Source organism: Petromyzon marinus, chromosome 5 (genome assembly GCF_048934315.1).
Source record: "Petromyzon marinus isolate PM22_M1 ecotype Great Lakes invasive population chromosome 5, UKy_Petmar_22M1.pri1.0, whole genome shotgun sequence".
NCBI classification, from domain to species: Eukaryota; Metazoa; Chordata; class Hyperoartia; order Petromyzontiformes; family Petromyzontidae; genus Petromyzon; species Petromyzon marinus.
In genome coordinates, this window is record NC_133671.1 from 18,499,203 (window position 1) to 18,562,817 (window position 63,615).

Here is a 63,615-nt window from a genome sequence, read left to right on the forward strand (position 1 = left end):
GTTTAATTGCCAGCCCCGGCTTACTTGAACGTCATTGGCGAGCAATGCAGCATCTGAAACTCATCCTGTTTACGCCCCCGCTGACTAGCGTGGGGATCGTTGAAGGGGGTCAGGTTATCAAACAACCCCCAGAATTGACCCTGGTACGATGGGGAAGCCTTCATTCAGCAGCGGATTGAGAAAGTGTTGCAGTATATGGACTCGTTTGGTTCCAGAGGTGTGTTCGTAAATCGATTTGTTCGTAAGTCCAACTTTACTCCTGTCGATTCCAAACGTGTTGTACGGCATGTACACTAAACACGAGGAATGTCTTTAAACGTTGTATAATCTCCTGTAGATGTAGATGCAACTGGTTATTTTTTTTACTACCACCCTCACCACTTTCACCACTCTTACGCTTCTGAGACATGCTGGGTTTTTTATTTTTTTGTGGGTTTTTTTGCTTTTATTATTTTCATCTGTTATTTTTATTTTATTTTCTATCTACGTGACTTTACCGAAATAACAAAAGAATATGAATTCCTGCAGTCACGAAAGTTTTAAGTCTAAATAGTGTCACCGAGCACGTCGCAGTGATCCCGCACAGCGACAACGCAACAACGGACAACCGTGGCGGGCCAGGCAGACATTCTGGGAATGCTGGGGGATGACACCGAACCACCACCACCACCACCACCGCCACCGCCACCACCGCCGCCGCCACCACCGCCACCACCGCCACCGCCACCACCGCCGCCGCCACCACCGCCACCACCACCACCGCCGCCGCCGCCGCCGCCACCGCCGCCACCGCCACCGCCACCACCGCCACCGCCACCACCGCCGCCGCCACCACCGCCGCCGCCACCGCCGCCACCGCCACCACCGCCACCGCCACCGCCACCGCCACCTATCTACGCGGCGGTTAAACTTAACGACTCTCGGTCCGAACAGGCAACTGGACATACGGACAGGTTTGTTCGTATCTCGGAAAGTTTGAAAGTCGAGTATTCGTAAATAGAGGAGAGTCATTGTATGGCATTATTACTTTTTTTTGTTAAATGGTGATGCTGCTGCTGCTAAGTTTTCAGTGGTGCGCCATGACAAATAATAAAACAGCCTCGACACATTCGTCAATTACACCGTGGCCTTAAAAAGGAAAACAATATATAATAGGCAACGTTTCAGGCAATGGCCCTTCTCAATAAGCACATCATGTGCTATGAAGGACCATTGCACAAAAAGTCGGCCTCTTGTATATATTTTTCCTTTTATGGCGACACTTATTGACGAATGTATTAAAGTTGTTTTATTCTAATTATCAGTAACGATTGTAATACACAGGACCATGCGGAATAAATTAAAATAGAGGCTTCCGGTCGTTTTTACATCTTCCGGACATCTGTGGGGGGGGGGGGGGGGAAGAGCTTCATAGCTTATCGTATTTCTCCAGGATAAACATTCCGACAATGATAAAGATTCTTATTCGATTTTCTTTACATTTTTTATTTCATTTGTGCAGGAGGGTTCCGTACAAGGCAACGGGGGGGGGGGGGGGGAGTACAAACAGTAGTAGAAATAACCTGGGTTTTCTCTGTGCAAATCGTCTGGTTTTATTTCATTTTTGTATTCCTCTTAGCATACAACAAGGGGATAGCCCGGTGCGGCCTGACGGCACAAGTCCAGTCACGGTTGCTCACGTCAATGTAAGGCTTCGGCGGGTTACGTCCGTAGCGTTTCTCACGGTGTTTTATTTATTTCTTTTAGTGTTTGTGCGCAACTGCCCGTGTTCACTGACGAAATGGAAGAACCGTGTCCACACTGTGGCGATCACGATTTGGCCGCTGCCCTGCTCCCCCCGCACCTTCGCGTTCATTCATGACGAGCAAACACCGGGGTGGGGGTGTGGGGGTGTGGGGTGGAGGAGAGACCACGTTTTTTGTTTTTTTTGGCGAGTGTGTGGCGCGCTTTACAAACAGGGTCTTCCCAAATCTCCGGCCGTTGCAGCCGCGCGCCCACGCTCCACCGATCGGTCATCCTCCGCTCGCAAGCGGCAAGGCTGTTACGCGCGCCCTTGCCTGATGATTGCTGAAGCGCGCCACCACGCGTGTAGTCGAGGCGCAGCTTCTCGCTTCGAATCGGCGCCTCTAACCTCACACAGCCCTTGGGGCACGCGCTTCTTACACGCGCACCGTTCCATTCAATTCGAATCGAAGCCTCGCGCGACGTCAACACGGGGACACTCGCGTGCATACACAGAGGATGTGCAAATTTGAATCGGCGTTGCACGCACAAGATCCCCCGGCGCCGGCTGCATCGTGTCTTAGGACACAGATCCACACGCGCAACGAACAAGACGCGTGCAAATGCAGGACATCCCCATCTTCACGTGAATCGGCAGTATACGTCGCACGGAAGGTGTGTTTTTTTAGCAATCATCAGGCTCGTGCGGCATGTAACAACTTCATCTGTGTTTGAATGACCGATAGGGGCATTGAGATGCGGAGACGCTGTGTTACAGGATGGGAGAGGCCGCTTCGGGGAGGGGGGGGGGAATAACCCAGCAGCGGAGTCTTTGGAATGGAGTCTTGACACTCATTAATACAGTAATTACAGATCCGATCGACAAACTCCACGTCCGATCCATGCAGCAGCCTTCACCGCATCGTCTCTGTGCTCCCAGGTTCGCACAACACCGCACAGCCTTCAAACGCCCCTCGTAAATGTTTAAAAAGCGCGCATGCTTTAAAAAAAAAAGTCAATCACCGTTGTTGGGGGATTTGTCTTCTTTCAAGGTGGGGGGGGGGGGAAATGAAAAATGAGAAACATCACGAGATCGAGGAAGGTCACACAGAGCAGATACACTTCATACAGGAATCACAAGACATTAAAGATTTCTTAAATCTTTAAGACTTCAAAAGAAAACACATTACTTGTGTAGCAGAAGTGCATCTCAATCAATGAGCGCACATCGGAGAGGGCGGCACCATTTAATTAGGTAGTGCATCGTGAACAGATTCAACCAGGCGGCTGCCTCGCTCCGGAACGCCTCGCTACGAGATCGTCGCAAGACCCTACAGCAGGGGTAGGTGGGGAGGAAATCGCTTCCTTCGAGTGCTGACAGCCGGATAGGACTTCCGAATACCTCCGGCAGGAGGCCCATGCATGAACACAAGCGATGGAGCGCATTGAAAAGTTAGAAACACAGTGTTGTTGGCGGGCCAAAAACATGTCCCCTCTAGTACCCGATTAGTGCGACTGAAGATGTTTGCAGTGACGAATAAATATTGCTTGCAAGATGTTGTGGCTTAATGTCGAGGGATCTGAGCTCCGGTAAATATTCCATAAATTAAGCCTTGCGTAGGCCTCGTGTGGCCACGGGGTACATGAAACGAAATGTCCGGCCCACGGGGGCCGTAGTTTCCCCACCCCGGCTGTCCAGCAAAGGAACGCGTCTAGCGGGGCGCCAATGGTGGCGATCATCAAAGCTCGGCAGGCCGCAAGTCACGAAATCCACCAGGCGCTGTGGTGCCGTCACGGACAATTACAGGCGGCGGATTGGCCGATAGCTCCTTTCATACAGCTTGCGGTCACATCAGTGTCTACAGCCCAAAAACAATAACAATAATAAACAAACGTACAGTAATAACACAAATGGGGGGGGGGGGGGGGGGTGGGAGGACATAAACAAGAAGAGTTACTTTTAAAATGTGAAATTTTAGAAAAATTATAAAATGGGGGAAGAAATTTAGCAACGACGGAAAGAGAAAAAAAACAACAGAGTTGAATTTTTTTTTTGTTCTCCCATCCTGAATCCACAGTTTCGATTTCAATGTGGATCACAATGTGGATCACATTGAAACCTAAACAGTGAAACGGTTGGCGACGTACGGTGTGGAATCGGCGCGATGTGGATCGTTCCAAAAGAACGTACGTACTGCAATATCCAAAAGGGGCATCGTATGAACCCGAGTGAAAATGGCAGTAGTGTTGCTTGTAGTAGTAGCAGTAGTGTTGCTTTGTTGGCCTTCTCTCGCACCTCCGATTGGCTACGTACGGTACGAAAGAAGTTCAACATTCATACATTGTAGATTATTAGCATGATTTTCCAACACAAAGCATTCTCCGGATATAGATTTAGTTATTTTTTACCCGAACAAATTATAAGCTGTTGTTTTTTTATTTTATGTTAATTTTTTTTTACCTTTTATTATGCTTCCAGTCCAAAATCCTCTAGTCTATGCAGATACAGCATTTCAACCCACGATTGGCTTGGAAACATTTCTTTTTTTACGATCGAGGCTGTTTTCTTTTGTAATTCCCAAGCCTCTAGCCTCGCCACAGATGGTCACAAAAAATAACAAATCCGCTTCGTAGTCCAGAAAAAAAGTAAACGTGAGAGTTAAAAAATAAACATTGTATCTTTTGTCAGTCCATCCGGTCACAACCATAATAACCAGGCGGTGACGGCGGCGGCGATGGTGGTGGTGGTGTGGCCAGACAAGGTCCATCGGGCACCGCGGCCGTCGCTCGTCCTCTCAGGGAAGCAGCAGATAAACGAGGGGCGGGGGGGGAGGCCGCTACAGACGGATGAAACAAACTGAGCGAACGAGCGAGCCACGTGCGCTGCCACCCGCCCCTCGCAGTCCACCCCATTTCATGTCCACCTGCTCCGCGCTACCCCCTCCAAGGTGGCTCGGAGAGATAACGCGGGACGCAGGCCAGGCGTGGGGCACTCTGCGCTCCTTCTCCGTTGGTCGGGGCAAGAGCAGGGGGGGCGGGCAGCTTGCGATCAAAGCGATGCCTACGCACCGCAAGCCGACAGCTTTCTCCTCCGTCTTCAGCAACTTCAGCGCAGCCTATTGCACGGTAATTATTTTTTCTTATTTTTTTTTTATTTTTCTACATATATATAAACTATTAGTGCTAGGAACTTGATTTTTTTTTTTGGAGGGGGGGGGGGAGGGGGAAAGGCAGGGATGGAGGGAGGCACAAACAGATATTATCTGCTAACCATTGGTGTCAAAATGATCACAGTAGCGTGTGTGGGTTTCGAGGAGACGGAGAGGCACGCGCACGCACGCACGCACGCACTTAGAAATAAAAACTAGAGATGCCGCATGAGAACCTCCTTGTTGGGGTGGGGGTGGGGAAATTTCTTTTTTTTATGGAATTAGCACTTGATGAGTGTCTCTTGCCTAGGCAGGCCTCGCTGTCTTGAGTTCGTGGTGAGGCCGACCCTCGTCGCCGTTCGGTGGTACTTCTTCGGGTTGACTCGGCCTCTCGCGAGCACCTGGCCCTGCTGCAGCTAGGCCAGCTAGTTCTGGGCAAGCGCAGGTGATTGGCTCGCTCTCGAGTGAGTCGCCCGAACCGCTGGACAAGTCAAGTGCTCATTATGGAAAAAGAGGATCCGAGGGGTTTTTCTCTTTTTTTTACTTTTTTTTTACAGCTCCTTTTGTTTGCCGTATAAGAATGGAGCTGGATTGGTCCTTGGTGCACTTCAACCATCGTGGAAGATTCCAGCTCCTACAATGGGCGCATCCAGTACTCGACAGAGCGCGGGAAGATTCACATGTGAGAGAGGCAGAGCTTCGTGGGTCTTCCGCCCATATTGCGAAAGGTGAGGTGAAACGGAGCCGGCTCGAGAAGGATTAACAAGAGCACCCAACCCGCCCAAGCAACACGCGATGGGCACGCCGCCACCAAAACCCAGAGCCGCTCCACGAACTTGGAAACAGCAGGGATATTCCACGACTCGAACAAGCCCCCGGAGTGCACGTTAAGTTTTGCCACTGCTGTTGATTCTGTTCCTCCGCTTCTCCAAGGTCACATCATCATGGATCGAGAGTGAAGGAATAAACTGCGAACCTGGCAGGGGAGCTCCTCCGCTCGGTCTGCTTCGACGTCCTGGGGAGGCAGATGGAGGCAACTCTGTGCCCACCCATTCCACCAGTCCCGCAGCTCTTCAACCGAGACAAACGCGTTCCCCGCATTGTCCCCCTCACTGCGGCTTGACCAGCGGCGGAGGTGTGTGAGCGAGGCTGCCCGCGAGGTGATGGTGCTGATGGTGGTTGTGTTCGAGATGCTGCTGCTGGTGATGTTGCTGGAAATGATGATGGTGGTGGTGGTGATTATCGCTATGATTGTGATGGTTGTGCTGATGCGGAAAATGATTGATGTTGAGGTTGTGGTTTTTCAACGGGGCTGGATTCGTGGGCCCACGGATCACCGACGTCTGAATGACAGGAGTGACCCGAGCCACGATCGCCGGCGCCCGCGACACCACGCAGCCGCGGGGTGACACCACGGTCGCCACGGGCCGCGAGGCCGGCAGCGCCGCCCGCTCGCCCCGCGGCAGGGCAGCGGCCGGGGCCCGGCTCGGCACGCCGTTGCACGCCGGCTGAGGCTGCGCTGGGCGCGACGAGTCCGGCCGCGGTGCGGGGCCTCGGTACGAGGCGCTGGCAGGTGGCGGGGAAGTTGCGTGGCCCTGAGTTGAAGCCACCGCCATCTGCGGAGGCTGCTGCTGCTGCGGCTGCGGCTGCTGCTGCTGCGGCCGCTGCTGCTGCTGCGTGGAGTTCAGTGGAGTGCAGTGATTGCCCTGCTGCTGCTGCTGCTGCTGATTCTGCTGCACTACGTTGTTGCGGGGAGCCTGCCCCAAGCAGTGCGGAGAGCCAGAGAGAGGCGCGACCATCCACTCGGCGAGCGAGAGGTCGCGCGGCGCGTGCTCCGAATTGACCAACAGCGGGAGGTTGACGACAGCCGGCTCCGGGCCCTCCTCCCCCTCTGCAAGGAAAGCACAGCGCCAGTTACTGCCAACGTTCCGAGGCACCCTGGCACGAGCGCCGTGATGTTAAACGCCTCAAAGCGCAGACCCGGGGAGACGCGATAGGCGAGGTCGACCTGCAGCAGAGCTATGTCACTACGAGTCTACATTAGTCACGGTGGAGACGTGTGGATGAGGGCGGGCTAGGCCGAATGACGGCGCATGACGTCGAGTTTGTGGGCAGTGTCAACTGCGCCGGAGCCCACGTGGCGTGTGAGTGCGCCAGGCCCTTTGCCGACCGCGCGACGCCACTGGACGTGATGTTGGGGGGCAATTCAAAGGGTGGGGCCAGTGGGACAGAAGCGGCAGGAAGAGGAGGCCGTCTGCGAGTTCAACTGCTAGTTTTAGTTTTCTTGCAGCGGAACCTCTTTGTGTGCCGCAGTGTTTCGCTGTGACGTTCGACGCTACATTTGAATTCTGCACTGGAACCCGATCACCGTCACAGCGTATTTATTTTGACACGGCCCCACCTTGTATAATTGACATTGCCAGTCTCAAGCATGCCCTTGCTTTAAGACCACGCTCTGTTCGCCCAGGTGAAAAGGTCACCCGGGCGAAAAGCACGATCCAGCGACCGCCCTGACCTCCCCCCCAACAACCCGCCGTGGGCGGATGTCCGCGACGACGCCCACGACCCTGCGGCGCGCGCCGAACCTCACCGGACGCGGTGGACGTCTGGTCGTCGTCGTCGGCGACGTTGCGGTCCTCGTCCATGTTCTCCTCGTCGTCGTCGTCGTCGCCCTCGTCCTCGCCGTCGTCGTCGTCGTCGTACGGGTTGCCCCGTCCGCCGTCGCGGTGTTCCGACGGCCGGCGCTGCCCGTCACCGCCGCCGTGCCCGCCGTGCCCGCCGGAGGCGTCGCGCACCAGCGCCTCCACCTCGTGCGGCTCCAGCGCCGACGAGAGCTCGTTGCGCAGCGCGGCCAGGCGCTGCTGCAGGCCGATCTTCTCGCGCGCCAGCCACTCCACCTCGTGCTCGCACTCGCGCTCCTTCCGCTTCAGCACCTGGAGCGGGCGGGGAAGCCCACGAGCAAGGGCCTGGGCGTGAGCTCGATCGTTGGTAACGTCGTCGTCGTCGTCGACACGGTCAATCCCACTGCGGGGTGAAGGCCTCACGCAAGCCGCTCACCCTCCTACCATGTAATAATCCGGTTCCAGCTTGACACGCAACGTTTTCCACAGCCAACGTAATAGTGTAACGTGGAAATTGATCATTTGGCAATGTCGGCTGGTTAAAGGGACCTGACAGTAACGTGGCCTAACCCAAAACGTAAATTATAAATCGAAACATCCAGCAGCTGCCCATTAACTATTTTTATCGCTCCATCTCCTCGGCGGACGGCACTCTCGGACACGCTCCTCTCCTTGGCTCATTGACCATCGGCCGTCATGATCAACAGTTTGAATGATGTCATTAACCTGCGGATGTTCTCCAATCCACGCGTTCCTCTTTCTCTATCTCAGGCATCGAACAAGGACGGTCATCGTCTTCGGCCGTCTGGAACGCTCTTCCTTCCGATATTATAAAGCCACCGGAGCTTTGCAATCTAAATTAAAAACTAATTTCTTTAGAACTGCTTTTTGTGTTTAGTTTGTTGTCCTTCCCCTGCACCTCCCATTAGCACGGTTGGCTACGTATGGTGCGAAAGAAGCTCATCAAACGCACAGCGTAATTCCAATCGCGCAACTACCCACGCCTCCTCTCTGCCCACTTTTCAGTTTTTTTGTTCCGTTTGCTTAGTTGACGACCAGTGCTTCTGAACCGCACGTCACTGCGTTAACAATACGTCGCTGCAAACAATTGAATCATTTGGCGGGACCCCGGGGTCCCGCAAAAATTAGGTAAATAATTATTATTTTTCAGTCCGCCCACTCGTGATCCCGACAGCAACGCGCCGCCCGCCCAGACTCGCGCCAACAAGCGCCAGCAGCAGGCGGCGATCGACACGACGGGCGCCACCCCACCGGCCAAACGCGAGCCCCGGGGGGCGTCCGCCGCAGTCGCGCGCGGCGACGACGCCCTCCGGTCAGCCGTCGATCCTCAGCTTCTTTGCCAAGGCGAGCCCGCCGCCCCCCCCTAGGCAGTGAATTTAACGTGTTTATGTAATTTTTCAACTTTTTACGAAACTCAGTGCCCCGAGTAGCTCTCGACGAGGCCAATCGATTGACCACTAGTTTTGTTGTCGGTAAGGCAGCAAGACTCGTGTCGCTACGCGGTTTTTCCCACCCCGGGGCAGTGATGGGACCCCGGGGTCCCGCAAATTGCTTCAATTACCCCCGGCAAGAATCACAAACGCTACCCCCCCCCCCCCTCTCGTGCTGCAGTTCCATCGGTCGCCGTTGTCCAGAGCTTCAAACCGTTGCAGGTCTGACGGTAGAGGGCGCTGCGGTACAATAAGAAAAACTCTCCAACCCGCTTTGGGTTGGCAGTCAAGTCGACGGTCCTCGGGTGTTGTTGGCCTTCTCCTGTATCTTGATACGAGTTGTTAACGTCTTGTTCTATCGGCCCATCGGTCACCGTCACGTCTAAACGGGCAGCATTTGCTTCGGCGAGCAAACTCCGGACCGCCTCATAACCTTGTGGACCTCGGCAAGAGCCGGACTTTTGCGAACCAAATGCGTTCTGCGCGTGCGTCTACTTCGCGACGGAATGTTCAAGTCAAGCTTGTTTTGTTTAACCAGGTGAAAACTCGTGAAGGAGGCCAGGATCAAGTCTCGTTTGCAAGGCTGACCCTGATGGCGCACCCTTTTGTCTGAAACGTTGCGACCCTGTCGGCGCAAGGTGTCACGTAAAAACTAAAAATAAATGTACGAGGAAAAGCCCACCGAGTTATTTGCTCTTTATCAGAAGCACACCTGGCCACATATGATAGCTCAACGAAGTGGCTTATCAGGCGGAAATGTATAGGAGCCAAATACTCTTAAGCGCGCGTTTATAAATGTGGAGGGAAAAACCGGAGAAAATTCCACGCCACCACGGGGAGAACGCGCAAACTCCAAATATACAGCAGCAGGCGTCAGGATCGGGATCGAACCCATGTCCTCATGCATACCAGGCGAGGGAGATAACATCTCCTAGCCACCGTGATGATGATGAGAGAGAAACATGCAAACTCCAAATATACGGTTGGCATCAGGATCCGGATCGAACCCATGTCCTCATGCATACCAGGTGAGGAAGATAACATCTCCTAGCCACCGTGATGATGATGATGAGAGAGAGACATGCAAGCTCCAAATATACAGTTGGCGTCAGGATCGGGATCGAACCCATGTCCTCATGCATACCAAGCGAGGGAGATAACATCTCCTAGCCACCACGGCACCCCTGGCCCAGAGGTGGTCCATAGGTGGCCCGGCGGGTTACGTCCGCCCGCCCGCCCGCCGACACGAACGCATTGATGAACGTCGCTTCACCGTGGACGTTAAAAAAGCGCAAATCTGTACTGCGTGCTGGGGGGGGGGTCTGTCAGCTCGCATCTCCGCGAGTCGCACTCGATGATGAGCTGTCCCCTCGCCAGCATCATCCGCATCTTCGCTGTGCTGCGACTGCACAGTCCACGTGCAGAGGGCTCGTGTGAATCTCGTTCACGAGGGGCTGTGTGTCCTCTTAAGAGCTGTATGCTCTGCAGAATCCACGATAAACGATCGTGGATTGTGCTCTTTTTTTGCCTAGGGCGATTCATTCACCACTCCTAGATAACCCAAATCTTACAATAAATCTGGCCAGTGTGAGCACATTTTTTTAAATACCCCCCCCCCTCCCCATGACCATTGTCCACTAAGCAGTAAAAACTGAAACTTGATTTGAAGCTTTTGTGACTGCAGGAATTACTGTTTGGTTCTTTCGGTAAAGTCACGTGGAAAGAAAATAAATTAAATAATAGAGTACGACGTTTCGATTGCAACACGAGTAACCGTCATCAGGTAGAACTAAATTTGAGAGAGAGAGACAAAACACAGACACGGAGACACACAGACAGATACATTGTGTGTATGAACTGAGTACGCCTGTTAAGTTGATCGGGGCAGGTCGCTTGTGGCGGGGTAAACTGTGAGTATTCCCACCTCTTTCAAGAAATCTGACCAGCATCAGAAAAAAAGTAGGCCAAAGAGCCTCCATGCAGGGGGTCCTCTAGAACTTAGTCGAAAGTTCGAGTCTTACCCAGCAGTGGACTGATCAAACAATGTCACGGACGCACCGTTAACCTCTACCACCACCACCACCCCTCAAGGGTACACTTCTTAAATCTGTCCAAAAACCACTCTCCCGATAGATAACGCTTTGCCCACAACGGCCCCGTGTCATCCGCTCACGCGTTACTGAATCTAGATTTGAAGTTTTCGTGACTGCAGGGATCCCATAATCTTTGGTTCTTTCGGTAAAGTCACGTGGTAGGTATAAAATACAACAAATTAAATCACGACGTTTCGGGCGCAACACAAGCGTCCGTCATCAGGTGGGACAACCATAGGCAAGAAACAATTTGCTGAAGTGGGCAAAAGGGCTGCCGTGACAAGAGGCCATATAGGTAAGAGAGGGGGGGAGAAGCCAGGGAGGAGAGATAGAGAGGGGCTGGTGTGGGGTAGGGACAGTGGGGAGCTGCAAGACGACAAAATGCCGGGGCTGGGAAGTGAGCGGGGCTGGGGGTAGGAGGCTGAAGAAACTGGAGATGCGGATATGAAGGCAAACTATAAAGCAGTTAAGGTTTTACCTGGTTAATAACATCCTTCCGATGATTGCTCAATTTGTACCCATCATCACGCGTTACTGGTTGTGGTTATATTCTCTGACAACAGCCGTCCCAATGTGCGTCGCGAGCACGAGCCGAGACACGAGGACACTCTCGCGACGTTGCCGGCCCCCACCCCCCCCCCTCTCTCTTTGTGCCCTACTTTTTGCGTGTCAACTTTTAGACGCGGCAGTGATGCTGTCCGTGGCCAGCGACAAACTATTCCACCACCGTTGAGTCTGCGCCCCCTTCAACGGACGACGATGGGGAAGCCATGCGGCGAACGAAATTCCACCGACACGCACTCCTGAAGCCCCCCCCCCCCTCTCGGCTATTTTTTCTTCCCGCAGCAAGCAAAACCTCCAACATTGGGGCATTTCCCTCCTGAACAAATTGCCATCGCACGCAAGGAATATAATTCACGTTTTTTTGAGTCGGGGGGGGGGGGTTGTTTGTTTTGGTGATCGCGGTGCCGTGCGTCTATGCGCGTCGCGTTATTCCATAAGGGGCCGTCCATAAATGACGTCACGCGATTTTGGACGATTTTTGACCCCCCCTCCCCCCATCGTCACACGGCGTCACAGAAAGTCAGACCCCCCCTAAAATATGACGTCACAAAGCTCTGCCCCCCCCCCAAAAAAAACATGCTTCAAATTGCTTTAAACTATTGTCATTGTAGTGCGCATTTATTGTGGCGCTGCACTCTGATGCTGTAGGAGAAAACATTTATTAAAAAGTATATTTAATTAAGCAAAACGTGTTGTCTATCTTTATTTAAAGTTGCGCGTTTTGAAGTGACGTCATATTTCTCACCCCCCCCCCTGTCACACATCGTCACAAATATCTGACCCCCCCCCCCGGTGCGTGACGTCATTAATGGACGGCCTCTAAGTCCGCGTGCTGTGAGTCCGCGTGCTCCACGCCAGAGTGGGATCCAGCCACACCTGCGGGTGTTTAAAATGCCGGCGGTGTTGTGGTGGTGGTTGGTGGTGGTGGCGGAGGTCTGCATTTTTTCAGCCTCAGACGTCTGGTGGCTCCACAACTGGTCCAAACTGGTTTGGGCAGCGGCACGTTGCCTCCAACAACCGGTTAAACGCACAGTCGTGTGGTGATGGTGGTGGTGTGTGAGAGTGTGTGGGGGGGAGCGGTAGCGTAGCAGTTAGCGCTACGCTGCGCTACGAACCCGGCGAACCGAGTTCGATTCCCGCTCACGGCCAACACCGTCGGTGACGATTATCTGAACCGGTCCCGGGCCTCCCTTAGCTCGACTCAGCCTCAAACGAGTACCTGGTGCGGTGCGTAAACATCGCCACTGGGGAGACAAAGGCGACCGGGCGTGGTTGCTGGCCATCCACCCCCTCGTGTGCCGTGCCGGCCTTCATAGGGTGCTCGCTAACAGCACTTGCCCCAACAGTCTGTCCAGGCTATACCGGGGATCTTTGTCCTTGGAGGGGGCGGTAGTGTGGTGGCTAGCGCACTGCGCTACGAACCCGGCGACACGAGTTCCGATACCTGCTCACGACCAATAACAGTGCACAAGTCGACTGCCTTTGAATGGTGACGAGACAAAGGCGATCCAGCAATGTGCCGGCCACGCAAACCACTTCCTTGTGCGCAGTTCTGACCTTCATAGGTGCTCGCTCACTGGACTTGCCCCAACAACCTGTGTGGGCTATACGCGGGAACTTTGCCTTTTGTATGTGTGCGAACATGCGCTCTTCAACAAGTCCAAGTCAGCAGAGTTGTAGTATGTGCATGTGTTTCTTCAGTGTATTTTGTAGGGCACGGTAGTGCAGTGGGCAGCTTACCACGCATCTCCCCATCGAGTAACTGTTGTGGTATAGGAATATCATCACTGGGGAGACAAAGGCGGCCGGGTGTGGTTCTGGCCACACCAGCCGCTCGTGCGCTGTGGCAGCCTTAATAGGTGCTCGCTAACAGCTCTTGACCACACAGCCCGCAAAGAGGCAATACAGGTGGTCTTTTCCTGAAATATTCGTGACTCTGTTCGGCTTAAAGGGACGTGGAAAGTTTTTTTTTGCTCTGCCAAGGAAAACTCTTAAGGGCCCAAATCAAACGTCGAAGAAGGGTCCTTCTCCGCTGATTTCTTTGGCAAAAAAAATTGCCCATAACTCCACCACCATCATCGCGGGGCAAATATGAGTCTGAGGGCACTTGCGTTACATCCATTTCATCCAGTTGCGAATCGACGTCTTAAATAATATTTTAAAATCAACGATTGGACAACTCATTAACGGGCGGCCAAAAGGGGGAGCGCGTCCACCGCTGACGATGCCAGCTCGCGCTCCGGATAGATTCTTGCATCGCAGAGACTCCTTTAAGAGAGACGGCGACGCTTTTGGGGTGGCCTGCATCCAGCAACGCATATAGATCGTGGCTATTTTATGATGACGGCAAATGCACTCGTTTCGTGAAGCACGGCTTTTAGAGGAACGAGTATGGTGGACCCTTGAAACAACAATCTCACTACACACACACATTTGTAAATAAATCTGTCCGCCACCCCAACCCCACCCCACTCGCCCTTTGCACCACCCAACCCCGGCACCCCCACGCGTCAACGCGCGCAACCGATGCGCTCACCTGGCAAATAATAAAACCGACTGACGCTGGGGTTTTTTTTCTTTTGCGCAACACAATCGCCCATCTATAAACGCGTCGCCTGAAACTCTCAGGTCGGCCTGGTGGCTGGAAACAGTGAGACGGGCGCACAGTGAGGCACTACATTCGGGGCCCAGCGGTGGCTAGCAGATTGTTAAACTACCTCGCCTGGTATGCAGGAACTCGTGGGTTCGATCCAGACCCTGACGCCAGCTGTATATTTGAAGTTTGCATGTCTCTCTCTCTCCCCGTGCTGACGTGGATTTTTCTCCGGGTCCTGCGGTTTTTCCCTCCACATTTAGAAACGCGCGCTTAAAGAGTATTTGGCTGCTATACATTTCCGCCTGATAAGCCACTTCGTTGAGCTATCGTTTACGGACAGATCGCTTCTGAAACAAAGGGGGCTACATAGCTCAATGAGCCTTACCTGGTAAAACAAAAAAATAATAGTTCTAGTTTATACGCAGCGCTACGTGACACTCCACATCACGGCATGACATCACCGCCTGGTTGAGCAACAGCGCGGAGCCCTCGGATGGGACGGTTACAGCTTTGGGGCTGTGCGGTGCCACGTGCACACTGCGATAATGGTACGACGACAGGCCAAACTCTTGCAACCAGGCTCGCTAAATTGGCCCCGGGGTGCCCTGCAGCGTGAACACGCAGACACGACCACGCCATCGACGAGATGGGGGGGGAGGCACCGCGACAGGAACAACCCCGCGCGCAAGGTTTGGTGGTCGAATGGGTGAGAAGTCTGCGAGAGCGGGGTTTTAAGTCTCCTTGGGCTCATTGAACATTACCACCAGTCGGCAGTTTTTGAGGCAGAGTTCCTTCACGCGTTTGGAACAAATCGGGCGGCACGGAAAAATCCATTGTGCTGCCCACGCCGGCAAACACTGCCCACCTTGGTAATGCATTTGTCAAGCAGCATGACTGGCGAAGAATGAGGGAGCCCTCATCCAACAGTGCAATGAGCTGTACACATGTACATGGCCCACACAGATTAGAACATGGGACAAACAAAATGAGTTAAGGGTTTTATTTTATGCAAAATAAATATTTTAACAGAAACGCCTTCCTGAGTCTCAGCACAAAGTTTCAGGAGGGCCATGCTTAGGCAGTGGAGTACTTTTTAGTATGCAATGAAACGAGAGTGCCTGGAGAAATCCCACATATAGATGAGGAAATGTCACTCAAACTCCACTCCGCAGCGGCTGGACGACAAACAAATGTGTACCTCGCAAGGTGGACGTAACATTAATATTCGGGTCTATCCAATAGAGTTACTGTCTGAAAGGTATGTTAAATCTATCAAAATCCTGATTATCTAATTGGTTCATTGAGACCTACAAGAAATCAAATCGAGGAGGACATTTGAAAGGCTCATGTATTATTTACCCAAATGTCGAGACTCGTTTTCAGAAGGTTCCCTGCATTGGGATGTTAGTCGTGGAGACTGAAACCCGAGAACCCAGAGCAACCCCACCATGCGTACGAGGGGGCAATGTTGAACAATGCCACCTGGTGGGCCCACCTTTGAAAATAAAAAGCATCACGCCTACAACAACCCAGCAAAGCACTAGCGGCCCGCCCATCAAAGTGCTAACCATGCTCAACGCCGATTATTTTCTCCAATATTAGGCACACTTGAGGGTGATGTGAATCGTAGGCATTCCCTCCCACAGGCAAGCGCTGACCCCCACCTCCGTACCTGAAAGCCACGCAACAGGCCCGGCGCTGTCACAGCGCCCCCCCCCCCTCTCTCATCCATCGCGAGTGACGCACGCTGCCTTCATGAACGCGGCCCTCTCTGGGATGGCCAGAGACAGGGCCACACCGGAGGAGCGTCCCCCCAGTGGGCGCCGTCGTTGTAAATGATGCGCGCGCATTCGTAACGCGAGGTGGTTGTGGACATTCTCGAGCAGAGCGTGCCATCACGCGGTGCACAATTAACGGCCGCGGAGAGAAATTGCCCGTTGGTTAAACGTTGCCCCCTCTGGCCCGTGGACTCCGGGCGCAGTTGCGCCGCCTGCACACTCACTATCTAACACCACCACCGTGGCGAGATGTTAACTATCTCGCCTGGTATACAGGAGGTATAGGGTGCGATCCCGACCCTAACGCCTGCGGTATATTTGGAGTTTCCGTGTCTCTCTCCCCGTGGTGGCGTGGATTTTTCTCCGGGTCCTCCATTTTTTTTTTCCCATCCACATTTGGAATCAACATCACGCGTTTGGAGTAATTGACAGCTATAAATGTCCACGTGGTAAGCCACTTCGTTGAGCTATCATTTGTGGCGTTCAGGTCGCTTTTGAAAAATAGCCGTTTCGCTCAGCGGGCCTTACCTGGAAAAACAACTGAGTAAAAAATATAGTTTTAAATCCCAACCCAAAAGGGCGCGTTTTAACACAACAATTCGGGCCCAGGACACCGTTTAAGGAATGGGCGATCTGGGGTCAATGCGGGCTAAGCCCGGGGACTGCTCGGGAAACCAGTTCCACAAGCAGAACGTGAACGGGAGGAAAGGGAATATGCCGCGCAACGTTCACACACGCGGTGCACTCCCTGATGACCTCTGCATCTCCCCCCCCAAACCCCTTCGCCTCAACTCACACCTGCACCGCCATCGCCTCCCGCCGGGGACTACCCCTGGCGACCCCCTCAAGGCTGCTGGCGGTGGTGTTGCCAGGCAACAGGGGCATGGCAACCGGACGACCGTGGCAATGCCTGCAATCGGGACCCAACCGGACGACCGTGGCAATGCCTGCAATCTGGACGCAACCGGACGACCGTGGCAATGCCTGCAATCTGGACGCAACCGGACGACCGTGGCAATGCCTGCAATCTGGACCCAACCGGACGACCGTGGCAATGCCTGCAATCTGGACGCAACCGGACGACCGTGGCAATGCCTGCAATCTGGACGCAACCGGACGACCGTGGCAATGCCTGCAATCTGGACCCAACCGGACGACCGTGGCAATGCCTGCAATCTGGACGCAACCGGACGACCGTGGCAATGCCTGCAATCTGGACGCAACCGGACGACCGTGGCAATGCCTGCAATCTGGACGCAACCGGACGACCGTGGCAATGCCTGCAATCTGGACGCAACCGATCGGCCCCGCCGCAGCTGCGTCACGAATTCGGCGACCCGAGTTCGATTTCCAGCAAGTGGCGCATTATAATTATCTGAACCGGCCCTCTCTGCCTCCCCCCCCCCCGTATTAAGTGAGCGTATTGCAGTAAAACAATCCATTGTTGTACTATACTACTTTCTATACACTCTCGTCTCTATGGGCCCCACCTTCACCACCAACCCACAGTGACCAGCGTGGTCAAATAATCACGAACGGCATGGCGTGGTGTGAAGCCCTCATCCAGCAGTGGATTGACAAAGGGGTCTGCGCTGTACATACGCGTGTAGATTTCCTTTGAAAAGTTTCTTAAAAGGGACTTTTCTCGTAAGAGAATTTGAATATTTGAAGAATTTTGCAGACTCCCGTTTCCCCTGCACTCTGGAATATTCAATCGCCAGTCTGGGCACTCCAATGATTCACGATTTGGTGGTTAATCCTGGCTACAGCGACGAGAATGGCTAGACAGCCCCCACCCAATCCTCCCCAGCCCACCCCCCCCCCACGCAATCCTCCCCAGCCCCCCACCCAATCCTCCCCAGCCCCCCACAAACTCCCCCCAGCCCCCCACCAATTCTCAGCCCTCCACCCAATCCTCCCCAGCCCTCCACCCCCCCCACCCTCTCCTGGCATTAGAAGCGGAATCCCCCACAGTCCCCCCCCCCCCACCATGCAGCCCACACCACCCCCTCCACGCACGACACGGTTTCCCCCGTGATGCCGCACCCTCTGCTGATTGGATAGAAGCGGCATCTCAACCCCGGTGCGAAGACCCAATGGGGTCCGAGCAGAGCCAACGCGTCCGCCAATGGGGAGCGCGCGCTCGACCCATTCACAATTTTCTTGGCAGAAGCAGCAGTGGTGGGGGGTCGGGGGCTGAGTGGGGGGGGGGCTGAGTGGGGGGGGGGAGAGAGGGGGAGGGGTGGTTACAGCCGTGGCCAGAGGATGGAGAGCAGCGGGGGGGGGGAGGGGAAGAGGAGGGGGCGATGGAGAGACGAGGGAATGGATGGGGGGGGGGGTATTAGAGCCTTTGGCAAAAAAAGGAGAGATGGGGGGGGGTGAGTTAGGGGGAGGAGGGGGGGGCGATGAGCGGAGGGGGGGGGTTGGAATTATCGCCTTGGCAAGAGGATAGAGGGACAGGGGAGGGAGGGGGGGACTGGGAGGGGGGGGGGCGAGGTACGTGTGAACCATTGCGTGCACGGTGAAGGGCTACGGGGAGAAGAGGGGCTAGGGGGGGGGATGGGGGTGGGTCCCTGGCGCGTGTGCAGTCGAACGGAGGGGTAGGGTGAGAGGAGGAGGAGGGTGGTGGTGGTGGTTGTGGGCAGACGCCGTGCTGCTGCTGCTGCTGGTGGTGGTGGAGGGGGTGACGTCACTCGCTTCTGCATAGCGACAGACGGGGCTGGCAGCCACCACGTGCACGCGGCAGCCAATCCCTGCGCCTCGTGTCCCCACGCCGTCGGTGACGGGGGGGGGTCACGTCAGGTCAAGGGGGTATTGCGTGTGCTGGTGGGGGGCGGGGTTGATGGGACACCGCGGGATCATTATCACCATCAGACAACGGTCGATCCACTGCTGGATGAACTCATCCCCCTCCCCCACGCCGCCGCAAAAACTCTTAACGATCCTGCCATATATCGCAAATATTCCACCGCGCCACACGCTGCATTGTGAATTCATTAAGATCGCTCCATCTCCTCGGGTGGACGTGCTAACCAGAACGCCTTCCATTCCGACCGTGGGATGGTGAGATGAGACGTGGGCCGTATATACACCGTAGTGAAGCAGAAGAACAAACAAAAAACACACCCAGTGGTGGCGAAGGGGTTCCTAGTAATTCTAGCAGGGTATTTTGCATCGGCGGTGGCGATGATGGTGGTGGCGATGGTGAGAAAGAAGGAGCTGCGATGGGGAGAGAGATGGGGCGGGCTGGCGGGCCGGGGAATGGGTCGGGTTGGTGTTGAGGTCGGAGAGAAGTTGTGGTGGGATTTGAGGCTTGAGGAGGAGGGCGGTGGAGTGGGTTTCGGAATCCTGAAACCCACTCCACCACCCTGGAATGCAGCTGCGGAGCGGACGAGTTAAGGAAAACCCGCGGGGGGGGTGGGCTAAGGTGTGGAGGCAGGAGAGGGTGGGATGGGGGGACACCTGGGGTGGGAAATTGGGTGGTTGACGCTGAGGGTGGTTGACGCTGAGGGTGGTTGACGCTGAGGGTGGTTGATGGGCCCGTGATGATTCATCTGAACCGGCCCTGGGGGTTCTGCCCTAGGTCGACTCAGCCTCAAATGAGTACCTGGTGCGGTGTGTAAACATCGCCACTGGGGAGACCAAATGCGGCCGGGCGTGGTGCTGACCACCCACCCCTTCGTGTGCCGTGCCGGCATTCATAGGTGCTCGCTAACAGCACTTGCCCCTACAGTCTGTTAAGGCTATATGGGGGATCTTTGTCTTTGGAGCTGGGATGAGTGTACCCAGGTGGGAGGAGCTGGGATGAGTGTACGCAAGTGGGAGGAGCTGAGATGAGTGTACGCGGGTGGGAGGAGCTGAGATGTGTGTACCCAGGTGGGAGGAGCTGAGATGTGTGTACGCAAGTGGGAGGAGCTGGGATGAGTGTACGCAGGTGGGAAGAGCTGGGATGAGTGTACGCAGGTGGGAGGAGCTGGGATGAGTGTACGCAGGTGGGAGGAGCCTGTATGAGTGTACGCAGATGGGAGGAGCTGGGATGAGTGTACGCAGGTGGGAGGAGCTGGGATGCAATGGGCGCCTGACCGCTTGGCGAGGCTGGCGAGTCTTCGCCGAGCCAAGCACGTGTGTGTGTGTACAGTACCGCGTTGGTGGGACACCCTAGCCTCGGGAGGCTTATATTCTGGACGTGTGTCGCAAAGGGACCAAGCCCAGCTCTCACAAACATGGGATTGTTTACATAAGCGACCATTCAAACAGGGCAAAGCAAGCGGTACCGCACAAGCCGGATCGCATTTAAGACGCTCCGGAAAGTAGCGGCACAACCAAACCTCTTTCAACCCTCACACACACACACCTGTTGGATTGTCAACAGGTGTGTGTGTGTGTGTGGACAACACACACACACACCTGTTGGATTGTCAACAGGTGTGTGTGTGGACAACACACCTCATTCCAGTAAGATATGTATGTGTACTGGATTATAAGACGCAACCCACCCCCCCCCAACTTTCTATTTAGAATACACGTGAAAAGCGCACCGTATAATGCGATAAACGTGGTAGTATTTTGAGTTTCTGTTATTGCAAGGCACTGCCTTGCAAGCCGTTAATTTGCAATCTGCAGATTAAAAAAACATAATTAAAATGTCAACTAACCAAAGCTATGACGTTACTTTTTTTTTATTAAAATAAGTTTACACCAGACACGTGATCGAAATAAAATCATCCGATTCATCGCCTCGTCCCGATGCGTTTTCGAGTTCGCGCCGCGCGTTTGTTCACCCGCAACGTCCGACGTTCCGCTCCCACGTGCCGGCAGCTTTTACACTAATATAGGGGTTTTGGGTAGGGTTAGATCACGTGAATATACAAATGTGTCGTTAAAACCGGCCACCACCCGACACAGCCATCTAGTAAGGGTTGCCACGTAAACAGAACGTGGCCAATTCGTCACTAGTACAGCAATACCGGTTGTGTGTTGGAGAGCCAAGCCACAACATTTACAATCTTACAACCAGCTTCATCAGGCGACAGCCAGATTTGTGAAGAAGTCTTGCTGTTTCGTTCCTTATATAGAGGCGTCGATGTGTTTACCACGCTTCTGCGCTCTTGCACAATTACGGGGGGGGGGGGGGATTACTAATTCAACGTACATTATGCTTGTGCATTATGCGAGCCCTTTGAACTTGTCCTTCCTGTCTATTGTGTTTATTAACATTGGTCGCGAATGCCTACGTGTTAAAACTGAGCTGCTGCATCGTCCCGGCATCACGCCGCGCATCAACCGCACGCGCTGCGACCCAAAAGGGTCCACCGGATTCTCCCGAGTCGCGTCCCAAAGTCCCAAAGGAATTCTAGATTTAAAGCTTTCGTGACTGCTAGGATCCATACTCTTTGGTTCTATTGGGTAAAGTCACCTACGTGACCTTACCGAATAGAACCAAAGAGTATGGATCCCAAAGGAATTCCCGCGTGCGACGACGGGGGGTGGGGGAGGGAGGAGAGAGCTTCTCGGGTTGAGACGCCCCGAATCGCAGATCGTCCGTCGGTAGCGTCGCGAGGGTTGCGGTCCAAATGTCTTTTGAGAGCGGAATTACGACGCCATTCCCGCACGTAACCGTTCTCCGTCATTGTAACCCCACCACGTACCCCAAACACTCATCCATTAACGGGGGGGGGTGAAGATAGCATATCTTTCTTTAGAATGTTTGTGTCATGTTCGGTTTCAGATGAAGCCAAATATCACGAGACCGAGAGATCCGCCCTCTGCCCATCGTGGAGATGGAGCGATAGAATCAGCTCGGTGGAAATTGTTCGCGAGGCAAGACCTGGAGATAAGGGGCTTGGGGGGGGACCTTCATTCATCCAGCAGTGGAGAGATCACAGCTGCTAAATATTGACGGTGCCCACAGACCGGAGTGGCAAGTAGGTTGCATCCCCCAAGTACTCGGCCCTCCTCAACGCCACGTGTTTATTTTAATTACACCCTTTATGTATTTGCGGCCCGTGCGTTTCTAATCACTGATAAATAACCACAGTCCAGCGAACACGTGAGTGGATGGGGGCGAATTAAAACCCACGTGGGAAGGGCGAGAGGAAAAACAATCATCCAGCTGTGGATTGACAAAGAGGGCTTGCCCATTAAGTGTTAAGATAACGCATCGGGGTTTGGGGGGTATGGGTATCTGTATGAATGGCCTTGAACTGCCGACATCAGCGACTGCTGACACGTGCAGTCACGAGGAGGAGGATGACGAGGAGAAGGGAGGAGGAGGGGGGGAGTTACTTAACGACTTGGAACTTAAACCCACGGTGACTGAACTATCAACAACAACAACAAAACCATCAAACAACGATGAAGCCACCGCTAAGCCAGCGTGTCCCATCGTGTGAACGCCGGCAAAAGCGAGTCGAGTCGAGTGAATGATTGGGGGCGGGCACATTTTGGCTCGAATCGCGCTGATGCGAAATGAGCCTTGGCTAAGAAACTTAGCGAACCCGGTGGAGCGGCCACGGATAACATCATTGGCTCGTGACGTCTGAAACTGGTACAGTCCTGGGACTCCCCTCCCCCCCGCCACTTCCACCACGAGCAGCACAAACGTGTACCTTTCACAAAGCCGGCATTGGTGAAGTATGGCTAAATGACCCCCACGCCGTTGTGAGACCATCATCCAGCAGTGGATTGACACGCACGGGCTGCACGTGTATACGAGTGTAATGATGTGACCACGCGTAATGATGTGACCACGTGCAACACACACGTACAGTAGGCACCCTCTCCATACGAGAACAAAAAAAAGATCCCCCGTATAGCCTTAACAGACTGTAGGGGCAAGTGCTGTTAGCGAGCACCTATGAAGGCCGGAACGGTACACGAGGGGGTGGGTGGCGAGCACCACGCCCGACCGCCTTTGTCTCCCCAGTGGCGATGTTTACACACCGCACCAAGTACTCATTTGAGGCTGAGTCGACAATACGAGTACGCACACTGTAACAAAGACAAATATCCCCCGTATAGCCTTAACGGACTGTTGTGGTAAGTGCTGTTTGCGAGCACGAAGGGCGGAACAGCGCACGTGGAGGACGGATGGCCATCACCACGCTCAGCCGCCTTTGTCTCCCCTGTGGCGATGTTTACACACCACCGCACCAGGTACTCATTTGAGGCCGAGTCGACCTAGGCGAGGGGCCCCAGGACAAGGTTCAAATCAATCGAACCCAGGTTGCAGACTGGGTTTCGCGGCGCGGCGAACCCACGAAACACCCCTCTCCACGTGTACGCACGTGTACGCACGGACACACGCACGCTCGATAGTTGAAGTAGGTGTGGGGTGGAGTTGTTTACGAGTCTGTTGAACGACCAGGGTGCGTGTGAGTGATTAATAACACCACCACCACTGTGCATGCGGGCGCACCCAAGACACCCGAGTCAGCTGCTCTGCGCGCCACGTGGACGCGAGCACGTGGCCGCCTATCGAAGAAGGCTGACGCCACCAACACGCACACGAAAAAAAAGATAGATTATAACCCCGCCCCTGTAGCCTCAACAGAGTTGTTGGGGCAAGTGATGGTCGCCGAGCGCTTGTCAAGGCACGGGAAGAAGGGGTGGGGGTTGTGGCCTGAACCCACGGGGAGCGATGGTGTTGCGGTTAGAAGCTACGCGCTGCGCTACGAACCCGGCGACCCGAGTTCGATTCACGCTCTCAAATGGCCAACGCCGGTGACGAGTATCTGCATCGGTCCCGGGCCTCCCCTAGGTCGACTCAGCCTCCAATGAGTACCTAAGTGCGGTGTGTAAAAACATAGCCACTGGGAAGACAAAGGCGGCCGGGCGTGGTTGGTGGCCCACCCCCTCGTGTGCCGTGTCGGCCTTCATAGCTGCTCGCTAACAGCACTTGCCCCAACAGTCTGTTAAGGCTACACGGGGGATATTAGTGGTCAGAACCCTCGCCCGGCCGCCTTTGTCTCCCTCGTGGCGATGTTTACACACCGCTTGAGTCGACTTAGGGGAGGATGAGGAGCTCCCCCCCCGCCCCCCAGTACCAAATTGTCGTCACTCTCGTTGGCCGTGAGCGAGAATCGAAAACTCGGGCCACAACTGACCTCTCGGCCAATGCCTTCCACATCAGCGCCACCACCACCACGCCCATTCATAACGCCAAAGATTTGCCCCACGCATGCCGGCGGAGACTTGAACAGTTTGAACGCACGTGGCGTTAAAAGGGTCGCCACAGAGCACGAGTGGTTTGTTGGGCCAGAACCACTTCCGCGACCGCCTTTGTCTCCCCAGTTTATTTGTTAGTTACACAGTGATAACACTGTGTAACAAACACACAAAAAACATTCCTGGGTAGTGTTATTTTCTAATTGCTTATGCCTCAAAAGTCCAGAAAATGGCTATGATTCCCCACAAACTTTGCTTTTGTGACCAGGACAGTGATATTTTGAAATGTACTTGTTTTCAATGAGAAAACGTGGTGTGCATTTGTGGTCATACCTTCACGTAAAGTCCTGGTCACAAAAGCAAAGTTGATGGGGAATAATAGCACCATTTTCTATACTTTTGAGGCATACGCAATTAGAAAATAACACTTACTACCAAGGAACAGAAATCGTGTTACATAGTGTAAAACTACACGTGGGGGCGCCATGATCCGTTCAGATAATCGTCGCTGATTTTAGCTGCGGCCACGAATAGAATTTAGGTCGCCGAGTTGGTAACACTGTGCGCTTAAACCACTAAACCACCACGAACACACACACACACCCACAAAGATAAAGATCCCCCCTCACCCCAAGTAGCCTTTAAACAAGCCCAAGGCTGTTGGGGCAAGTGCTGTTAGCGAGCATCTGGAAAGGCCGGGACGGCACACGAGGGGGTGGGTGGGTGGCCAGCACCACGCCCGGCCGCCTTTGTCTCCACAGTGCTGATATTAAACATCCCAGCAGCAGTGCCGGATTATCCTAGCAGCACAAGTAGCTACATATGTAGTAGCTACGGGCCCCGCACTTTCAAGGGCCCCGCTCTAAATGTTTTCAAGCTATCAATTCTGGTTCAGTGATTCTGCACTTGCTCTATTACTATAGTACTATACCGCCTTCAACTTTTACGAACGACTAGGGTGTTTAGGGCTAGCGATTTGTCGTGTTATCCAGCTGTATAGCGAATGAAAAAAATACACTTACTTTACTATGCAAGTTACAAAATGTATGTGTTTTCATATTTGTTGGGGTGGTTTTTTTTATATATAGGGCCCCTTTAGAACATTTGCTACAGGCCCCGCACTGAGTTTAATCCGGCACCGTCCCCCACACACACGCGGACACACGATGTGCACCGCCTACCCACACTCACACACGCGGCCACGTGGGCGCGACTCACATGGCCGAGATGCCCCCATCACCCCACCCACCGCGACCTCCTCTCGTCTCCTGTTCACCAACCCCCCCACCACTATCACTCCCCCTCCTCACCCCCCTCCTCACCCCCCGACACCCCTCTTCGTCCACGTCATCATCACCACCACCACTTACCACCATCACAACTATTACCACCACCAATATTATACCATCATCATTAGCACTCATTTCACCAGCATCATTCCCGCAATCACCACCACCATCAACCTCAGCTGTTACCACTATCATCATTACCATCACTATCCACCACCACCTTCACCTCAGCTGTTACCACTATCATCATTACCATCACTATCCACCACCATCATCACCTCAGCTGTTACCACTATCATCATTACCATCACTATCCACCACCATCATCACCTCAGCTGTTACCACTATCATCATTACCATCACTATCATTACCACCATCACGACCTACACCTGATGCATTACAATCGTCGTCACGACTGCAACAACAACCGGCGTCCGCCACTAAGTGGCGGTGACGTGAACACGGCGCTTGTGCCAGGCTAGGTGCACTTTAGCACCATCGTCGCCACCACCCACCACACCCCAACCCCCTCCCCACGCTGTGCTGGTTGTCGTGGTTAGTTGACAATGCGTCATCGTCACTGACGAGTGGCGGCTTGATCGAGACGGGGAGCATAGATGTGGTGGTGGGGGGGGGGTATAGAAGTGCAGTACAACAATTACTTATTTCTGAACTGCACTATGCGACCGACCACGTGACCCCCCCCCTCCCCAGCCTATAACACCTGATATGCATCGTGGTCGTCAATCCACTTAATATTCCGAGTTATAACGAAGGTAGTAGGGGCATTGCGGATTTGGCCACAGCCTCCACTGTACAGTGGATCGTTTTAAGTTCATTAATGAACAGTTTTTAGCAGAGCAGACACCCAGAAGCAAATACACATTCTTAAAATGTCAATGATAGTTTGTGAAAAAGTGACTTAAGTGTGTGTGTTTTTTTTGTACCAAAACACCCATTACTTAATGGCATTGGCCAAACATTCCAAAAGCAGGAACCTCTTGAAACGGAGATTTTCGAGACTGAAAAGTGTGACTTTCCTGCATAAATGTCGAACACCGTTATCAATGCAGTCCGTCATGAGTTTTTCGTTCTAAAACCTCACGTCATTAACAAAAACAATTGCGAACCCCCGCCGTGTGTCTTGTATGGTAACACATTAGTAGGCGTGCGACTGGGTAAATGTGGTAAACGTTTCATCGTCATTATCATCATCGCGAGATGATGATGGGGGTGGCGGGGGTGGAAGCTGGGTGATCGTGAATGTAGCACCCCACGCACCGCTTGCAACACACACATGCCGTTAATTGGCCGGTGACGCCCAATATTATAACCACCACCATCACACCACCACCGTCATCATATTTGTCATCATCACCACCACCATCAATGTCGTCATTGCCACTTGGCCCACGGAGGAGGCGATTGCTTGCGTTGCAACAACGGTCCCAACGATCGCGAGCAGCAGCCCGAATCGGCGACATTCCCAATAACCGCAGAGGCTTGGGGCTTTAACCGCACAGCCGCGTGACTCAGAACGATCGCATTCCCCGACAGCGGACGCCGGACAACCACGCGCACACCGCTTGACACGGGCGAGAACCCTGACGACCGCAAACAAAACAAGGCTTCCGGCCACCGTGCAAGAACTGCAATTTTTTTTTTATCGTCCACGAGAAGCAATATCGTGTCATGGTTTCAACCGCGCTGTAGCCGCTCGTGCTCGAGGAGAGAGGTCGGCAGGAATCGCGGACCAGCGGCCAGGCGGTGGGCCAGCGCCAAAAGCTCCCCCCCCCCCCCACTCTCCCCCCAAAGCTCTGTGGTCCACGACCAGATTAGGGTGGTTATTATCGGCCAATTAATGAGTGTTTACACGTGCGAGGCGGCAACGCTGTATCCCCACACAGGTGGAACGGGTGGAGGTCTGCATTTTGCTGTACCGCCCCTTTCCTGGCGAGCCAGGGTACGCGGGCTCCATCCTCGACGCCCACGGGAATAGTTTCACAACATTTGTGCGCGATCCACCAATCCCACAGCTCCGCAGTGCTGCATTGCAGGTGTGAGTGGCCATCACCGCCCGGCTGAGCGAGGTCCCTGACAACCGCACGCAGCTATCACCCCTGCAGCCGCAGTAAACACGAAGCCCACCAACGACTGCACCACACAGGTGTCTTCTTTCAATTGCAATCAGCAGATACCACGGGACGGCTAGCACCCGCAAGCAACTGATGCCCAAAAAACTGCAACAGCAACTGCAACAGGGGCGAGATTCCCAAAAGCGCGCGCGCGCGTGTACGCACGCACAATGCCTCCACATCCGCACAGATGCTCAACTCCCAACAACAACACGCGCGCAGTCGCAGAGTCCCTTACAGCTCCGACACGGGCGAACAATCGCAACACCAGAGAGACTCCAGACAGCCGCAAACACAGGCGGCCTTTTAACCGCTCACGGCTGTAGAATCTCGACAACCACACCCAGCCAACAAGGACGCGACAACTCCGTCAAACTCCGTCGACACGTCTGCCCTCCGGACCTCCAAAACAGGGTTGTGTCGATGCGTGGGCGGCATCAGTTGAGTAGCAACCGAGCGCTTGCAGGCGGTGCAATTGCACCAGGAGTTAGTCGCGGTTCACCGGAGGGGCCAGGGCACCACGGGGGGGTGGGGGGGGGATGTGGGGATGCGAGGATGTCCAGATGCTGTGGGGATGTGGGAACGTGGAGATGCGGAGATGCGGGTACGTGTGGATCTGGGGATGCGGGGATGCAGGGCACTGTGTATGTGGGGTTGCGGGGGGCTGTGCGGACGCGAGGGGGCTGCTGCGAGCCAATGTCCACCTGTATGTACTTGAGCGAGCCGCGCAGGATGTCGAGGTTGGACGTCTTCTTGGTGCCCATGTTGGGCACGTTCCTTTTGAGCGCCTCGAAGCTCTCCTTTAGCTGAGCCCGCCTGCAGATACCCACGCACGCGCACGCACACGCACACACGAACGCACGTCCGTCGTTTGCACCAGGGATCTGAAACTCCATTTTCCGATCGGCTGCATAACAAAATCGGTGGTGTGCTTGCCTCCTCTCGTGATGTCATGTCGGCAGACGTTAATACGGCACTGGTCATGCAACAACCCAATTACATACACAATCTATGTTAAATTCGTGCGGCCGTCCGTCAGTCCACTTCTGGATGAACGCCTTACCAAGGCGTGTCAGTCACGGGGCTTGTTTGACCATACTTCGCTACTCTGGTGCGTGCAGGTTGGTGACGGTCAGTAAACCGATAATCGACTTGATTTTTTTGAGCATTTTTTTTTCCATTTTACACGTGATTATCGATGTTGAAAAAGTTACATTAACAAAGCCCGTATCTCGATCATTCCCACGCCCAGTATGGGGTCTCATGAATAAACCAGCCATGTGTACAGAGGCAGCGTTACTTTGACGGCCCGGCCGGTGGGAGCGGGCAGAGCAAACCGCTGTGGACAGGAGCCGTCCGGCTCGACCCAGCTCGCTTGTTAAACACTCAAGCCGCCGAGGGCAAACGACTTAACAGTGTCAATTTGAACCTGAAACAAATATGTAAACAATCTCGGACACTCGGGAAAGCCTCGACTGAGTCCCATGACTCCTTTTCAGGAGGGTCCTGCCAACGTTCATAATGGCCCGTCAATGTTTTTGAGGATTCCTCTTTGTTGTCGCTTTTGCGTCGGCAGCTAAGAAATAGCTGCGCAGACATTTCCAGGAAATTGTCACGCTCGCTGTTGTTGTTATTATTATATATCCAATCAGGAATGAGTCTCAAGATAATTTTGGAAGGGGGCCTACCACATTGGGATGTTTTTGCCAGTTCCACGAACGAGAGTTTGGATTCATGTTTGAGTAAGCCGGGGGTGGGGGGGGGACCTGGAGGAAACCCCACCAAACACTGCCATCCCCTGGCCACACCTCGCAGCCCACACCCTACAACACCTGGCAAGCCCTAGTCACCATCAACCCCAAGTATTAACCGGGCTCATACCTGCTTAGCTTCCAAGGTCCGATGAGATTGTGCGCAAATCAGGGTGATTTGGTCACGGGGCACGATTCTGAACGCAGGCTTTAACCGCTGCAGAATTATAAATGGCCTCGATTTTTTTTTTCATTCAGGTAGGACAGGCATGTGACGCTGCTGTCCACGTTTAAGCGATCACACGCGACTCGCGGGGTAATCGCGCGTTTCACTCGTGACGCCGAATAGTCTGGATGTCGCTCGGCTCGTAGAACTTGACATTATGGGCTTGCACACGTTTAAATAACTATTGCGTCCGGCAGCCCGCATTTACCCCCCATCAGCCCCGCACCCTCCCGCCGATGGCCCCCCACCCATACCAACAGATAAGGGCATCCTCACCAGCCGGTGAGGATTTTTTATGAAAAAAATGTAAAGCCCCTTTGTCAATCCAGTCCAATGCCGGACAAAGGCCCCCCCCCCCCCATGCCACGTGCGCCAACGGGGTTGTTTTGATCACACTTCGCCAAGCTGCTTCGGTGCGGGTTGACGAAGGAGGCTTCTTCCGCGTCCAGTTCAGATATAAGCGCTTGCCGCCGATGTTAGCTGTGGCCCGGAGTCAAGGCCAGGTCGCCAGGTCGGTCATGGCAGGTGATCGTTTTTTTTCAAAAAGCACAAACCTGGCAGCGCCGTCTTCCGATAGCGGGCTCGCACCTCCGCGAGCCATCGACAGAGCTCGGTAAGGCGGTCGTGGCTATCGGCCCCACTAAGGTTGCCACCTCTCAAGTACAAATGACTGGAATGTATCGGTCGGGAGATGAAGAAGACATCTCACAATGCCGTCCCGGTTGGCGACTTGTTACGCAGCTGACAAAAAAAAAACCAGGACTTTTATTGCGTGCAGGGAAGATTTTTGTGGAAACTGCCCTCATTTCGGGAAGTGGGCCTTTCTTGACAGCCACTGCTCGAAGCGAGGTAGAAATATAAAACGTATAAATAGGTGATGTTTCAGAGAATGGCCCTTCTGCAACAGCTGCCCCTCTCCGTACACGAACGAGAGCCACTTCCCAAAAACCGATTGCACTGCACACGTTATTCTCTTCGGGGGCCGTTGTTGTCGACGAATGTGAGGTTTTTCGCTTTGTACAAATTAAAAACTCTCACAGCCGGTGTGCGACTGCGGTCATCCGGAACAGAGCGCGGAAACGGTACAACGACGCAACGCCCCGACGGACCCACAAACACGCTACTCCGCTGCTCCTGATGACACGGTTATCCGTGCATGACCACCTGGGTGTAGCATCCACATCAGCAGCCGTACGACAAGAAGAAGAAGAAGAAGCTTTTAGCCATTCGTAGCTCGTGCGCCGCCGCGAAAGGCGGCAAACCCGCCGACGCAGGTGTGCACTACCCCCCATTCCCCCACCGCTCCGCTCACCTGTGCTTCTCCAGCTTGTTGTGCGCCTCCCGCGTGCCGGCGCTGTAACAACAACAACAAAAAAACACACACACGAGGGGGGACAAACGCACGGAGCAGCGTCAGAGGACGGCAGGGACAGGAACACGCGGCCACTGTCGCACCGCGGGGGGGGTGGTGGGGGACGCGACGCCTCGGGGACAGGATGCATCACGGTCAAACGCCACCCGCCACCCACGCGGGAACTCGCGGCACGTGTGCGCTTTGCCCCCCGCCCCCCCGCCCCCCGCCCCCCCCCCCCCGTCACGATTCGCTTGCATGACGAATATCCCACGCGAAACGGCGCGCGTTTAACCACGAGCGGAGTGACCTCAGCGCGCCGTCCGCGGGGCGAACGACGTTTGCTTATCGTGGTTGCCACGCGCTCTCTCCACCGCTGCTCCGCACTGCCTGCAAACGGCGCCAGGCTGCTGGCTCGAGGTCACAATGGACAGGGCCCTATCAGGCTCGTGGGAATTTCTCGTTTCGAGTTATTTTCACCGCTCGGCAGCATAAACCCCACGGCAAGAGCGCGGTGCCGCTGTTAAAACGCGCCCTCTAAAAGTGCACGGGTGGCTCAGAGGTCGGACCACCGAGACGCCAGCGTCGGCATCCTGGGTTCGAATCCAAGCTTTGGCCATCTGTGATTCAACCGGGTTCTCACATGCGTCGAGTTGATGATTGTCAGTGCAGGCGCACGCAATAACCATCGCAATAAATCTGGTTCTGCGATGAATTATGCGAAATTCCGGCCCTGAGAATTCTAAAGATGGGTTTGACCGTCGTGCGGTGAACATTCCTCTCAGGGGCAGGGCGAGTGGGAAAGTGCTGCCCTCAACTGTGTGGACCAGAGGTCACTTAAAGGGACTTCAGACGTAGCTCCGTGATATCCACTTCCACGTGCCACTCTTTAACACTAAAGGCAGACATGGCCTGCGAGAGATCCGAACGGATCCATTGAAATGTAATTAATTATTTAAAAAATACATCCCAAACTGATCCATACGGTAGGCAGCTGACACTAGGGCTGAACGATTAATCGATTTCAAATCGAATTTTGAAACAATGCAATTAGTAAATCGCAAAGGCGGCGATTTTTCACGATTTGAAAAGTCCTATTACTTTCTTATTGGAATTGCTTTATTTTTTATTATTATTATAGCTTTATTTATTTAACTTAACAATTGTTATATGTTTGATTGTTCTATTTCAATTAAAACATTTTAATAAATACGTGTTGGAAGCAATTCATAGCTTTTAAGTTCTCATCCTTGCATTAGAATATATAGAGCAGTTCATATTTTGATGGTATCACGTGGTAATGCTCCATCACGTGTTTTTTTCTATTACACAGTGAATATTGAACTGAAGCTTGACTTAAAAAAATGTAATCGCTAATCGAAACGCAATATCTGTCAGAAAAATCGCAATTAAATATTTTCCACCAAATGGTTCAGCCCTAGCTGACACCCGGTGGTTGAACTCTGAGCAAGAGAGAATCTGACTGACGTCAATCATTAGTGCGACAAAGAGGGCAGCGCTTCGAATGGCTCCTCGTTCTTCTCGGCTGCTCCTTTCATCCGTAAGGGGAATTTAAATATCCCCGTCAATCGAATAAGAAGTGGATCACGTTCTTAGCTCCAATCATCACCCCCACCCCCCCCCCCCCCCGTTAAGCTTAATTCACGGATATTTTCTCTCCCTTCTCCCCTTGCACCCACACAGCCCCCCCCCCCCTGCCAACTCCACCCCCCCCCCCCCCCCACAACGTCGTCAGTGAATAATAATGATGATAATGATGAAGCTGGGGTGGGTCACTATGTACTGCTTTAATGGGAAACGGTGAAGATTGGAAAAACGTTCCGGCCAATTATAAAACATTACGAATGACAGCAACCCCAAATAAAACAACCTGCAAGTCTCATCGATTGAAGAAAGCGCACGTTGATCGCAACGCGGTCAAGAAACGATGGAACTTTACGCGTTTTAAATGATGAGCACATCCTTGTTTTTGTGTGTGGGTCCATGCCACACTGCGGCTTCGTGAATGTGTCAAATATCAACGGTTGCGAATCACCAGTGTTCAGCGATACCTACGAGAGACAAGCATCTGTGGGGAAATTACATTTAGCAAGCTCCCATTAAGGACGGCACAGCGCCCATTGAGGGTGCCACAGCACCTGTTAAGGGTGCCACAGCACCTATTGAGGGTGACACAGCACCTATTGAGGGTGACACAGCACCTGTTAAGGGTGCCACAGCACCTATTGAGGGTGACACAGCACCTATTGAGGGTGACACAGCACCTATTGAGGGTGCCACAGCACCTATTGAGGGAGGCACAGCACCTATTGAGGGAGGCACAGCACCTATTGAGGGTGACACAGCACCTATTGAGGGTGCCACAGCACCTATTGAGGGAGGCACAGCACCTATTGAGGGAGGCACAGCACCTATTGAGGGTGACACAGCACCTATTGAGGGTGCCACAGCACCTAATGAGGGAGGCACAGCACCTATTGAGGGTGACACAGCACCTATTGAGGGTGCCACAGCACCTATTGAGGGAGGCACAGCACCTATTGAGGGAGGCACAGCACCTATTGAGGGAGGCACAGCACCTATTGAGGGTGCCACAGCACCTATTGAGGGAGGCACAGCACCTATTGAGGGAGGCACAGCACCTATTGAGGGTGACACAGCACCTATTGAGGGTGACACAGCACCTGTTAAGGGTGCCACAGCACCTATTGAGGGTGACACAGCACCTATTGAGGGTGACACAGCACCTATTGAGGGTGCCACAGCACCTATTGAGGGAGGCACAGCACCTATTGAGGGAGGCACAGCACCTATTGAGGGTGACACAGCACCTATTGAGGGTGCCACAGCACCTATTGAGGGAGGCACAGCACCTATTGAGGGAGGCACAGCACCTATTGAGGGTGACACAGCACCTATTGAGGGTGCCACAGCACCTAATGAGGGAGGCACAGCACCTATTGAGGGTGACACAGCACCTATTGAGGGTGCCACAGCACCTATTGAGGGAGGCACAGCACCTATTGAGGGAGGCACAGCACCTATTGAGGGAGGCACAGCACCTATTGAGGGTGACACAGCACCTATTGAGGGAGGCACAGCACCTATTGAGGGTGACGCAGCACCTATTGAGGGTGACACAGCACCTATTGAGGGTGCCACAGCACCTATTGAGGGAGGCACAGCACCTATTGAGGGTGACACAGCACCTATTGAGGGAGGCACAGCACCTATTGAGGGTGACACAGCACCTATTGAGGGTGACACAGCACCTATTGAGGGAGGCACAGCACCTATTGAGGGAGGCACAGCACCTATTGAGGGTGACACAGCACCTATTGAGGGTGACACAGCACCTATTGAGGGTGACACAGCACCTATTGAGGGAGGCACAGCACCTATTGAGGGAGGCACAGCACCTATTGAGGGTGACACAGCACCTATTGAGGGAGGCACAGCACCTATTGAGGATGGCACAGCATCTATTGAGGGTGCCACAGCACCTATTGAGGGTGACACAGCACCTTTTGAGGGTGACACAGCACCTATTGAGGGTGCCACAGCACCTATTGAGGGTGACACAGCACCTATTGAGGGTGACACAGCACCTATTGAGGGAGGCACAGCACCTATTGAGGGTGACACAGCACCTATTGAGGGAGGCACAGCACCTGTTAAGGGTGGGACAGCACATAATTGAGTGAAGTGACCAGAAAAGCAACACCTAATTACATCTGGCTGCTTTTGCAATCTCCCCAATACCTGATGTCCATTGTGACACTCGCACCGGACCCTTATTTTAGGCTGAGTTGATCGAGAGGAACCCCAAAGCCAGGTGCAGATAACACGCGGCAATCAGCTTTTGACTGGATAGGTGGACTTTGAGAGCACGTGGAGTGGTGAAGGTCCCGTTGGCAGGTGGCCACTGGATAGGTGCACGTGTCACAGATTAACGCACTCAGGGTAACTGCCCGTTGCTCAGCCTGCGCGTGACCTCCGCTTGAGCCAAAGCCGCCAAGTGCTTCAACTGCCAGGTGCTCCGCTCAAAAGTCGTGAGCATCGCTCCGTCGATGCTGGAGGGCGGCTGCCACCCCTGTCTTAATGTCCCTCCTCTTCATTGGCCCATCGCCCAGAGGCCCCTTTGAGCCCGTGGGCCCCCTGTGCGTGTACCCACGGCACACGCCGCTCACCGTTTTTTGAGGTCATCCGGCTTGGAGGGGTCGGGGGAGAGCGGCGGCGCCGGCGACCCCTTGGGGCTGCGCGTGCCCCGGCACGGCCCGGCGTGGGTCGGCGACGACGGCACGGAGTTGGGCGACGCCGACGACGGCGACGACGGCGACGCCGCCGACGAGGACGAGAGCGAGGGCGACGCGGACGAGACGCCGGGGGACGTGGACGGGGAGCAGCGCGGGGGCCTCCACGAGCCGGGGACGCCGGGACCCGCGGCAGCCGAGGGAGCGTCGCTCGGCGGGCCGCTCCGCGCTTGGCGGCCTCGCGGGGCTGGGGGTCGAAGGGCGGCGGGGCCGGGGGGGGCCGGCAGTGCGGGGGCACTGTCCATGGGGGGTGCGGGGGCGAGGGGGGGAGCGGCGGTTGCGGGGGGCAGTGGCCGGGAGTGTGGAGGCGGCGGCGGCGGCGGCGGCGGCGGCGGGGCCGGAGACTCGCCGTGGTACGAATCCGCATCACCGCGAGCGCCATGCAGGTGCAGGGGCTGCTCTCCCGGCCACGTGATGACGCTCTCAGCCCACGCCGTGCGCACTGCACGAGCACGCGCACACGCACGCACAGATACCCATCAATTATTTTGTTTCACAGACTGTCAGGGCAAGTGCTGTTTGCGAGCACCAGCGGTGGAACAATTCACCAATCCATCGATTTTTTGTTAGCTCGCGATACACGAGTCAAATTGTGCACCACAATCATTCGCGTCCATCGTGGCCGGGAGGGAACGTGCCTGAGAGGATATAGAGCGATGAGATCACCTTCTATTGCAGGGGCCGGACAGATTGTTGCATCACAGGACCGTGAAAGTTTGTGGGGCCTTCATTCACAGTTGATCGATCTTGGCTAATGACGATGACGCCACTGAAACCGGTCATGGGGAAACCCAAGCCAGTTGCAGACGCAATCTGTCTCAAGGGGTGGAGCAGCAACGCCGCACTCTGAACCCGCCGTCCAGCGTCCAGATATCCAGCCACGGCTAACGCCAGTGACGAGTGATGTCTGAACCAGTACCAGGCCCCCACCCACTCCGTCGGCCAGCATTTACCGCCGTGGCCACGTACGGTCAAACGATACCCCAAGACTGACAAAGGGCATGGGGAGGCCTTCATCCAGCAGGGGATTGACTAGAAGGGGGCTGTAAATTAGTAAACATCACGAGTCGAATGTGTTGAACGACGCGGAGTTGCCGAACCACGTAAACACGGTCACGAGGCAAGATGTCAGAATGGGATTTTTTTTTCTCTAACTGAATTTCTTGCGTTTCGCAATCGGCTTCCCAGATTGCAGAGTTTAACCGTCAACATGTGCTCTCGGTTTGTGCGGTTGCCACAGTTTGATTCATCGTTCTTTACGAATTAATATAAATGTAGTCTGCATCCGGTGATGGTGTCACCAAAACAACACTGCCACGGATGGGCAAGAGGAAACCTGAGCGTGGAGTGTGGTGTTGTGGTGTTGTGAGCGACGGGCTCGAAACGGATGGGGGGGAGGGCGGGGAACTTGAGCCATGGCCCTGCCCCCAGGCAGAGAACTCAGGAGGAAGAAGACACGGAGACCCAAAGACTTACACAGAGACCCATAGACTTACACAAAGACCCATAGACTTACACAGAGACCCATTGACTTACACAGAGACCCATAGACTTACACAGAGACCCATTGACATACACAGGGACCCATAGACTTACACAGATCCTAATAGGCTTACGCAGATACCCATGCATTTAGATGAAGATCCGTAGACTTAAGAGAGAATTACACTAAGATCCACAGACCCTAGAATTACATAGGACCCATACTGTTACAGGGATACCCATAGAATATCGTCCTAGGTGTTAAATGTTTAACCGCAAGCAGTGATGGTGTCTCATAAAAAAAGGAGAAGCCACCTCAACCATTCTACCCCCAGGCCGTGGCTCGTAAACCCTGGAACAGGCCGAGGGGAAGGGCTGGCGAGCTGGGGCAGGTGGTGGATGACCTGCCCCTTTTGGGCAGTGGTCCTCGTCACGCACGAAAAGCACAGACACAGAACGCACGTAAAACACGCAAACGTTGGGTCGCGTCTGGACATGATGGTCGAAATAATCTTGAGTGAAAGGTTCTACTTAAAAAATATATATATGGACTTAAAAGATACCGCATTTTCAGGATGTTAATGCACGCTGTCCCCACTGCATTTTGAGACGCAAAAAAAATATAAGTTGGAGGCGCGTCTTGTAATCTGGTGGGTGTACGCATGTGTGCGCGTGCATGTGACCGGATGGGGAAAACTTTATCGACACTATACTCTCGGGAGCGTCTTATAATCCGGCGAGAAAACGGTCTTGCGTTTTGTTTTCTGGCAGCCTTATCAAACACGTGTCACGATGCTGCAGGTTCGTGGATCGTCTGTCAGACAGCCAGTTTCGACAACATTTGCAGCAGATGGGGTTTTTTTTTTTTACACAGCGATTGCTTTGTGTGTTAAAAGGCAAAACTGCGCGCGCATGCGGGAATTGATGAGCGAGTGAGTTTTCCGTGAGCGCGTGTGCGCGCGGAGAAAGAGAGCATTCCTGCCATGGCCTCGTGCTGCCACGCAGATTGGAGCCAAAAGAAATTCCACATTTCGCAGATCTGCGGGAAAGTAGAACGCGCGCACTCGCACGTCTGAACCACCGTGCGTGCGTGTATGTGAACGCAGTACAGTAGTTAGTTTTGTGTTGTGTACCTAGAAAATATGCAGTTTCTGATTCTGAAGTTTTTACTTCGTAACAAAGATAAAGCTCTCCCTGTATGTTGCCTAAACAGACCTTCTGGGCAAGTGCTGTTATAGCGAGCACCTATGGAGGCCGGCACGGCAGCCGAGGGGGTGGGTGGGTGGCCAGCACCACGCCCGGCCGCCTTTGTCTCCCCAGTGGCGATGTTTTTACACACCGCACCGGGAACCCATTTGAGGCCGAGTCGACCTTACATTCCATGAACACACACACACACATGAACACACACACACACATGAACAAAAGACAAAAATCCCCCGTATAGCCTTAACAGACTGTAGGGGCAAGTGCTGTTAGCGAGCACCTATGAAGGCCGGATTGGTACACGAGGGGGTGGGTGGCCAGCACCACGCCCGACCGCCTTTGTCTCCCTAGTGGCAATGTTTACACACCGCACCAAGTACTCATTTGAGGCCGAGTCGACCTAGGGGAGGCCCGGGACCGGTTCAGATAATCGTCACTGGTGTTGGCCGTGAGCGGGAATCGAACCCGAGTCGCCAGGTTCATAGCGCAGTGCGCTAACCGCTACACTATCGCTCCCCACACAAAGATAAAGATCCCCCGTATAACCTTAACAGACTGTAGGGGCAAGTGCTGTTAGCGAGCTCCCCACACACACACACACGAACACACACACACACACAAGCGCGTACACCACCGGGACGCTGCCACAGTGGTGTAACGGTCAGCGCACTGGACTTACAACCCAGAGGTCACCGATACGATTTGATTCCTGGTGTGGTGGATGAACGGACGAAACCGCACAAAGTTTTTTGTCAAGCTCCCTGCCCCCACCCCTCCGTTCCCCCCGCCACCGCCTCCTCCATCCGGCTCCATCCGGCCAGCACGATAAATGCGTTCGCCACAGCCGATCGGCAGGGTCCATGTGCCGTGGGGTAAAGTGTGGCCACGTGTGGAACAGAGAGAAAGAGTGAAAATAGCCTCGGGGGGGGGGGGGGGGGTGGGCGGGTGGAGGGCTCTCTCCCAGTACAGGAACCTACCGCCCACCACAGTGGGCAATTGCGGGGCTGCGCCTTTACCGTAGCCGCTGCTTAAACGCTCGCCGTGTTTAGGTCTTGGCTCGCAGAACTCCGCGCATCCTCCCGTACAGTATTTGTTCTGCGCGACTGAAACCCGATTTGTTGTTTACCGGCCCCCGGACTTTTAGGATTTTTTTTCGCTTCACGTGCGCACCCCTCGTTAAAACACGCGCACTGATTATCCCTAAGCCAGAAATTGCCTTTTTGGCAGGGCAGCGCTCCGATAATTAAATTCCAACTTGTCCCTGTTATTGCGCACGCGGCAAGCCGTGCCAATGACGAGCGTGCGACGTTTGCGCCGCTCTCGTCGCGAGTCTCGGGAGAAGACGAAACCTCCCGATGAAGGCGACGCTGCAATCGATGCGTTCCTCCCCGCCTGCCCGCCCACGAAGGGTCACTCAACCCCCGCGTCCTTTCCTCTCCGCGCTTTCGTCCCACCTACGCCAAGAAACCCAGGAGGCCTTGTGCAACCGCCGCACCCGCCAAACGCACGTGTCACCCCAATCCCGTGCGATGCATTGTAATCCGCGGCGGTGGCGGCGCTGGAAATCATTGAGAGAGAGAGAAAAAAAACGGCACGCGGATTTATTCCGCGTCTCCAAAGTCCCTCCCTGCCACCTCCCCCCCACTACGACACACGTCCCATTGTTTCGCACGAATTGTTCCAATCATCAGGCGGGGAAAGTGCGCGCGGGCTGGATACGAAGACGAGTGATGATGCTACGCAAAAGGTGGTGTCTGGAGAATTGTAGTATATAGATTTGTTTTTTCCTAGAAAATCACATCTTGCACGTATTTTTATTACTGTTACAGGATGCAGTAAAGAGGAGAGACTCCTGATGATTACTCACATCCCAGACGCTCCCCTGAATACCGCTGCCGTCAACTGACTGCAAGCCATTCACAAAAAACATTTCTATACGGGTTTTTTTTTCAAACTCAACACGCTGCCATAAACGGAGGGAGAAAAACTATTTTTTGTCCAGTTGTTTTTGTTATTTGTGCTTGTACACACCACAGCTAATGCAGCAGCAGCAGTATAGCATCACCAAATATTTAGATATTTCTTAAATAGAACGGTTACTTTTGTTTTTCCTCATTCTGACCCGAAACGGTATTCGAATCCAGCACTCGCCGGCGTCTGAAGTATGCGAGTTATTCCTACAGCTCCTAATCCTTATTGGGGCTCCTAATCCTGCGCTGGTCATGATCCAAATTCAGCGTGGGTCCGAGCATACTGGGCCACGGAGTATTTGCATGGCCCAGTATGTCTGGGCAGCGGTAGTGTAGCGGTTAGCGCTACGCTGCGCTACGAACCCGACGACCCGAGTTCCATTCCCAACACGAGTCACGATTATCTGAACCGGTCATGGGCCTTCCCTAGGTCGACTCAGCCTCGAATGCTGGTGTGGTGTGTGTCAACGTCGCCACTCGGGAAACAAAGGCGCCCGGGCGTGGTGTTGACCCCCCCCCCTCCCCGCGTGTGCCGTGCCGGCCTTCGTAAGTGCTCGCTAACAGCACTTGCCCCGACAGTCTGTTCAGGCTGTATGGAGGATCTTTGTCTTTTTACGTGTACGTGCGTGCGTGCGGGTGCCGCCCTTCAGGTCCATCGACACCGCACACCAACCCCGGTGAACTTGCAACGTTCAACGTTGGCCCAGCTGTTGGTCCAACGGTTCAAACCGCATGCCGGCATCGCACGCTTACCGAAACGTGGCCTCGCCGCCGAGAGGAGGCTGAGACCGATTAATGCAGAAAGAAAAGGGGAGGCGAGGGGCAGGGGGGGGGAGGCACTTAGTCTTGGTTCGTATGGTGAGAGTTGATCGGCGATCTTTGTGTTTGTTGCAAGGTTGGGCCCGCGAGCTACTGGACGGTTTCACGGGTAGCTCTCACGTGAACGATCTCAAATATTCACCACTCTGTAGTCGCGGGGATAACGTATATCTCCAGAGCATGGGAGTCGGAGTGCAGCAGGATTGATTTGGCGCGAGGAGTGGAGTGTTGAATAGGCAACTTAAACAATTCCGGGTCACGGTTTGACTCAAGAATTGATTCTTGTTTGGCCATTGTGGTGAATATATATCGCCAACGAGAGCTGCTTCAGGGTGCTCGCGTGAAATCAATCGCGCGCAACAGTTAACAAACACCAGTCCAAAAACAATCGAATGTTACGCCCGCACGGTTTATAAGAAGTTGATTTTTAGCCACGCGCATCACGAAGCGCCTCGTTTTCGCTCGCGCACGCAAACGCACAGACACGCGTGTCTCTCTGGCTCTGTGGGGACGAGAGAGGGAATGGAGGAACGGTGGCGGTGGGGATGGCAGTCCCCGAGGGACGGTGACACGTAAGGAACCTCTCGCGTTGTGAACACGGCGATCGCTGGCACACATCTGCCGCGATGTTCAGAGCAGCAGTGATGGGTTTTTTTTACACACACTCACACACTCACACGCGCTCTCTCACACACTGACACACTCACACACTCTCACACACTCTCACACTCTCTCACACACTCACACAATCTCTCACACACTCACACAATCTCTCACACAATCTCACACACACTCACACGCACTCTCACACACTCACACACTCTCACACACTCTCACACACTCACACACTCTCACACACTCTCACACACTCACACTCTAACACACTCACACGCACTCTCACTCTCTCACACTCTCACACACTAACACTCACACGCACACTCACACACTCACACTCTCTCACACTCTCACACGCACTCTCACACTCTCACACACTCTCTCACACTCTCACACACTCACACACACTCTCACACACACTCACACACGCGCTCTCACACATTGACACACTCACACGCACTCTCACACACTCACACTCTAACACTCACACGCACTCTCACTCTCTCATACTCTCACACACTCTCACACACTAACACACTCTCACGCACTCTCACACACGCACTCTCACACTCTCTCACAATCTCACACACTCTCACACGCACTCACACACTCTCACACACTAACACACTCACACGCACTCTCACACTCTCACACACTCTCTCACACTCTCACACAATCTCACACGCACTCTCACACTCTCACACGCACTCTCACACACACTAACACAATCTCACACGCACTCTCACACACTCTCACACACTCACACGCATCGGCCCTGCTTTGTCCACCCCCCCCCCCCCCCTTCTATTTACAAGAGCCCCGCTGTTGTCGTGTGAAAACACATAGCGTTCCCGTGTCACCATAGTCCTCGATGTTTCTTAGCAAACAGCAGTCAGACGGAACTTCTCACGGAAAATAATAACAATCGCTTTGGGAGGGGGACAGGGTGTGTGGGGGGGGGTTAGGTTTTGTCCGTTTGCCCCCAAGAAAGTTCGTGTTTGTACCTCTCGGGGTGAGCTAAAGGAGCCGAGACCCCCCACCCCCCACCGAGTGTCGTCTCAACGTCTTCAAACACGGAGGACTCAGAGCATCCCACATCGACCACCGCCACCAACCCACCAACTCCGTATTTATCGCCGAGCGTGTGAAACAGAGTGAGAAAGAGAGAGAGGTGGGAGAACCATGGCGTTCTGTGTTTCATTAACGGCTCGCCTGGCGAGCTTTACAAAACAGAAACGTGAAAATGTGCCAAATGACTTGGACAGTTGGTCAGTTCCAACCCATTTAGACAACCTCGCAGTCAAAATGACATCGTCGGCGTAGTCGTAATAATATTAACACTCTTGATCTGAAGATTTCGTGACTGCAGGTTGGGTCTTTCGGTAAAGTCACGTAAAAGATGTCCACACCCGGCACGCCACGTCCAGGATACATATCGCGATGTATGTGCCTACGATTCAGGTGCCACCTACTTCAAGTCTACACAGCGGGGCCTGGAGAAAAATAAATACTTGGTGAGAAATTGAGCCCTGATCCTTTGCAAATATATGTGTCCTGTATTAGTCTATGTGTCCTGTATGAGTTTATGGGTCCTGTATTAGTCTATGTGTCCTGTATTAGTCTATGTGTCCTGTATTAGTTTATGGGTCCTGTATAAGTCTATGTGTCCTGTATTAGTCTATGTGCCCTGTACTAGTCTATGTGTCCTGTATTAGTCTATGTGTCCTGTATTAGTCTATGTGTCCTGTATTAGTCTATGTGTCCTGTATTAGTCTATGTGTCCTGTATTAGTCTATGTGTCTTGTATAGTCTATGTGTCCTGTATTAGTCTATGGGTCCTGTATTAGTCTATGGGTCCTGTATTAGTTTATGGGTCCTGTATTAGTATATGTGTCCTGTATTAGTCTATGTGTCCTGTATTAGTTTATGGGTCCTGTATTAGTCTATGTGTCCTGTATTAGTCTATGTGTCCTGTATTAGTTTATGGGTCCTGTATTAGTCTATGTGTCCTGCATTAGTCTATGTGTCCTGTATTAGTCTGTGTCCTGTATTAGTCTATGGGTCCTGTATTAGTCTATGTGTGCTGTATTAGTCTATAGATCCTGTATTAGTCTATGTGTCCTGTATTATTCTATGGGTCCTGTATTAGTCTATGTGTCCTGTATTAGTATATGTGCCCTGTATTAGTCTATAGGTCCTGTATTAGTCTGTGTCCTGCATTAGTCTATGGGTCCTGTATTAGTCTATGTGTCCTGTATTAGTCTATGTGTCCTGTATTAGTCTGTGTCCTGTATTAGTCTATGTGTCCTGTATTAGTCTATGTGTCCTGTATTAGTCTATAGGTCCTGTATTAGTCTATGTGTCCTGTATTATTCTATGTGTCCTGTATTAGTCTATGTGTCCTGTATTAGTCTATGGGTCCTGTATTAGTCTATGGGTCCTGTAATTAGTCTATGGGCCCTGTAATTAGTCTATGTGTCCTGTGTTAGTCTATGTGTCCTGTATTAGTCGATGGGTCCTTCGTGAGGCTATGCGTTTTACGCAAGAGCTTAATTTCGGCTGCGTGAGTCGTTGGCCCTAGAATATATTTCCGCATCCGGCACACCACGTCGTATGTACCTCTCGCTATAACTCCGGCTATGGATCACGTCTACGCTTCCAGTCCACCAGCTTCCCCAAAACAAAAAAAATTGTCGGTGAATGAAGCCAGTGCCGGCATGCACAAGTGCTCACTAATAGCACTTGCCCCAATAGTCTGATAAAGCCATAGGGGAGGGGTGGAGGGGGTGGTGTCTTTGTGTACCTTTGTGTGTTCACGTGCTTGCGTGCACGTGTGCGTGCGTGTCTCTGCTGCTGAACAGTGGGGGAGATTTCCACAAATAGGTGGGGCTGATAAGGCACCTGCTGGGGTACTCTGTGTCATCGACAGATCCCGCCCCCCCCCCCAATGAGTAATGGTGTGGTTGCGGAGAGGGTGGAGGATTTCCTGTACCTCGCTCGTGTGGCTCGCCCTCGGGCTTGGGAGGTCTCACTCAAAAGCGGTTAAGCGGCGTTATCCTGCGTAACGCTGCGTGCAAGCCGCTGGAGTTCGTAGCTCCACGCAACAACAACAGAACATCCTCCAGTCTTTTAGACCACAATCTCGCCCATCTCTTCTCCGCGCTTTGAGTGAACGTGGACCCGTTTCGAGAAAACCACATGCGGAGGTGGCTTCAAACCTTCGGGCTGGCCAGCTTACAATCCACCCTGGGTTTAATCAAAGCTGTGGAATGAACGATCTTAAAGACTTAAAAAAACAGTCCCATCAGTGGGGCTCCTACCGCAGCCGAGGCTGTGTTTGGCAGGGTCACGTAACCCACATGCCCGGTCGCCGCATGCCCAAGAAGCTTCTGTTTGGCTGGAGAAGCCAGGGCATGGCACAGGCCGAGAGGAGTTGGGCTAATGTGGCACATAAACGGCTTAAATTCACCCGGGTGTGTCCTGGTCGGTGACTTGCCCAAAAAAAATTGGGGCAAGTCCCGACTTCAATTCCCGCTCACGGCGTGAACCGAGTAGCAGGTGCGGTGCGTGAAGCATCGCGAACAGCGGCACTTGCCCAAACCGTCTGTTTAAAGTCTACACGGTGGGGGGGGGGGCCTTTGTCTTTGTGTCCGAGTGGTGGCTTTCTTCGGTTTACGGCCACCACCCTGTTTAATAAACACCACGGGGGGAGGAGGAGGGAGGAGGGAGGGATTGAGGGATTTACAACGCAGTGACAGAAACGCGTGGGGGCGTCATACGACTCACCGAGTCACGCAAAGATCCCCCGTGTAGCCTTAACAGACTGTTTGGGGCAAGTGCTCTGAGCGAGTAGCACCTACGAAGGCCGGCACTGCACAGGAGGGAGTGGGCGGCCAGTAGCACGCCCGGCCGCCTTTGTCTCCCCAATCACGTAAACAAACCACGCATGAACGCCTACACAAGCACACACGTGCCACACACGTGTACCCATACCCGCACACAAAACACAATCAGCGTGCGCGCTGTCAGCGAGCACCTATTAAGGCCGGCACGAGGGAGGAGGTGGTCAACCCCACGTCCGGCCGTATTTGTCTCTCCCCCCCTCCAGTGCTGATGTTTTTACGCACCGCACGATGTACACATTTTAAGGCCGAGCCGACTCAGGGGAGGCCCAGAACCGGCTCGGCTATCTTTTGTCTCTCGCCACCGACGTTGGCCGTGAGCGGGATTCGAACTCGGGTCGCCGGTTTCGTAGCGCAAGCGCGCTAATCACTGCGCCACCACTCCTCATAAGAGGCCCCACACCCCCAACTCCCCAACACGTGCACGTAAGGCCGCGCGGGAAGTTTGGGTTCAACAAGGGAACGACGCATGCGCCGTAAGGTAGCCAGGATACATAATGGCTAATCGGGTCACTCTTCACAATCGAGGGTACGTGGAGAGATGGGCGGCGGGGTGCGAGGAGGAGGGGTGGAGGAATTCCGGGGGGCTGAGCTCAGAAATGGCAAACCCCCTACCCCCTCCCCCCCCGTAATGGGATCTTTTTTTGCCAGTATCGAAAGTATGAACAAAAATAAATAGAATAGGTTGGTACACTTTCCGGCATGTTCGTTTGCATGTTCACCGCAAATTACTGCGTGTGGTTAACGCGTGACTTGATTTCTCGCGAAAGGTTTCTATTTTGGAATTTGAACATCTTAATACCTCCTGTTTTTTTCTGCAGGAAAGGGTAAAACAAAAAAAAACCTCTTGTTATTTTTTTCATCACCCGGTGTACGTAGCAGGACCCCCCCCGACCCTCTCGGTAAACGAGTCTCGAGACACGCCAAGGCTATCGTGGCTAAAATGAACATCGGGAGTGAACCGGACACACAAAAAGTCATTCGTCGTGGGTTCGTCGCTAGCTGCTCTTCCTCACCACCGTCCAGAACGATGTCACCCAAACATTGTCACCGATACGATACGAGCGAGCGGTAGCGAGCACGGCGGCCACCAAACGCGTTCCTCTGACGCAGCTCGAGCCTGAACGTCGATTTTCGTCTTCGCTTCACGAGGCCGCGGTATAAAGGCGCAGACCCTGCGATTTGTATGCATCCCTCGAAGACGAATTAAACCACGGGCAATGGTGTTGGAGACCCCCACCTCTCCCCCCACCGCTATCCAAAAAAAATACGATTGAGGACTTGGGACTTTAAAAAGCACGTGGTTAAGAGAAACCAGAGCACAACCCCCCTTGGCTTGCTTGCTCATTTCCCTGTCCACAGCGTCATGAACTGACCACATGACCCCTATTGTTTTATTGCGGGCGGCAGTCACGCCTGTATGGGGGGAGGCTGGTGGTGGGTGGGAGGGTTTAAAGGCCACGCCGATTGTACCGCGTGTCCGTCCCAACCATGCGGGTTTGTTTTGCGGGTGTTTTATAATAATCATTATTGGGGATGCGGGCCTCTCCAACGCAGTCACCATCTCCAACCATCATATCCCCCCCCCCACACCATCACCTAGCGAGCACCTCGCATCCGATCTCAATTATTCCATCGCTCAATTCCCCAGGGTTGGACTCCCCTCTCAGAGGGTTTTGTCCCACCCACAATAAACGTCGCAGGCGCGCCTCCGATTGGCACGGCTAGTCACGTACGGCGCGAAAGAAGCTCCGCGTACCCGCACGCGTATATACACACACAGGGAGACAAACACAACGAAACAATCGGTGAGGCTGGCGGCTCTGGTTTGCCCGGCTTTGCCGCTGTAGAGGAACGCGCTGTTGTACGGTTATCCGGGTCTCGCGTTAGCGCCCACTGGCAGCTGCTCAATCCGTTAGCTTGAGAAGCAGCAGCAGCAGCGAGGCGAGGCTTGACACGCAAGAGACAAAGGCACGGGGAGAAGCAAGAGGGACCACGTGCGCCAACAAATATAAAGACCCCCCCCACGGCCGTGTAGCCTCTAGCCGACTTTTGGGGCAAGTTCTGTCGGGCGAGCGCGCACCTATGAAGAAGGCCGGATGGCGTGGAGGCGCGGAGACCAGTTCGGATAAGTCGTCACTGGCGGTGGTGGCCGTGAGCGGCGAATCGAACGCGGGTCGCCGGGTTCGTATCGCAGTGGCCCCAACCACCGCGCCACCGCTCCCCACGCGTCAACAAAGATAAAGGTCCCCCGTATAGCCTTCACAGACTGGAGGGGCAAGTTCTGTTAGCGAGCACCTGTAAAGGCCGGCACGGCACACGAGGGGGTGGGTGGCCAGCACCACGCCCGGCCCCCTTTGTCTCCCCAGTGGCGATGTTTACACATCGCACCAGGTACTCATTTGAGGCTGAGTCGACATAGGAGAGGCTCGGGACCGGTTCAGATAATCGTCACTGGTGTTTGCCGTGAGCGGATATCGAACCCGGGTCGCCAGGTTCGCAGCGCAGCGACACACACCCACTCGGCTGCAGGTACTCAGCTGTTCCCGAAGCCCTGCATCGTAGTCCTCTCGTCCTTGGGGTGACCATCAAAATGCATTTTGAGCAAATGTGACCGATTGACAGGTAGCGGTGAGAGAGATGAATAAACTTAGACCCGGTTTCGTCGTTATTAGGACTCATCACTGATGATGATGATGATTCATCGCTAGGCCAGGATGGGTTCAGATACCGCCACTTGCCACCAGCGATGTCAGGCATGGCCCGGGATCACAACCTAGGTGGCCGGGATCGTAAGGCAGTGCACCAACCAATTGCGCCACCGCTCCCCATTAATAATACACGGATGCACACACACACACTGTTCACCTACCAATTAGCGGCATAACGATTTACGCCGAGCATCATTCCATAATCTATCGATCGTCTAGAACAACTGTCGCATGAACCCATTGCAGGCAACATATCGGAATCCGGGAGAGAGAGAAAAGATTTCCTACCAGCGTGAATCGGCGCACGATTCTCGAATCCCCTTGCTCAATCCATTCGGGATTCTGAGTCTATTTCACTTTTCAAATCACCCTCTTATAACTCCACTACAGGCTTTTCCCCGTAACTTAAGATTGTTAAAATACTATGTAGTTGTCTGATTGGATTACTCTCCCATTATTATTCGCTTTCATCAAACTTCTTAATTTTACTGAAATGTCGGCGACCCGAGTTCGATTCCCCGCTCACGGCCATCAACACCAGTGACGATTATCTGAACCGGTCCTGGGCCTCCCCATAGCCCTTCTTCATGTGCGCTCGTCCAACAGCACTTGCCCAAAAAGTCACTGATATTGTTATTATCCGCTATTTCGCTGAGATTGTATCTATACCCTTGAGTGTAAGTTTTATTGTTTATCTACGGCGCTTTGAGATACTTCAATACAATATAGGTTATTAGTATTATTATTATGAATCATCCGCTATCAGAATCGATATATTATCGCCGTACACCCTCACGTCCCGCTCGAGGTTCAATTAGGATGGGGCGTCCTCGCCACGTGGTGGTTGCCACTTAAATGCGCGTGGCGGCTCACGCACAGCCCACGAACGTCTGGCGTGTGCAGCGTGTGTAGTGGTGTGGGTCCACGTGTGTGTGTATGTCAGTGTTCTTCATTCATTTTCAGAGGTGGGGGGGATGGGGTGGGCGGGGTGGCACTTTCGCCGATAAGACATCGTCAGTGTTAGGGGCCGCCACTCATTTGACACCCATTCATTTGGGGTTTGAAGGCGCCACACCTCCCATGCTGATGGGAGGTGTTTTCACATTTGCGTATTGTAGGGGGCCGCACTAAAGACCATCAGGCGCCGCCAGTGCCCCCCCCCCCCCCAGGCCTTGTAATGAAGAACACTGGTCTTGTTAATGTGTACACAAAGCCAAAGGTCCCCCCAGTGCCGGATTATCCGAGTAGCAAAAATAGCACATGCCACGGTCCCAGGACTTCCAAGGGCCTGGCGCTAAATGCTTTCAAGCTATCAATTTCGGTTCAGTGATTCTGCACTTGCTCTATCACTATAGTACTATACCGCCTTCAACTTTTATGAACGAGTGGGTGTTTAAGGTTAGCGAATTGTCGTATTATCTGGCTGTATAGCAAATGAAAAAATACAATTACTTTACTATCCAAGTTAAAAATGTGTCTTTAATTTTCATTTTTTTAATTTAGGGCCCCTTTATAACATATGCTACAGGCCCCGCACTAGCTTAATCCGGCACTGGATCCCCCGTATAGCCTTAACAGCCTTCGTTCTCAGCCAGTGCTCTCTTTAACAGTTCCTAGGGCAAAGGACTCAAATAGGGAATCATTTTCACGCTCCTTTGCCCTGGAATGAATTACAGACGATTTTAAAACTGGAGAAGAGTGTATCGCCGTCTGATTTCAAAGCTCCGATAGAAGAAAATGCCATTGACCATACTCTTTGGTTCTTTCGGTAGATTCACGTAGATAGAAAACTATGAATTATTATTCATCTGAAGACGGTCGCTTGTGTTGTGATCGAAACGTCGTGATCTACTAATAATTTTATACCTACCACGTGACTTTGAGTTCGATTGCCGCGTACGAACACAACACAAGTCTCTGCAAGGCCGACTCTGGCCTCAAATGAGTACCTGGTTCGGTGTGTAAACAAAGGCGGCCGGGCGTGGTACTGATCACCCAACACCCTCGTTGCGCCGTGCCGACCTTGGTAGGCGCTCGCGAACAGCAGCACCTGACCCTAAGAGTCTGTTTTTATTTCACCTTTTATTTAACCAGGTAAAAAAAAACCCTTGAGTTTGAAAACCTCTTTTGCAAATAAAGAAACAAGCGCACACGTACACGCACAATACGACATAGTACAGTACGAAAGATTACAAACAATTACAATGGTCAATGACAATCTTGATTTGAAGCTTTCGTGACTGCAGGAATCTATACTCTTTGGTTCCTACTCGGGCCAACCGGGTTCGGAGTGCAGCACGCCAACCACTCACTCCAACGCCGCTCTCTGCGATGTGAATGTGCGCACATTCGCAGCGGGGAGCGGCGGTGCAGTGGTTTAACGAACCCGGCGACCCCGAGTTTAAGTTCCCGCTCACGACCAATAAAAGTGACAGCGAATATTTGAAACCGGTCCTGGGACCTCCGCCTCTAGGTCGACTCAGCCTGAAATTAGTACCTGGTGCGGTGTGAGAAACACTCCAAGTAATGGGACTTCATCGGTGGCTGGCTAAAAGTACGTGCTGCTCCGACGGTCCGTACGGCTATACGGAAGATCCTTGTCTTCCTTGTTACCCTGAATCGTGCACGTGTGTGTGTGCGCACGTGTGTGTGTGCACGTGTGTGTGTGCGCACGTGTGTGCGTGCGCATGTACTGTGTATGTGTTTTGCATGTACAGCACGTGTGTGTGGCAGAGGGTCCGCGCAGTTCGATCCCTGGTCCTGAACATCCCTCCTCACCATGGTGGTGAAGTATGGTCAATACATTTCCCCGTGACTTCATCTAGCAGTGGATTTACAAAGGGCTGTAATCTTCATATATCCGTTGGCAAGAGGAGATGATCGCCCGTGATATCACGCCAACCACTGCCACACCATTGACGGCTATCCCTGCGTGGCTCCTGACATCTGCTCCCTCCCTCCCCCACCACCACCCATCTTCATCCCTCCCTCACCACCACCCATCTCCATCCCTCCCTCCCTCCCCCACCACCCATCTTCATCCCTCCCTCCCTCCCCCACCACCACCCATCTTCATCCCTCCCTCCCTCACCACCACCCATCTCCATCCCTCCCTCCCCCACCACCACCCATCTTCATCCCTCCCTCCCTCCCCCACCACCCATCTTCATCCCTCCCTCCCCCACCACCACCCATCTTCATCCCTCCCTCCCTCCCCCACCACCCATCTTCATCCCTCCCTCCGCCACCACCCATCTCCCTCCCTCCCCCACCACCCATCTCCATCCCTCCCTCCCTCCCCCACCACCCATCTCCATCCCTCCCTCACCACCACCCATCTCCATCCCTCCCCCACCACCCATCTCCCTCCCTCCCTCCCCCACCACCCATCTCCCTCCCTCCCCACCACCCATCTCCCTCCCTCCATCCCTCCCCCACCACCCATCTCCCTCCCTCCATCCCTCCCCCACCACCCATCTCCATCCCTCCCTCACCACCACCCATCTCCCTCCCTCCCCCACCACCCATCTCCATCCCTCCCTCCCTCCCCCACCACACATCTCCATCCCTCCCTCCCTCCCCCACCACACATCTCCATCCCTCTCTCCCTCCCCCACCACACATCTCAATGCCTCCCTCCCCCACCACACATCTCCCTCCCTCCCCCACCACACATCTCAATGCCTCCCTCCCTCCCCCACCACACATCTCCCTCCCTCCCCCACCACACATCTCAATCCCTCTCTCCCTCCCCCACCACCCATCTCCATCCATCCGCGTGTCACGACTCAAGACGGTTAAGCGGCACTTTGGCTCCCGCATTCACGCGCACAAAGAGGCAAAGCGGCCGACGCGATCATGAGATTGTTACAAGGCAGACACAGACGGGGCAAGGCAGGCGGGGCAAGGCAGGCGAGACGGGGCAAGCCAGTCACAGATGGGGCAAGGCAGTCACAGATGGGGCAAGGCAGACACAGACGGGGCAAGGCAGGCGGGGCAAGGCAGGCGGGGCAAGGCAGACAGCCGAGACGCCCTGCGACCTGACCTCTCCCTCCCCCCGCCCTGCAGATCCCCGTCTCATCCATCGCGTCTCCTTTTCCCGAGACACCTCCCCCCACCCACAAACCTCACATGCCCCCGTCTGCAGACGCTCTCTCTCTCTCTCTCCCGTCTCCCTCCTCCCTCCATCTCTCTCGTCTCCCCATCCCGCCCTTTCTCCCGCCTCTCCCTTCTCTCTCCCTCCCGTCTCTGGGCCTCCGTCTCCCCTCCCCCTTCTCTCATCTCCACCCTCCCCCCACCACCACCACCACATCGACCCCACCAGGGTTGAGAGCACATACAGGGCTGGGGAGGGCGAGGTTGGCTGGGCGAGTGGTGGTGGTGGTTGTTGTTGGTGGTGGTGGATGCAGTGAACACGTGCGTGGCACAGTGGAGCGGTGGCTGCCTGCGGGCTAAATAAAACAAAGAGTGGGCCTCTCCCATTCAACACCCCCATACTCGCACGTGCACCACACACACACACGTGCTCGCGAGCACGTGTGTGTGTGTGTTCGCGAGCACGCACACACACGTGTGCGTGAGCACACACAAGGCAAAGATTCCCCGTATAGCCTTGACAGACTTTTTTTAGGGCAAGTGCTGTGTTTGCGAGCAGAAGGGGTGCGCGCGCGCCAGGACCACGCCCGGCCGCCTTTGTATCCCCAGTGGTGATGTTAACACACACCGAAGTGCTCTTTTTGAGGCTGAGTCGACTTAGGGGAGGCCCACGACCGGTTCAAATAGTCAACCGGTGTTGGCCGAGAGCGGGAATCGAACCCAGGTAGGCAGGGATCGCCTCCCGACAAAGAACAAAGATCCCCCGTATAGCCTCAACAGACTGTTGGGGCAAGTGCTGTTAGCAAGCATCTATAAAGGCCGGCACGGCACACGAGGGGGTGGGTGGCCAACACCACGCCCGGCCGCCTTTGTCTCCCCACAGTGGCGATGTTTACAAAGACAAAGATCCCCCGTGTAGCCTCAACAGACTGTTGGGGTAAGTGCTGTTAGCGAGCAGCACCTATAAAGGCCAGCACGGCACACGGGGGGTGGGTTGCCAGCACCACGCCCGACCGCCTTTGTCTCCCCACAGTGGCGATGTTTACACACACACAGACACACACACACTCTCTCGGTGCAATTCCTCCGACGTGGAGGCGAGTCAAGTCGGTCGAGCCAGCCGTCGACGCGGGCAGGGGGAGGCTGTCTGTCGCTAAGGGGATCCAGCGCGTCTCCCATTGGCCCACGGTGGCCGCCGGCCTTGAGCGACTTCAGCCAATGAGACAAATTCGGGGGCACAGCCTCGCTGGGAGGCAGCTTCGCCCCAGCTCCTAAAGCTAATGAATCCATCGAATTTGATGCTCATTAATTAAGATTCGACGCAAACAAAAAGACACCACCACCCACACACATCCACCCACCCTTAATCTCTGGATTATAAGATGTTGCGGAAAGTAAGACGCATCCCTTACCGCCACTCTCCCCCCCAAAGTTGTACCCAGAGGTCTCAATCTGGTCACAAACATAACCCAAAAACCCTCTATTATGCACAAACATACACAAAGCGTACTCATTTACAAGACGCAGCCACCAACGATTGCTTTAACATACCGTGGGGAAAGTTCATGTTGTAATCACACACACACAGATAAGGGACATGTTCAATTAAAGTCCATCAGCAGCATATTTATTGGATTAATATAAATTGCCCAAGCAAGTAACGTCTGGACATGTCTAATGGGTTCAACGTAAGCAAACTTATATTGCGTAGTTGTCAAAGATTATTTAGACGGATAGGTGGCGGGGGAGGGGAGTGCTGAGAATATGTACAGATAATAATTAGACCACAGCCCATAACGCACCGATGATCTGGATGTCACTCTGCATAATATCGAGTCCCATGGGCATGTGCGACTGACGTGCGTTACGCTTGCAAGGGGTTAAAGACAACAAAAACAATGAAATAATTGTAATATAGAGAGGTTAATTAATGTGGCATCCATGATGACATAATTATAGTTTGGGCAGCAAGGTGAAATCACCTGTTGAAACGTTAACGAAGTATGACTAAGATTGTGTTTAAAAAAAAATGTTGGTTTGTTTGTTCTTGAAAATACTTCAGTGATATTCAAACAGCGTCAGTAAGAATACACGGGGGGGGTGGAGGAGGAGAGCGAAACAAAGAAGACTGGGCCCCAAAGTGCGAGAGTGCGACTCTCAAATCTCTCGAAACGACGCGCGCGTGCGTGGAGGACACGTGGAGGATTAGAGACAAAGACAAAGCCACCCCCCCCCCTAATTATAGCCTCAACAGATTGTTGCGGGCAAGTGCTGTCAGCGAGTAGCACCGATGAAGGCCGGCACAGTGCACGAGGGTAGTGGGTTTGGACAGCAACCACGCCCGGCCGCCTTTGTCTCCCTAGTGGCGCACCAGGTACTCATTTAAGGCCGAGTCGACCTAGGGGAGGCCCAGAACCCGTTCGGATACTCGCCACTGGTGTTAGCCGTGAGGATTAGAGACTCGTACAAGTTACCCGACTAAGTACAGCACTTGTGGAACGTTTTTATCGGCCGAGCTCACACTGCTGTGTAAATTGGTATTCTGAGAACAACTAAGAGGGTATCTAATGCCTCGCATGTACGACACCATTATTTATGGAAGTGCGCAGTTTCGCAGATTGTTTGCAGGGGGGGGGGGCACTTGACCGTGACGACCTCGAGACCTGGAGGCTATCGCGTGAGGGGCGTGCGTGCGAGACAACCAGAACCTTGACACGTGTCATCGTGACTTATTATAATTATTACCCAACTACTCACGTGTCGCAACTACCATCACCACCATCCACGTGTCATCACCCCAATAACCACCACCAACCCTGTCACTGCCAACCACCCACACACGTGACACAAACTATCCGCCCAACACCATTACCACCATCCACCCACGTGTCACCACCCAACAACCACCAACCGCTTCCACGATCACCAGTAATCCACGTGTCGCCACTTACCCACGCAACACAATCACCCACGTGTCAAAGACAAAGACAGCCACCCCCCCCCGTATAGCTGTTAGCGAGTAGCACCCTATGAAGGCCGACACGTCACACGACAGGGTGGGGTGACCAGCACCACCCCCGGCCGCCTTTGTCTCCCCAGTGGCGATGTTTACCCACGTGTCACCACCACCCACACATGTACACCTTAACCACCATTCACGTGCTACCACCGCCTTTCCCTCGTGTCAGTACCACCAATGTCACACCACCGCACACGTACCATCACCATCATCACCACCACGACACAATTAACCACTGTCTCGACGTTGCGAGGTGACACATCATGGCGAGTCGGGGGAGACGGAGGGAGGTGGTGGGGGGTAATGATTCACACCCCGGTAATTCGACTGCGGCGATTGAACTCCACGGTCTAATTCTAGAATCGATTGTTGTCTTTGTTGCGCTGTTTGTTGTCACTGGCGCTGCTTGTCGACATTTGCGTCCTCAAAAGGAATTATTAATCGACGAACACCCAAAGATGCTTACGCCCGATTCGAGTGTTCCACGCGAGTTTTTATCAGAATCGATGCACGGGTTGAGCCCCCTTTGAAAAAAAAAACGAATCGAGAACACCGCCTTTAAAAGTACAAAGTGGATATATAACAGGCGACGTTTCGGACAATGGCCCTTCTTCCACAGCACGCAGAAGAGGCCACAGAAGCACAGGCGGGCAAGCCCCTTTAACAGATCGGGCGCACCCGCCCAACGGCACAGAAACTCAAGACACAAAGCCCTTTTGAGGCTCGCGTGGACTGCTCGAGGTGCGTGGCGGTGGTGGTGGTAGCGACCACGTGGCAGTGGCTTGGCGCGGGCTCTGCCTACCACGCCCCACCAAGGGCAGCCAGCCGCCTTTGTCTCTCTCCCCCCCCCGCCAGCCCGCCCCTGTTCGCTAACCACTCATAAGGCTATGGGGGGGAGGGGGGAGCTATTAACAGCGAGCAGCAACAGCGCTACCGCCACCAAACCACCCGCGCCACTCGCGTTTTGAGAGCGAGCCAGGTTCAAATGCGGTCCCGCTCGGCGGCGGTGGACAATGCGGGTGATTGTGCGGCCCTGGGGAACCGATCCAAGAAGGGCCGACGAGTTGGTAGCGCAGTGCGCTTGGCCAAATAGCGCGCGTGCACGCGCACGCACATGAACACACGCGTGAACACACGCGTGAACACACGTGAACACACGCGCGCGCACACAAAGATGTCCCTATAGCCTGTTAGGGACAAGCGGTGTCAGCGAGCACGTCATCTTTAAAGGCCGACACCGCGCACGAGCTGGGGGGGGGGGGGGGTCAAGCACCACGCCGCCTTTGTCTTTCCAATTCCGATGTTTGTACACTGCACCAGGCACTCTACTCATGTAAGGCTGAGTCGACCTAGGGGAGGCCCGGCACGGGCTCAAACATTTGACACCGGTGTTGGTCGTGAGCGGGAAACAAACTCGGGTCGATGGGTTCGTAGCGCAGTGCGCTTAATCGCTGACACTCCAGCTCCCCGTGTAAAGATCCACCCGTGTATCCCACAGAGGCTGTCATGGCAAGTGCTGTTAGCGAGCACCTATCAAAGACAAAGATCCCCCATTTAGCCTTAACAGACTGTAGGGGCAAGTGCTGTTAGCGAGCACCTATGTACACACACGCACCCCAAACAGCCAACCCGTTCATAACTCCGCTCTGTCGGTCGTACACAGCACACGTTACGGACACTGCCGTACACCACAAAAATAGACAAAATAAGTCACGTGGCGAAACGAGGGCAAACATATTTGTTGACACAACAACAACAAGAGTAACAGCAGCAACAAGAAGACCCCACCGGCCAAGTATAGAACCGCGTGACAGGAGGTCCACGTGTGTGTGCTGGGGTCGCGTACACTGCTCAAGGGGAGCGGTGGTGCAGTGGTTAGCGCCGCACTGCGCTACGAATCCGGCGACCCCGAGTTCGAGTCCCGCTCACGACCAACATCGGTGTCAAATGTTTGAGCCCATGCCGGGCCTCCCCTAGGTCGACTCAGCCTCAAATCGGCACCACCTGGTGCGACGTGGAAACGTCTCCAATTTTGGGAGACAAAGGCGGCCCAGCGTGGTGATGTCCACCGGCCACCGTCGGTGTGTCGTGCCGGCCTTTCATAGGTGCTCGCTAACAGCACTTGCCCCAACAGTATGTTAAAGGCTACACGGAGGGGGGGGGGTCTTTTGTCTTTGTGTACCGGTCATAAGCACCCCCACCAGCGAACGACGATTCCACGTTCTGCTTGGAATGTGGGGGGGGGGGGGGGGTTCTTGGGCCCCTTTATGCTGTACGGTACTTTTGTGTAAGGCCCCCAGATTTTCGTTATCCCAGTGAGCCAAGTCACGCTTCTCAAACGAGGACGGGTCTGGTGCTATTTGAGCACAGCGCTCACCAGGGCAGATCGGCGTAAACAAGGGGCTTCATTTCAGCAGGCACAGGTCCGGGAGGCTGTTCCGGTGGAATTCGTTTGGCACCACACGTCCCCCCCCCCCCCCGCGCCTAAGTTTTGCCCTTGCGATACCGCGGTAGCCTACGCAGGGACATTGGGTTCACCGTACTTTTGGATGGGCGTACCTTGCTTTAACTCGAGTGGCCAGTGCCTTTTCTACGCTTAAAATCCACCGTGGCTCTTGGAGTCGGGCCGCGCGTGGCAGCGGTGTTCCGCAAAATATCGAGCGAACAATTTAATCACTGCTCGAGTGAACGGCCGTCAAATTCAGACTTGCGCACTCACGTCCTCTGCACTTCCTCATAGCCCCCCCCCCCCGCTGAGTGATCGCTATGAGTGGGGGGGGGTATGGGTGGGGGAGAGTGCGGAGTTGATGGTGATGGAGGAGGAAGGTTGGGGGGGGGGTGCCATCGTTAGTAGGTTTGAAGTTGCACGGGACACAGTGTGCCACGAACACTTTGCCGCACTTCAGCCTGGGCACGCATCGTAACGGTCGCTTGCTGCGTTTTGGTTTCCAGATCGTCTGCTCCCGCGGTGCGTATATATAAAGCTGTCCGCTGGCGTCGGTGACGCTGCTGCGTGTTGTGGTCGCGACGTCTCTGTACGCGTGTCTCTGTGTGCGTGCGTGCGTGCGCGCGGGTGGGTGCCTGTACGCGGCATGGACGAGTGTCTGCGTGCGTTCCCGCGGTGATCGTGACACCGGAGCGACTATCAAAACGCAGTGCTGTAACGGTGAATTCATCATTTCCTTTGTGTCAACGACACTGCGTTCACACGATACACAGAGGGTCGCGGGTGCGTGCGTGGAGCTATCGCGCATTATGAACCCAGACACCCCAAGTTCGATTCCCGGCCACGGCTGTCTGTACTGAGCCCCCCCCGCCCCGCCCAACCAACCCCCTTCCGACCACCCGCATTGACCAGCGTGGGGAAGTATAGTCAAACAATACTCCCCATGGCCGACACGGTGATAATATGCCTTCATCCGTGGGATGTCGGTAACAATACCGCATGGCGTCACGAGACCACGTGTGGTCACCGATGCTTTGTGGGTCTTGTGTCCTTTTGCCCTGCCGGCACTCTGCGGGTGTGAGTGTACCTACGGGTGCAGCTGGTGTGAGTGTACCTACGGGTGCAGCTGGTGTGAGTGTACCTACGGGTGCAGCTGGTGTGAGTGTACCTACGGGTGCAGCTGGTGTGAGTGTACCTACGGGTGCAGCGGTCGTGGCGGGCAGCGGTAGCGTAGCGGTTAGCGCCCCGCGCAGCGAACCCCTGCGACCCGAGTTCGAGACCCGCTCAACGGCTAACATCGGCGACGAACATCTCAACCTGTCCTGGGCCTCCCTAAGGTCGACTCAGCCTTGAATGAATACGTAGTACTTTGTGTAAACATCAGCGGTGCTGAGACAATGGAGGAAGAGCGTGGTGCCGGTTACGCAAACCCCCTTCGTGTGCTGGCAACCGGCTTTTCCTTCACGAGTGCCCCAACAGCCTTTAGTAGGCTACACGGGGGATCTTTGTCTTGGGTGAGTAAGTTGGCGTGCGGGGTGGAACGTGTGTCGGGTGCCGTTCAGTGAGGAGCATGCAGCCGGTGAGCGAGTCGTCGGGTGAGCGGTGCGAGTGTGAGTGAGCGGTGGCCTCGCCATAGCCACCACGTCGCTCACCTCTGGATCGCCGCTGCGCTTGCCACTCCACGTAACGCGCCGCTTCGAGGAGCGTCTCGATTCCCATCTCGGGTCTGGGAGCCGAGACGGAGGAGGAGGAATGGAGCTGTGGCGCTCACCAACCACACAACCACAACACTGGCGCGCGTGGACGTGGAGGATGAACGATGCAATGGGGATGTTTCCCCGTGCGTGACTAGCCCCGGGGCAGACGGGGTGGGTAGAGGCGAGAATGTGACGAGGCGGTGGCGAGCGAAGTGTAGAGCGCAGGAGAGACGCGGCGATGGGAGGACAGGGGGGTTGCGAGGGACAAAGCAGAGAGAGCAAGCCACCGTTTTTTTGTGCCGGCGGCGGCAGGGAGGTGCGAGGAGGAAGGGGTGGGGGGGCTCCCTGTCGGTGTCTCTGTGTGGCCGTGTCTCCGGGTGCAATGTACGCACGCACACACACGCCTCCACCACAACAGCCACGCACTCCTCACTCACTCGGTGACTGAGCGCGCACGCGGATCCAGTCTGGGTTCAGCTCCGCCTCGAGCCTCCTCCCCTCCCCCTCTGCACGCAACTCCCCTCCCTTCTCAACCCAACAAAAGCAAACACGAAACTCACCCCCTCACCCCCAACCGGTCCTACTACCTCTCCCCTCACGGCTCTCCCTCCCTATCTCCATCCCTCTCTGTCTCCATCCATCTCTTCCTCGATCCAACTATCTCCCCCCCTTACAATATCCACCCTGCCTCTCTGCATCGCTCTCTCGCACCATCCCTCCCTCTCTCTGCTATCAACACAACCCCCTGCAGATCCCGCCATGCGCTCAGTTCCATGCGCTCGCCCCCCCCACGCCACTGTTGCGATATTTGCCACCGTGGCCCCGACAATCACGCGTGCGAGTCGGTCGACGTGGCGGTTCGCAAAACCCGGCAACCGGATTTTGTTGAAGTGAAGGGTGGTGAAGAGCGACTGGCTCAATCCCTCGCTTCGTATCATCGCCAGCAGATGATAATAATAATACTGCTATTACCGCATGATGATGATGATGTTGACTTAAAGCTTTCGTGACTTGCAGGAATTTATATTCTTGGGTCTTTCGGTAAAGTCACGTAGATAGGGTCAAAGGAAATAACAAAAAACTACGACGTTTCGATCGCAACACAAGCAATCATCCCCTAATGACGTAGATAGGTCGGTACTATCTACCTATCGACGTGACTTTACCGAAAGACCCAAGAAAATGATGTTGTTTTTTTTATTTACCCCGGAAAGTCCTGAGTCTCAATCATCTCAAGTTTACTTTCAGCAACATAATCCTGCAAAATTTGGCATGTTTGCCCCCAAATCGTGTGACAGTATTTACCCAGACAAGCCTCGCCGAGTCGCATGTTGAGTTTTCAAGACGGCCTGTGCCACGTCGGAATTCTGGGCCACTTCCATTGACGAGTGCTTTGGCGTCACGTGGCTGGAGAAACCTCACCACGCACACGCGAATGGTGCGGGTGACATTCAAATCTATACGGACCGATAGCATCGATCATTTGTTGGACTGCCGTCACCTGACCATATCGTCAGGGTTTCCTGGATAAGCTCATGACAATTTGCATGACAGTATTATTGTCATGATTATAACGGGATGGGGAGCTGCCGAGTGCTCCGACAGTAGCTGTAGCACGCTGCGCTATGAACCCAGGAAACCCGACCACCGCTTCGGCAAAGTGACATCTGAACTGGCCCTGGGAGGGCACATAGCACTACCCCCCTGCCCCCCTCCAGGGTCAACAAAGCGAGGTGGGGATGGAGTGTGGTGGGTGGCTTCATCCACCATCGGATTGATATCGTGACTGTAGATTGTTGTTGTTATTATTAATTATATACTTTCTGTATAACTCAACCAGCCATGAGCAAAGAGCTAACGCCCACTTAGCCCCGCGTGTTGCCAAAAAACAAGTCCGGACACGAGCGCTTTGCAGCGGTCTGGTGCGCGTTGAGCGAGGCACGTTAGCTTTGCCGAGTTACTCATTATTTAGGGCGAGAGGGGGGGGGCGATGCCTTGATGCAAGGCTTATTTACTCCAGTACTGCTGCCTTAAGTAACCGAGTCATTCTGCACGGTGGTGGATTCTTAACAATGGTACAACCGTCCTAGTTTGTGTGCATGTACAGCCGTTTTGGCCTCCAGTCGTAGACGCTATTTCACCATATTTCACCACGCTGGGCGATGCAGATGAGGAACGGAGGCGGCTTTCGAAGTCACTCCGTTACCGATGTTAGCCGTGGCTGGGAATCGAACTCAAGTTTTCAGGTTCGTGGCGCGGTGGCCTTAACCAATGCGCGCCACCGCGGTTCCTGTCCGGGCGTGTCAAGCTCTTGACAGATGGCAAACACCACAATACACTCACTCGCTGGCACCCCTACTACACTGGTGAACTTTTTAAAGTGATGTAAATATGTTTGGTGTTGAAGAAGACCCCTTGCCTGGTTCTTATGAATTGTGGACAAACTCTCGATACGTTTAACAAGTAACTTCAAGCACTGCCACCACTTTTATCAATTGGGCGCAAATTAATGGGGAATCACGTGACGAGTGGATAATTTTAAATATAGCATCACTTATTTAAAGACAATTATTTAAAGATACATTCAAAGACACCAGCCTGCGACTAGTCACCATAAACATGTTTTAAGTGAAAAGTAAATCATTTTAATGAATGCGCTGCGTTCACTGTGGTGCACACAAGAACACATCTGCAGCCACTAGCGGCCGCGACATTCACATTAACAAACAAAAAAATCCGCTCTAAAATCGAACCGCGCGTTTGGTTACGCATCGATGTAAAAATATAAAAAAATCGCCATTCATTGTGTTAATGTAACCATTTCACGTGACACTTGCATCCCAGCCACGAGTGGCCGCTACAGTCTTCCAAGCAACGACTCTTTAAGAATCGTCCCATTCATCGAATCGCCCGACAGCAGACATCGGACTCGCTCAATGCGTTGTCGACGCTGCGTGGCTTCGCCAACGCGCGGGACTTCCTCGCCCGTCTGTCCGCCGCCACCACCGCCGCTGTTGTTGTTGCTGCTGCTGCTTCTGCCACGGCGTTGCACGTGTTCGCGTGCACGTGGCACGGCCACTCACCACCACCCACCCACCCCTCCCTCCTCCTCCACCGACATCATCGGGCGTGACGCCAACGGGATGATCCATTCCGGGATTCCGCCTTACGGCTTTCGGCTCGACCCAACCCGACCACTTGTCCCCCGATCCTCCGCCCCAATCTCAGTCTCTCCCCTCTCTTACCAACCCGCCCACCCACGTCCCAGCCAGGCCCGGCCAACCAGCCTGCATCACTCCCCCGACACGACTCCCTCCATTCCCCTCGTGACGGCTGTCACATCTCCACACCCCTCCCACCCCCACCGCTCACAGCCACCCACTCTCTTCTAACATAGCCAGACAATAAGCTCCGCTACTTCCCGTCCTTCACTCCCTCCCGTCCCCCCCCCACCACCGTCTTCTAGCCCCCCCCCACCTCCAACCGCTTCCCCTCCCCACCCACCAACCCCGAGACAACGTGACGCGTTGTTGGCACGCGGTGACGTAATGGTTAGAGCGAGGGTAGCCAATGGGACCGGAGGCAGAACCACGCGGTGCACCCCCCCCCCCTCTGCATGGGGGCAGGGGTCGCAGGGAGATGGTGGGGGGGAGGAGGTAATGGAAGGTGAAGTAGCACCCGGCTGCATCACAGCCCCCCACCCAGTCTCCCCCCCACACCCAGTCCCCCCCCACCCAGTCTCCCCCCCACATCCAGTCTCCCCCCCCCACACCCAGTCTCCCTCCCACCCAGTCTCAGTCTCCCCCCACACCCAGTCTCCCCCCCCCCCGCTCAGTCTCCCCCCCCCATACCCAGTCCCCCCCACTCCCAGTCTCCCCCCCCACTCAGTCTCCCCCCACACCCAGTCTCCCCCCTCCACACTCAGTCTCCCCCCCACACCCAGTCTCCCCCCCCACACCCAGTCTCCCCCCCACTCAGTCTCCCCCCACACCCAGTCTCCCCCCCCCACACCCAGTCTCCCCCCACACTTAGTCTCCCCCCCCCACCCCCAGTCTCCCCCCCCACACCCAGTCCCCCCCACACCCAGTCCCCCCCCACACCCAGTCCCCCCCCACACCCAGTCTCCCCCCACACCCAGTCCCCCCCCACACCCAGTCCCCCCCCACACCCAGTCCCCCCCCACACCCAGTCTCCCCCCACACCCAGTCCCCCCCCACACCCAGTCCCCCCTCACACCCAGTCTCCCCCCACACCCAGTCTCCCCCCACACCCAGTCCCCCCCCCACACACCCAGTCTCCCCCACTAAGCCACAACCACCCCCCCACCATAACTATCCACACTGCGCCGCGTGCCTTTCGCCCGCAACGGCGCGCCGGGAAGGGAAAAAAAGACACGCACGCACAAGCTGTACACACACACACACGT

The 63,615-nt window shown here is 54.3% G+C and overlaps 1 protein-coding gene across 1 annotated transcript; it reads right to left on the reverse strand.

Moving 5' to 3' along the window:
- Positions 1-1,454: 1,454 nt before the first annotated feature.
- On the reverse strand, positions 1,455-59,714 carry LOC116939162 (uncharacterized). Its single transcript, XM_032947230.2, has 6 exons — positions 59,145-59,714; positions 35,105-35,669; positions 30,855-30,896; positions 28,270-28,381; positions 7,462-7,804; positions 1,455-6,762 (listed from the first exon to the last, which is right to left on the reverse strand). The coding sequence occupies exons 1-6, from the start codon at positions 59,209-59,211 to the stop codon at positions 5,981-5,983; spliced, it is 1,911 nt and encodes a 636-aa protein (XP_032803121.2). The 5' UTR covers positions 59,212-59,714; the 3' UTR covers positions 1,455-5,980.
- Between the last annotated feature and the right edge of the window lie 3,901 nt (positions 59,715-63,615).

Excerpts from the sequence above, each read along its gene's own strand:
- LOC116939162 (XM_032947230.2), bottom strand. The coding sequence starts at position 59,211 with ATGGGAATCGAGACGCTCCTCGAAGCGGCGCGTTACGTGGAGTGGCAA. Across the intron at positions 30,897-35,104 it reads CCGGATGACCTCAAAAAACG|CGCCGGCACGCGGGAGGCGC; the intron begins GTGAGCGGCGTG and ends TTGTTGTTACAG. Across the intron at positions 28,382-30,854 it reads AACAAGCTGGAGAAGCACAG|GCGGGCTCAGCTAAAGGAGA; the intron begins GTGAGCGGAGCG and ends GGGTATCTGCAG.